Raw genomic sequence first — 72089 nt, 5'->3', positions numbered from 1 at the left:
CGGACGTCAGCCGAGTGCTGGTGATCTACATTATAAGTGGAAACTAGCCTGTATATGTTAATCGCAAGCCATTCTTTTTTAGTGGTGATGTTATCTGCAGTCAGATTCCACCGTATTTTATTTTTTCTCTCCCCACTGCGATTTCTGTTGCAGTTTGGGCAGTTTTTTACAAACATGGTATGATGTAGGCTCATGCCTGGCCACCAGTACCGTGATTGTAAATCCTCCAGAGAATCTTTTAGTTTGAGGTGTCCAAGACCCTCACCCATATGTGCGTCTGCGATTAACAAGCTTCTCCTGTCCATGTTTGGAATCACTCTATCCCCCACTCCAGGGATTCGAGCAAAAGGGACGGAGTTTGCATCGATTATGTATGTGTAATTGAGTGGATAGTTGATCGGTAACGCTGAGCAGTCGCCTTTTGATGACGTTTTCACCGCCAGCATTGTTTCACCGTCAATGTATTTTAATGTACGCTTTTTTCGATCTACGGGAGCCGATTTAGTGGCTGCCGCTGCGGCTGTTTCAGCCAATGAATTCCCTACAACGTGAACGCCATCACGCTGATGACTCAGTGAGTGAGTCACGTGAGTCTTTGGTAGTTCTTTTTTCAAAAGAGCTACTTGTTCCCAGAGCAGTCTCTGCTTTATTGGTGCATCTGTGTCATCTTTGTAACCGTTCTGAATCCATGTCTGCAAATCGCTGTTATATGATTTGACACAGTAATATGAATCTGACACTATAAGTGTCGGGAATTCGCGATCCGCATTATCTAGCGCCATTTTCAATGCGATTATTTCAGTTTGTTGTTCTGAATTAGTTTCTACTGAGTGTGATTTTGTTAATAGAGGTTTTAATTTACCTCCGCGCCACACTTCTTTTGTAATCTCACATGTGGGGTTGTATGCTTGTTCTCCCCAAACGGAGGGTTGAGCATGTCCGTCTGTATAGATTACACAGGCGTAATGTCGTAGAGGCAGAATGTCGATAGGCAGAGGATACGTCTTTTCATATTTTAGATTTTTTAATTCTTCTAGTTCTGGATCAAAGTAGTAGTCTACTTTGTCCGTTGTGATCGAATTCACCCATTGTATCCATTCCGGATTCAATGTTGTTGTTGGGAAATTACACGGTGTTGTTAGTGCCTCAAAGGCTGATTCTGCTGTTCTGACTGTGATATGTCTACCGTCAGCTATGTCTTTTTCTCTAGCTATTGCGGTTTGAACTGCACGAATGATTTTTCCTGTATTACTGAATTTCTGTTCAGCTTCTGTGTACATGTGTGATTTAAATGCAATTGGTACCTTTTCTCCCTCATTAGAGGTCAGGTATGTGAATCCGCATCTTCCTGGGATGACTCGGATCACAAGGTTGCGTGTGTTATCACGTGTTTCTAATTTTGTTTTAATTAGCATGTCTGTTTGTAAGGATCTCAAAATTTCTGTGTGTGTTTGAGTCCAACTGGATCTTTTAAAGTCTGGTTTAATTAGATCATAAAGGGGTTTGACCCTTTCTGCGTAATTTGCAATGTATGTTCTTCCGAAATTTAGGAAGCCTAGAATTGACTGTAGGTTTTTTAGTGTTTTAGGAGCTTGGATTACGGCACATTTCTCTAGGAAATTGTCTGCCAGGCTTTTGCCTTCACTTGATAGCTCATATCCTAAGAATAGGACTGTCAGATGGGCAATTCTGGACTTTTTGAAGTTGAATTTGTAACCCTCTGCAGCGAACCCAAGTATTATGGTGTTCACCCTTTTCAAGTGAGTCTCCAAGTCATCATCTGTTAAGTAAATGTCATCGACATAAGATAATGCTTCATCATCATATAGTTGTAGTAATTCTGTTACTCTTGCTGAGAATACCCCTGGGCTGTTCTTGTACCCCTGGGCTAACCGACAGAATTGTTTTTGAGTGCCATTTACTGAGAATGCAGTTAAATATCTGCTCTCTGGTGCTATGTTTTGACAAAAGAATCCATTGGAGATGTCCAAGGTTGTTTTGTATTTTTTGCGCACTATGTTATTCATTAGTGCAGCACTGTGTGAGTTTTGCACTGCAAAGGTTTTGCAACATGTGTTAAGGTGTCGATAATCCAAAACTAGACGATATGAATTGTCTGGTTTGGAGACCGGAAACAAAGGATTGTTCATTTGTGAGGTGCAAGTTTCAATCACCCCCTGGTATTCTAGCTGATCTAGTATTTCATTTACTTGTTTTTTAGCTTCTTGCTTAATTGGGTACTGCCTTTGTGCAGTAGGTTGTGATTTTAACTGGATTTTGTGAGGAGGTGAATCCTCATCCCATCCTGCATGATTTTTATATAAAGCAGGTGCTAAGGCCACTGCCCACTTTCTTGCAAGTGTGTATTTTTTATGAATCGGGATTTGATTCGAGAAGGCAGGCATAATTACTTCTTCGCCATGAGGGCACTCCCTGACAAACTCTGGTGGCCAGTCTTTTTCAGCTAGAAGGATGTCATAGCCTTTGGAGAGGTTATCCCAAAATAGTCCCCTAATTTTCCTAGTCTTATCTCCCTCTATACGTAATGTTATCTCGTATATCTTGTTTGTAGGGCTTGCTAACTCTGGTGTCTGCAGTTTCCACTTGAAGGTATTCATTCGTGTCCACTGTCTCCAGATGATTCATAAGGACTTTGCGAGCTATGCTCACCTCTGCTGCGTTGTCTAGCATTGTCTGAGCCCACTCTCCGTTTTTCAGTTGTGTCCTCAGTATTCTCGGCATTGTTAACTACCTTGATACTGGCTACCTTCTTTTTTGGAAATTGTAATTTCTTTTTCAGTTGAGCAGGTTCCTTGTCTTTGGACTTGGCGTGCTCTTCTGATCGTCCTCTTCTTTCCGATTTCTGCGAGGAATTCTGAAAAGATTGAGAGGGACGTGTATCAATGTCTTGATATCTATCAGGTTTTTTAATATTATCCCTATTTCTAAGGTTATATCTATTCCCAGAGGGGTCACTCTGTGGTGACCTCTGTCTTTGGTTTGGAGATTTCTCTCTTCACCTAGGAGACCTTCCTCTGGACTGGAATTTCTTTTCTTTAGGATTGGATTGTTTGTTTCCATCCCAGTTCTTTTTTGGTGAATTATTATTATTAAAAAATATTTTTTCTGGACTTGTGGTCAGTTGCGGTTTTACTGGTATTCCACCTAGACTATCTCTGCCTAGTTCTTCATAGGATTTTTCTATGATTCTGGCAATTTCAGCTGGTTGGTCTGCTATATCTGTCTCTTTTAACCTCTGGCGGATCGCCACGTTTGCTGCTTCACCTTTTATGTTGGCTAATAATATAGCCGAAACCTGTTTGAAGTCTTTTAGTAATTTCATACCAAGAGTTAAAGCAGGTTCTGGACCGTATTCATCTTGAATTTGTTTTAGCACATCTGGTATTACCGAAATGGATGGAACACCGTGCGTTTTTGTATAGATGGAAGCGAAGACTGTACCCCAAGTGTCACAGTCCTCAATGTGTGGTGCGATTCCCATTGGGAGACATATAGTCAGAATCCTGTGTTTTTCTAGCGGGGTGGTGTCAGGAAACACCGCCTCTATTTGGGTTATTTTCTGTGCCAACCAGAATGGTATTTGTTCCCGTTTAGCTGGAACTTTACCTAGGCAGGATTGGATGTTCTGTGGTGTAATTTTATTTGTGTTCCCCTGGTGCGGGGTCAGCTGTGGAAGTTTAATCGCTGGCTGAATTGTTGAAGTCCGCATTACATACTGAACTAATTGTCTATGAATTTTTAGTAGTTGTTTTAGCTGTATTAACAGCTCTGCTGCAGGCATTCTATCGATGTCTGGATGTGGTGTGTATCCGGCTAAGACCGGCCACGTTGCTCCTGGTCTTCCTAAAGGACCGAGCCTTGTAATGTGATTGTTATGTTTTAGGGCGCCATCAAATAAGAGCAAATGCTCTTGGAATTTGAGTGGTACTTCCACCTCCTCGAAAGGAGTGTACGTTTCAGGAGGTTCCTCTACTTTGTAATAGTGGAAGTACTTTGTTACAGCATTTGCTGCTGGAAAATGTATCCATGAATAGTATACCTCTGTCTGCCGATATTCGTGTGCCTCGATTACGAATATGACTGTGCCACCTCTAGGTGTCAGTCCATTTTCTATAAGTTTTAGAGTTATAGATCTTCTTTTGGCGACCTGGATGAGTATTATATCCGGGTCTGCCTCGAGTGCTGTAGTATCAGCTGCTGCCATTTCAGCTGCTAATCTAGTAGCCTCTCTTTCTTCATCGCTGTCCATTTTACTGACAGAATGGGACACTCGGAACGCCGAAGTACTTGCCGTGAGGGAAACGGCCATCTCGTTACCTGTTGCTGCAGCCCACAGCCCGAAATCTTGACAAACCGCGCCGTGAGGGAAACGGCCAGAAGCGCAGCGCCCAGACCGCCATCCTCCGCTATCCACCCGGTGCAGCAGCAGCTGGGGAACTACATCACCCAGCTGCCCCGGGGGTGGACGCGGCGGGGGTGACGACGCCTACGCGCCAGGAGGCGCCTTATCAGCAGGGAGCGTCGAAGCGCTCCTGGGACACTCGGAACGCCGAAGTACTTGCCGTGAGGGAAACGGCCATCTCGTTACCTGTTGCTGCAGCCCACAGCCCGAAATCTTGACAAACCGCGCCGTGAGGGAAACGGCCAGAAGCGCAGCGCCCAGACCGCCATCCTCCGCTATCCACCCGGTGCAGCAGCAGCTGGGGAACTACATCACCCAGCTGCCCCGGGGGTGGACGCGGCGGGGGTGACGACGCCTACGCGCCAGGAGGCGCCTTATCAGCAGGGAACGCCTCTCGCACACGCGAGTCGCGCGCGGGAGAAGCCCGGGACAAGGGCGGGACAGTCTTAGACTGGCCGGGACTGGCCGGGACTGGACTGGGCAACCCCTCTAACGTCTGCAACCCAAGCAAGTAAGAAATTCTCTTTCTTTACTGACTTTCCTATATAGTGTCATCACGTAAGGCTCTATCCAAGTATCCGGTGTGTATTGGTAAAGCTTATATAATCCCTGGACAATCGACTACATAATCTTAATATGTCTAAAAAGAATTCAAAAAAACAGCCTCCTGCTAGCTCTAAGCCTACAGTCAACTCTAAGCCCATTGAAAACTACATGCTTCAAGTTATAACTAAAATAAATAAAGACAGAAGAGAATCATTGGGATTAAGTCAGTCGCCTGACTTACAGTTACTAAGCCCAATTCAAAGTCCTCAACATTCAGGTTCTCTAGTACTGGATGATACCCCAAACCTAATAGACATCACGGTTCATCCTACTCCAAATTTGGATGATCAGATTAGTCTTAATCTGGATGATGCCGCTAATGCTATGTCACTAGACCAAGGAGTAAACATTGAACATGACCATGAGATTCTGGTGCATAATGTTGATGACTTACCTTCTCCTGAGCAGGAAACTCGACCTACGAGAAAAAATAGGAGAACTCATCAAAAACGGATGGGGTTACGTTCCAGTAATAGGAGGAAAAATGTTTCTCCAACAGGGCAAAACAAGTCAAAAACTTTAGATGATGGTGATATTAATGTCCTTGATAAAAGCAATCATGAAAAAAGCTATAACGAAGATGATTTGCTTCAGAAAATAGCAGACATTATTGATTCCAAAATCCAAACTATCATTAAGCCTTTGATCGCCAAGATTGATAAATTGAATGCGGAGGTAAAAAAGATGACTATTCTTCAAGTCAAAGCTGTGGAAGGGGCTGAGACGGTCAATACTTTAGTGACACAAATGGTAAAATCAATTGAATCTAAGGCAAAGAGCTCTATAGAAAAGGAGAACAGTCCTATGCTCCCAGAAAGTACAGTCGGGAATGAAACTCATCCTATTACTCGACCTCCAAACATTGCCGGGGTATCAGGACCCAAAAACTTGTCATTAAACTGTCAGGAAACAGATCCCCTCCAATTTATTGAGGAAGCGTCTCCTGTGGTCCTGGTTCTGGCAAATGTTCCCTCGCCAGCAGATGCACAACCCGAAACCTCGGAATCTTTGTCCAGCAAAGCCCTCCATTGGTTAACAAACAATATGCAAATGGCACCAGGAGGTAAACATCAACTTGCGTCTGAGATTAAATCCACTAAGAGGGTGGCGTGGATTGGAAATCGACCGAAAGTATTCAAGGGAGATTGTGTTTTAGTGACTTTTTTCCATCCAGGTGTTCTGCCAAATCTCCTAAAACATATCAATCCCCCCCAAAGAAGAGCAGGATCTGTCGTTCCCCTTACGTTAAAATTCTTCTATGGAGAGCAAGAGAATGTGACTTTTCCTAGGACCCCCGGACCTATGTGGAACACTGTGAGAAATAATAGAGGCCAAGGTGTTCACCAAAAAGACTGGGGTATGGTTCTAGGTAATAGATATGATGCCTTATCAGGGCTAAATGACTGTGATTGACTGGGTAATAGTCTTGAAAATTTTCTAATTCCTGTTGTCACTTATGAGGCCAGGGAAATGGGCACCCGTTTAAATACTGGACTAGCTGATGTTCTGAGCAATGAAAGTAGCACTCAGGTCGAATCTGGCAATGTGATTAATGTCGAACAGTGTACTGAATGTCCCAAACTCACTACAAATAATGATATACTTGAGTCATATGAGATTCTCTCCCCTGAACTGGGTACTATAGAAGGTAATGCATGTGAATATATTTTTACTCAGCGACATGGTAAAGGTTTAACCAATAGTACAAAACCTATCAGTGACAATGTTGACATACAAAGTACCTTGTTGTCCTGGAATGTGGCAGGGTTAAAAAATAAGATTTTATCACAGGATCTGCTAAATTTCCTGGATTCTAAGGATATAGTCCTTTTGCAGGAGACTTGGCAGTTAGAACCGGATCCAATCCAGGGATATCTACATTATTTTATTCCAGCCACCCCGAGTTCAAGGGGAAGGGCAAAAGGTGGCTTGGTTACATGGATTAAGCAGAGGAATGACTACACAGTGTTACAAATAGATACCAATAGTCCTGATATATTATTGGTCAAACTACAGCGACCGCCAAGTAGGGACATCTTTATTTTTAACATTTACTCAAGGGGCCTACCGGGTGGCAAATCCACCAAGGCGGTTGAGCTATTGGATATACTATTAAATCAACACTGTTTGAATGCTGATATTATTATTGGTGGTGATTTTAATTGTTGTTTTGAACCACTTGACAACCAGGATGTTGACCTCACTACTGAAGAGGACTTCATTTGGGAAATTCCACAGCTTTCCCTGATACCCATCAAAAGATGGACTGAGGCTGCATTACAGTTAAAAGTATTATGTGTTGAGTCTGGGTTGAGGGCCATTAATGGAAGAACGCCATCGGACAAGCAGGGCGCCCCTACTTTCTCTAATGGAACTACGCAAAGCCGTATTGATTATATATTAACTAATAAAGAGAATTGGGGGAAAGTTCTTGATATGAGGGTTGAGACTAGGGTTGAAAGCGACCACGACCCACTGATTCTAACCTTTAAATTGTTCGATCTGATGGTAAATGAGGAGGAGAGGGAAACTGTCCAGATAAACCTTTCTAACGATCAAAGACACATTAGATGGGCAATTTGTGCAGCTAATGAGGAAAGCATGGTAGCCATAAGGGATTTAACAACTTTGGCCATTCAAGAAGTCCAGGATACACTTGAAAATAATACCCCGATAGCTGAAATTAGCAGGATCCACGATAAATTTTTTAACAATTTAAAATCATTTTTTGTAAAGAAAGCTAAGAAAAAGCCACGTAGACCAATTAGAAAGGAGGATCAGTGGTATGACAAGTCCTGCAGGACTGCCTATAGACTACTGTCAGATGCGGTAAAAACTCGAGACAAAACTAAAATAAGGGAGGCCCGAGTTATGTACAAAAAAGTGCAACTTAGTGCAAAAAGGGATTGGGAGGAAGGCTACTGGAGGGACCTACTTGATGCCAGTAGGGAAAGATCCATGACACCCTTCTGGAACATCGTTAAATGGGGAAGGGGGTCTAGTAGAGGAGAACCCATTAACCATGTGTTACCAGAAGCCTGGGTATCCCATTTTTCTACCCACTTTTCTGCTGAGGATGAAGTCGAAGAGGAATGTCTAGCTTTTGTAGATATCCTCGAGAGCCCTTTAGTCTTTTCAAAAGATGATATCCTAAAGACTCTGAGCTGTATACCTAAAGCCAGAGCTCCGGGCCTAGATTATATCCCTGCAGATTTGTTTATGCATGACAAGGATCTATGGGCCACCTATATTCAGCTGTTAGCCAACGCTATTGCAAAGGGCTCGCCTATCCCTGAGACCTGGAAGGGGGCCGAGATTATCCCCATCTTTAAAAAGGGGGCATGCTCGGATCCAGGCAATTATAGGCCTATTAGCCTGATTGCATGTATGCAAAAAGTTGTGGCAAGACTATTATTACAGCGAATTCATGGGTGGATAGATGACAATGATATATTATCTCCCCTGCAGGCTGGTTTTCGTAGTCATACCAGCACTATTGATCAAATTTTTAGATTTGTTTTATTATATTGGCGCACAGTTTTATTAGAAGGCGGGATGCTTTTTGCAGCTTTCGTTGATTTAAAATCAGCTTTTGATTTAGTTCCCCGCCACAAACTGTGGAATATCCTACACGATCAGGGCATTCCAATAGAAATCCTGTCTTTATTGATTAGGATGCATGAAAATAGTTTTGCACAAGTCCGATGGAATCAGCGGGGTAGTACTACTGAGAAGTTCCCCATAGCGAGGGGTGTACGTCAAGGGTGCGTGTTGGCACCAACACTCTTCTCGCTATACATCAACAGGGTGATCGGTTATTTTGAACAAAAGCCCATGGATGCCCCTAGGTTGGCAGGAAGGCCGATCCCCCTGTTGATGTTTGCGGACGACACCTTGCTGATATCAAAGACGCAGCAGGGACTACAAAAGGCCATTAGGGTGTTTGAAGGTTTCTGCAAGGATCATGGCCTTGTAATTAACACCAGCAAAACCAAATTTATGGTTATGCACAAACGAAAACACATTAGAGGCAGAGTTATTATGGATGGGGTTCAGCTTGAGCAGACCCAGGTCTTTAAGTATCTTGGCATCAATCTGTCTTACAATCTAGATTGGAAACACCATATAAACGAACTAGACACAAAGCATGCTCAACTTGCAGGAGTTCTCACAAAGGAGCTTTTTTCATCTCACACTAAACCAATTAGACCTGTCTTAAAAATCTACAATGCTAAGGTCGGAGCAGCTGTTCTCTATGGAGCAGAACTATGGGGGTCCAGTAATCTGAATAAGTTGACGGTTGCACAGAATAAATTTCTCCGCAACATTACTGGGCTACCAATGTCAACCCCATTGATACCTTTAAAGTATGATCTGGGAATCTATAGCTTTAGTGACATAGCCAAGTATAGAATTGTGGCCTACTGGAGAAGGTTATGGACAACTCCGGAGCTCTCCCAGTATGCCCAAGGCTTCCTGGAGGTGAGATCCCTAGATACTGCTAATAAGATAGTCTGGTTGAAAGAGGCTAAGCTTCTATATAGGGCATTGGGTCTATCCCAAATGTGGGATGATCCACTAAATAGTGTTTTTCCACCAAAAAAGATACTTCGTGAACTCTACTGGAGTATGGTGGAGATTAAGTGCTTTAGGAATCATATTGACCATTCTTTTACATATGATTATTTGGAGCTCAAGCACTCACCGGCCCTAGAATTATACTGGGATTGGATTACGGTCCCAGGGGACCGGAAGAGGTACCATCAGATGAGGGTGGGGACACTCCCGCTGAATGCCCTAACAGTGAAATGGTATAAAGCACAAACTCCAAGGTGCCCTTTCTGTCCGGACCATAATGAAAACATTGGTCATGTGTTATTTGCCTGCCCTGAATATAGAATACCGAGACAATCATGGCTCAAACCAATTTGCATCCAGTTAGGTATAAAGACGTCAAATGAGGCTGTCAGGATTTTAAGAACAGATTCCTCCCAGCCTGTTGTTATAGCTATGGCAAAGTTCCTTCACTGGATGTGGATAATTCGGGCACGCAAAACCTGTTTGGAATAAGATAGGATTGCTATTCAATGCCGTACAGTTTGTATTTATTTAAGTTTCTTTTAAGTTACATTTTATGTGATAAAATATGTAATTTTCAACATATAGTTGTTGTTCTCTATCCTTATTTGATTGGATTCTAATGAACTTAGCTGGATATTTTAAGATTATGTAAAAATGTAAATAGGATGTTGTAAGATTGTGTAAAGATGTAAGTAGAATACATAGTAGTAGTGTAAATAGTATGAGATAGGAAGATTTTTATTATTTTGCTTTTTTTTTGCTTATTTATTGTATTAACTTATGTGGATTCTGTATTTCTGTGGGGTGGGGGGATGGGGTGGGATAAAAAACAACGCATTTTATTTTTATTTGGAAAATGTCTTTTATGATTGAAATATATCGAATAAAGACTAATTAAAGTGAAAGTGAAGTGACAGAATGGTATTATATTTATTTGCAGATCAGGTTTCTTTATGGAAACAGAGATTAGATGCACAATATTATGGAACTGTTTTTATCCTTCAACGTTGACTAGACCAAGAACCATACATAGGAGTTCCCTCCTGCGAGGTTTTGGAGGATATAACCTTTCACCCACTCCAGACGTCTTTGGAGTATTTGGGAAAAGGGGTCTGAGTGAGAAAGCACGACTGAGTTACTCTAAATGTCTTACGTTAGTTTTATCGCCCTTTCCAAACGCGTTGGGCGCCATGTAGTGTAGCTCCTATTTTCCCAATAGGCTCTGCGCATTGGAATAGTACCTACAGCAGTAAAGGCCTAGGCCAGACGTTAACTAGGTCTACTACTGTCGATACTAGACTTAATTTTTGGGTTTGCCAGCTAAGCTCAGAGTTCGCTAGAAACTTTCTCGAATGTTCAAGGAAGGATTAACTTCCCTGATTAGACAAGAAGGGATTTAGTTTCTGACAACCATAGAACATGACAACTTTGCTCTCTCCTAATCAAGAGTCAATCTCGAGAGTCGTGTGAGCACAAGGCAATTATTTTACTCAGTCAGTACGTGCATTCTTAGTCTCATCAGAATGTAGAGAAAAGGAAGAGACGGGCGTGTACAATAAAAAGGTGTTATTTATTGATCAGTCTCTTTTCTCGTACAAGAGAAATGGATCGATATTATTGCAATACTTATAGTTAAGTAAAGTGCATACATTAGAAGCAATAGTATAAAATAATACTGTAAAAACATTGATATGGTTTCTGAGCCATATGATGTTTAAAATGATTAAAATATATTTACATACACATATACATTTGACTAAACGTACTCAACTGGTGTTTCTAAATACGCCTACCCCGTGTACCTGACCTAAGTCTAATGCGTGGGCGGGAATAGAAAGTTACAGTTTAAGTTAAGTTTGTTTTTGCCAAGTGAATAACTAAAGAATTCTCTGTGAGGGGTTATTCAGTTCTGTACCTGGAATTTAGGATGGATGAGGAATGGTATCTCTTTCTCTGCTCTCGATATTCCAGGCTGCCTGCGAGGGCTGCCCAGAAGCGCCGGTGCTGGGTCTCTCGGCTTGAGATAGCAGCGCGTCTCTCAGCGCGTCAGGAAGGCGGGGCTGCTGCCAGCGGGGTCTGCTTCTGCTCTCGGCTTCGGCAAGTATGGCTGCTCCGTCTTGTCACCACGCGTGTGTTTGCATAGGGCAAGGTCAGCAATATTTATACCTTAAAGGTGCCGGGATTGACGTAAGGATGGACATAGATACGTCAATAAAGATGTCATACGACTTGCTCGTTAGCACATTCTTTACTAAAGTTCTCTGTGAAATCAAAACAATGGCCGCACGGATTATCCAGGTTGTCATAGGTTTGATTTGTTATGAGAACGTCGTATGCCTTATCAGGGGCTGGAGGAATGTCGCTTGTCTAATTAGATCTCAAGCGTTATGACCTAATCAGATAACACGTTCCTGTGCCGTAGTGTGACTGCGTCAGATAACGGTATCTGCATCATGGGGGATTTCTTGCCTCATGGGCTGACTGTTAGTTAACTAGCTAGTTAGTTTAACCAGAATAGGGTCAGGAATAGGGGGATCGATTCAGAACCTATAGAAATGCACGACAATCATGCATACTCCAAACAAGGCTCCCACCACACCTGGAATTTTCACAGTAGCGCAGGGAGGAGACCCCTCTCCCGTCTTCCATCCATGTGTCTTGGCTGGGGGGTACAAATCACAGTCAACACTTGTTTCGGTGGCCTTAAAAACTCACAGCCACCTTCTTCAGGACCCCTCCTTCTATATCCTTTTCCACATGAAAGTATAGAGTTTATGCTAAAAGTATTAAAACAATATATATGTTTTACTATATTTCACTCCTAGGACCCAATAAATGAACAGAATACACCAGATTACATCAGCACATTGTCCATCATTGAGCAGCACCACGTGATATTCAACACCATGACAACAAACACCCAGGTGTTGAATAGCCAGTCACTACCCAAAGATCATTCCATTTGTGATGCTCCCCATGCATTACTTTGGCCAAGGCCACTGCAACCTTTATATTGTAAGAGACTCATTAAATATCTAACTATACTTTCCATATCATGCATGTTGCATCTTTCATTTGTTGTTTCCAGATCTTATAATGTTGTGCGTAACTCTCTTTTGTGTACAAGGTAATTTTGATCTTGTAAATTGCGGGATCAACTACAGACAAAAAAACGCTAGGCAGTCTGATTAACTTCCAATCACAGAAGGCTATGGCATTCTCTCCAAGAACACATTTTACCGCATAAAAACCTTTATATTATACAGTACAGTATCCTCTTATGTCCTTCCCAAGCAGCACATCAGAGGACAGATGACCATGTAGTAGTTCTCCTGTGAATTGGAGAAGGAGAGTAGTTGGGCCACGTAAGAGACAGGTGGAGTGAAGACTAGTAGTTATGGATAGTATTAAAAGCTATGCTTGCTTTTCAGTCTTGTAGTTTCGGGTGCTAAGTTTCAAGCTAACTCACATATATATATCGATGTCGCCTATCATTTTGGCGGCCCCTATTCCGATAGGTGCCAATGACAGGATAGCAGTTACTCAGCATCTCAAGCTTCGAGGTGTCCCTGAAGGGAGGGGGAGGCAATTACTTTTCAAATAGCTGCGCACACCCCTATGCCTTTGAGGCATTTTACTCATGGATAGAGTTTGAGGTTATAGATGCTGCCTCCAGGCAGTTTCAGGCTTATAGGGCAGCCTCACCCTCTGCAAAATTATAGGGCTTACCAAGATTTGGAAATCCCTTTAACTTACCAGGAACACCAGAACAGGTTTATAGATCAGTTCCCGCACACGTACAGGGATGTCTGGCTAGGACTCCTGAGTAATGAAGTCTTGTCTGGCTACTCGCCCGTTCCATGTCCATATACATTAGCTCTTGCTGATGTTGTGTAGGGGTGTTAAATTACACAGTCGCCTTATATAGGAGACCTGTACAGTTTGTATTACGCAGGGTCAAGACTGATTTGCATATGGCTGGGTCCAAACTGGAATGGCATGGTGAGCAAAAAAAAATGGATTTAGGCCCAGATCTCTGTACTGGGGTGAATGTATGGCATTGTTCTGCATTCTGTCCATCAATTGTTCTTTTTGCATTTGTAACCCGAGTAGGATGGTATGCCCAGACCTGTGTCCCGTGCTCTCCAGGCCACTGGAGTCAAGCTATCCTGGCTGATGAGGGGTGAAACCCCAAAACCGGTCCAAGGATGCTTGTTTCCAGTCCAGGGGGGACCTTGCCTGGAGATCGGGCTGGACTGTTCCCAATGGGTGCAGGGTTAAGGCTGATTTGCATATGGCCGGATCCAAACTGGAATGGCATGGTGAGCAAAAAAACGATGGATTTAGGCCCAGATCTCTGTACTTGGGTGAATGTATAACAATGTTCTGCATTCTGTCCATCAATTGTTCTTTTAGCAGTTTGTATTACTTCCATAAACTCTAGACCTGCAAACAAATATAACAACTCCAGCACATGTTCCATCTAATACAAAATGGACAATACCTATACATGAGGTCACCGCAATCATGGCAAGTTTCCACTTCAATGTGTGAAATTCCTCCACACTAAGAAAAGCAGGGCCAACTCCATCATGGCTGAAACACAGTGCCCAAAGCAACACAGGGCATTACTGCAAAGAGGCAGAAATCAGACTGCACTTTATCTTCACTAAGGGAAAAATACCTACTGGGATTAACGCCTTACATATCACAAAGCCAAAAGGTATGTTAAAAAAGTAAACAAAAAGAGAAGTAGGAGGGGAGCTAAGATGCCAATCAAAATGAGGCCATTCAGTATAATAAATACGTTTTAGAAATGAGGCAAACGGAAGAGAACTGTCCCAGTACAAATCAGCTCAACTCAAATGGTATTTATAGAGCGCACGGCTACTCTATAGAGTCCCCCCGCTCTAAATGCTCAGTACAGCTTACAATGAGGACATAATGGGTTTATGTGCACCTGACCGGCCCAACATGATACCACCAGTGGAGCAGACATTTGAATACAAATCCTCTAGTGAAGAAACTCTGGAATGGCCCCCAAATAATAGCTTTGTCATAGAACCAACATTACCTCTTGATAAAGACTGGGCAGCAATTATATGCCTCCATTTTGTTGACCTGTACTCTGATCTACAAACATCTAACCCTCTAAATAGACCTAGAATATTACATTCATTCTCAGCAATCCCTGCACTGAGGATTATCGCTACACACGATATAAAAAGGGTTGAGCCTTCTCTACCGGTTGATGACAGGAGTAAGCTATTGCAAACCTCCAGAGTAGAAATTCACTCATATAAAGCCTTTGAATTAATCCTCAGTAACAGAACAGTTTCACATCATGGGCTCAGATGTGCTACCTCAAATGACCCCATCTGCCTATGCCGGTGAAGCTCATATATCTGTGCCAGAACTACCCACTGATGAGTTATTCTCTAGAAAGGAAAATATAAATACACTAAAGATTGCAAATGCAGAGAACACTAGGTGGGTAGAAATATGCCAATCTAGCAATCATCGATGGGCCAAAAGCGTTTCAACGGAAATTTGGACATGGCGGCCAGCCTTTTTAGATGACTCCAAGAACGAGAAAAGGTCTCTGCTATTCAATAATTATTTTTATCAGAACAATCCCTTCATCTCCTCTGTTATATCAAATCGATGAAACAAGAAGTAGCACTGGGCCAAGAAAGTAGCGCATCCTGTCTTGGAATACCATCGGCCTAGCTGAGAGACTGAAGGATCCAGATTGGATGGCGTTTGTGCAAAAGGCAGGTATTTGCTGCTTCATGGGGAAGTGAACATTATCAGACCTTGTACCAGATGGGTTTACTGATTTCCACATCAGGCTATAAATCAAAATTTGATGGGAGAAGCATCAATATTTATGTAAACAAATTTGCAAGCTACGGTTGAACTGCCCCCAGTTTCTGACCTTCTTTTAAATATTCTGTGTGTGTGACTCACTCAGTGCTCCACGCGAAAGGAAGGTCTAGATTTTATGAATGTATATAAACCTCCACGGCTTAAGCATAAGGAGAACAGCTCACTGCTGACTATGGAAAACTTCATTAGAAAAATAAAGAGTACTGAATTGTATGAGGTAAAACAACAATCCCTTGCACATGCCACAGTGTATATTATTTATCATTAACAGTAACAAAAAACACTCTTGTTCCTTAGTTGATACAGTCACTTCAGTTTAATCTTGAAATCCTTAGCCAACACGTGTTTCGTCGCGCTTAAATGTTGTGCGCAGCGACTTCTTCAGGGATATAATCTCTTTGTATGGGGAACAGCGTTTACAACTTTTACAACGAAGTACCTTTACGACGCAACCATTACAACGCAACTTTTACAACGACTTGCGCTGGGGGGCGCTCTAGGATAGGGAATAGTTTTAATTTACTATCCAACACCTTCCCTACTATCCACGGGGACTGGAGTTGGAATAGTAAATTAAACTATTCACTATCCAGCGCCCCCAACGCAAGTCGTTGTAACGACTTGCGCTGTAAAACTTGCGTCGTAAAGGCATGCGTTGTAAAAGCATGCATTGTAACGACGTACATCCCTTTGTATGGACCCCTAACTCGTTGTATTTCAGACCCGGAATGGGTTCTAAAGCTCTAGTGATAATTACACAGTAAAAGTCATCAGGGTATACTGTGTCCAAAATTTAGTGTATTCCAGAAGTCTTTTCTTAAGGATGGATCTTGTGTGTATGAATCATTAATCCATCAAGAAGAACGACAGCGTGATGTAGTAAAACCACTCTTGGGGGCTAAGTAAGTCCCTCGTATTAGCAACCAAGTCTTTGCTGGCATAAACACAAGCCCTCTGTTGCGTAGCAGGGCTGCCTCTGGCGTGTCCGCAGAAGGAGTTGTTTTACTACATCATGCCGTCGCTCTTCTTGATGGATTAATGATTCATACTCACAAGATCCATACTTAAGAAAAGACTTCTGGAGTACACAAATTTTGAACACAGTATACCCTGATGCCTTTTACTGTGTAATTATCACTGGAGCTCTAGAACCTATTCCAGGTCGGAAACACAACCGGAATTAAGGGTCCATACAAGGAGTTTATTGCCCTGAAGCAGTCAATCACTTATTTGTAGAGCGTGCTAATCACCCGTGAGGGTCTCAAGGCGCTGATCAGGGGAGAGGGTGCAGCTACTACTCGAAAAGCCAGGTCTTGAGAAGTCTCCTGAAGGTCAGCAGGTCCTGGGTCTGTTGCAGATGTGTGGGGAGGGTGTTCCATGTCTTGGCAGCGAGGCAGGAGAAGCATCTGCCACCAGTGGAGGTCCTGTGGATGCGTGGGACAGTGGCGTGCAAGGTCGGCGGAGCTGGCGGTTCGGGGTGTAAAAGGTGAGACGTTGTGTAGTGCTTTGTGGGCGTGGGTGAGGAGCTTGAAGGTGATCCTCTTCCTGACTGGGAGCCAGTGCAGGTCCTTCAGGTGGGCAGTGATGTGGGTGTGGCAAGAAATGTCGAGGATGAGGCACACAGAGGCGTTTTGTATGCGTTGGAGCCTCTTCTGGAGTTTGATCGTGGTCCCTGTGTAGAGGGCGTTGCCGTAGTCCAGTCTGCTGCTGACGAGGGCCTGTGTGCGTGTCCTTCTGGTTCCGGTGGGGATCCATCTGAAGATCTTGCGGAGCATGCACTAGACACTGACGTCACTATGAGCACTGGAGCATAACCATCCAAGGGGCAGGGGTGGGAGCACCAGGGTCGCTGCACCTCTAGGGCCCAAGATCTGGTCAGCACTGCTCTCACACAGCCTGAGCGCTACACGTGCAGCGCAGGGAGGGCAGGGGACGGGCAGATTCTAGTACAGCCGGCGCTTCATGCCCGGCTGGTGGCCACCTACACTGGACCACAGCACTACAGGTGCCAGCCCCAAACCACCGACTCACCACAGATGGCCACTGCCCCAACATGGCCACGATGACAACAGCGGTGCTTTGGAAAATCCCCCAGTCATCTCAGTCTAAACAAGCATTGCTGTGCTGGAGGTTTGCACAACCCCTTTGACTTCCTCACCAGTGGGCTGGTCTATTTCTGGTCACCGCAGGCCTTCACTTCCCCTGCCTGGCCTTGTTCCTCTTTTACTCCTCAGGCTCCAGGATGTGAGTGTTTAGTAGCGCCTTAAGGCGGCGGCGTTCAGCGAGGACCCTGGCTGCCATGGGCCCGCTCCTGCTTCTCACCGGGGTGTTCCTGCACCTGACACGTTCCACTCACTCTGCAGGTATGGCTGCTTTGCCCCCCTCCCTTCTTTCCGCTTCAAACATCTACTTGGCTTCAAATCCTCTTCTTTCGCTATATTTAAATATGAAAATATATCTCTGTTCCTCCTTTTCACTGAAGGCGTCGGCTCTTTTCTCCACAGAGAGATCACGTTAAACATTCTTTATTTTATCAAACTCCACAAAATAATTTCTTTTTAAGTTTAAAGTTTATTGAAAAATAAAAAGTAGCATACAAGGGTAAGAATATCAGAAATAAGAGAATTACAATGCATAAAAGCTATGTGAAATGAGAAATAAAAGAAGGGAGGGGGAGGGAGGAGATCAATAAAAATCAATAAAATACAATAACAATTAATACCTGAACCATAGGCGTAAATCAGTAACAGTAGCAATTTTAAGGATAGTGCAAGATATAGAGTATTAGGGTACATAAAATCATATAGGAATAAAGGAATATATCAACAAATAATCATCTGGAATAGAATTTCAGGAGACAACAGAAATTTCAAGGGGGTTTCCTAACCTCGTCTGGAGTGTTAACTATAGGGGAGCTGGAACACAAAATAATTTCTGATCCCTCTGAGAGTGCGGCGGAACAGGGTAGCAGGTGTCCTGGACACATCATTTTCAGTTTGGCCCCTTTTCTTTAACAGGTATTGTTTTCATGTGAGTTACGTTGCCCCAAAGGGCTCAACTCCGCCAAGACACAGGCTGACCAGATCTGAAAAACACAATCTGGGGCATATCATGGAGCTAAAAAGAGGGCAAGTATTGGGCAACTTCCGCAGGGGCGCCGTTAATCAAACTGGTAGCCTTCACAAACATAAAAAACAGACTACAGCTGGACGCAGGAGTTCTATAATGGTGGCTGCGGCGACAAAACACAGGGAAATGAAAGCAATTGTATCCCATGTCATGGCTGTAACTTTTCAGGCGGATGAGTGCTGTGAACCAATCCTGTACAGGTACCACAGGGAGGCTCATCTCCTCTCGAAGCCACAGGGCACGTGACCTGCTGCAGGGTCTTAGCTATCAAGAGAGCAGCAGGTGCAGTGGCACCGGGCAGAGAAGTATGAGAGGCCCACTGCATTTAGCTATCTATAAAGTGCAATGCAGATGGAAACTCAACCGGAGACATATTCTGTATTTTATTCTCAGAACATATGGGGTCTTGAACTGGGACATTTCAACTCTCATAATGCCCTGCTTTACTAAATTAAATTGCTGGGCTGAAAAAGAGGTGGCATGAAGTCACCTTATAACCACAATAAAAATAACATCACTTCTTACAGATATGGGTGCAATCTCTATCTTTTCAGTGACATTTATTGGTACAAATATTTTGGCAGTAGCCTATGAGCAATCAAGTACTTGAGTGTCCCTTTAAAAAGATCAGCTTTTGATAACCACAAAGTTCCAACCGTTCAGCCTGTTCTTAGCTGCTTCACGGCGCAGTATCTTGTACAACACCTGCAGACACTTCCGGTATTTTAGCCGCCAGCGCATTGCATTTTGGGACTTTCACATTTAACAGTGTAGGTTTGGACTAAAAAATACAAACATGCAAAGACTGTTAGGCCCAAAAGGGAGACCTTGAGAAAGAAGTCACTGCTGGCGTGGGGCCACTTACCAGCTGGACGGGGTAATGTTATTTATTTATTTTATTTATTTTTATTTTCAAGAGTTTTATATAGCGCTGGCTAGACCCGGAGGTATCAGAGCGCTTTACATGTGCATCAGATCATAGTTACAGGTTACATCATAACGAAGGTTACATAGTTCTTAGAGCATGGCCACATAGTTACTGGTAAGATCGAGATAAACAATAAGCACAAATACGTAAGGGGAGAAGAAGGCAAGGTGAGAGATTCAGGGGAGGGGGTGTTGGAGCAGGGGAAGTAGACAGATAATGAAGGCGGGAAAGAGGAGGTTAGGGTGAGAGACACAGCATGGGAAGAGGAGGGGAAGGGTGACGGGGACACAAACCGGTAGACGAGTCAAGGCAAACGTCCAAAGTCCAGTAAGCTGTGATCCCAGGGGAAGTGGTATCACTTCCCTATCTCTGTTGCGAGAGGCTCCCTTTGCGTAGTGGACTCTCTCAGAGAGGTCTCTAGACTCCAAGACCTACATACTGGATCCTTCCCCAGAAAGGGGAGAGGGAGTGCTTTGGCAAGGGGTGCCATACATACCTCAGCTGTGAGTGGCTCCTTGGCGCAGTGGACTCACTCAGCGGGTTCGCTGAGACTCCAGAGTATAAATATTGGATCTTTCCCCAACAAGGGGAGAAGGAGTGCTTAGTCAAAGGGCACAAAGGGCACCAAGGACAGGGGGTAGGCAGAGTAGCAGGCAAGGGGAGAGAATTCGGGGGAGAGGGGATAGGAGCTAGGAACGAGACAATGAGGAGAGACGAAAAGAAGTCTGTCTAAAGACCGACTGGGTAGGTGACGACCAAGGAGGGAATCCACGGCCCATCTCCCCTATAGCTAAACTAAGTAGCTCCATTGGGCGTCAGACAAAATAGTTCAGTCTCAATACATTAAGAGAGGAGGGAAGGAGAGACATAAATAGAGGGCGGATGCGGTAGGAGACTGCAGGAGAGGCGAAAGGAAGTGCAACAATGTGGTTCAACAATATAAAAGAAAAGATCAAACAAGAAAACATTATATCAAACAGTCAGCAATACATTAGGGGAGGAGAGAGAGGAGCGAGAAAGTAGTGGGGGGGAGGGGAGGAGGGAAAGTGAGGTTGGCTAGACCCAAAGGTATCAGAGCACTATACATGAGGATCAACAATGTATCAGTCAAGATCAACAATTACACAATACATCAAAAATAATAGGCAATACATTAGGAGAGGAGAGAAATGTGAGAGAAAAGCATTGGAGGGGGCGGGGGAGGTGGGAAAGGGAGGAAAGAGAGAAAAGACAACAAGGAGAGACAAGAGGTGTAATGTGAAAAATAAAGACAAAATTGGGCCTTGCGTTTTGTCAAAATTCCTTGGATAGAGTTTGACAACCAAGTGCGATTAAAACAAATAACATGAGGTCATAGGACCAGTTTTAACGAATGGGCCCTGAACCAGTTCGATGCAATGCTTATCTGTGGCTCGAGGGGTGGTTCAAGGGATTTCAATACAGTGGTGTTTACCAAGTGTCAGTCAATGAGGTGCCAGACAGGGTGCCACGAAGAATCCACTTCAATATAATCTTTGTGATATTCATGGAGACTATGTTATTGTTAATTTTAGTACTCGCAATCTGGCTGACAGATTGCTTTATGGCGACCTGAATTGTCAAATGGTCTCTTCTTACATTGTGTTATTGCCTTTGGGTTATTTCTACTGGCCAGGGTTTAAACTGAGACAGGAGACCTTTAGGGCCCAAAGAATGTTGAGAGAGCATACACAGTTAGAAGTTAGAGTGAAGGAAGGGGGCATGGTGCACAAGAACAATTTCCCTGGTATAACAACACATAATCGTTTTGAAGTATTAGTAGAGGTGGGCTGACTACCTAGTGAAGAGAATAACCCATCATACTCAGAATCAATAGAGGATAGGCCCGTCTGTGACAAAGACAAGACAAGGATGGAAACAGGGGAGAAAACACCTAAAATGAGGTTGAAAAATACCCTAACCATATATATTAAGCTGGAATATTGCAGGGATAAGTACCTTACTTGCAGATGACCGAAGAAAGGACTGTTGCATAGGTTTTGGTATAGTGTGTCTACAAGAAACCTGGGACGCAGTTTGGAACCTTTTTATGGATGGGTTTACAGCTTTACAAGTGATGGCAGAGTTGTCTGTATTTGGTGGAGCAAGGGGGGGGTCTGGCAACGTTTATTAGCCTGAGAATAGAGTGTACTGCTGAATTGATAACATTTGAATCTAGTAATATTTTGGGAGTACTACTATCGTTTATCCATTATACTAAAATCCTGATAATGAATTTTTACAATTCACCATCATCTAAGAAACCCCTGGAGACAGAGTTTATGAGTTTTTATGAAAAGACCGTGCTAGAGTAGTCCTTCTCGCCAATAGTTATGTTGGAGCGAGATTTCAATCTACATCCCTGTGACACCTGTGCCGAGGAAAGAGACCTGGTCCAGTTAGAAGAATCAGAACAGATTAATTTCAAGCATACCAGTCAAGGTGACAATTTTAATCTTTTAATTTCTGAATTGAACCTTTTTAATCTTTTAACTAGAGAGGAACATGTTTCAGTCACGGCGGTCCCAACTTTTAAGGGCAGAATGAAAAATTCAACTATTGATTATATTTTGGCTTTAGCTCGTTTGATTTAGTATTTGGAAGAATTCCGAATAGTTTGGAGTACTTTTAGTGATCATAATCCGATAACCCCAAAGTTCACTTGGATTGATCTTGTAGCAAAGACGCGGAACAGATATAAAGATCCGCTAATTACTAAAACTCATGGGAGGCGTATTAGCTGGGGGACAGTACTCCCGTAGTATTTTTTAGGATTCTGCTCCAGAAGTGTAGTCGCAAATTTAAGGTCTGTCTGAGTGTAGATACATATGATCTGGCCATTCTAGACTCCTTCTCCATTATATGTGAAGAGATCCAGTGAGCCCTGACTAGAGATAATGCTAAGGTTAGCAACTTAGGCACTAAATGGTTTGACAAGAAATGCTCAAAGGCCCATAAAGATCTGATGATAGCAATAACATCTATACCGAGGCAGTCATGCGCAGTTAAGATGGCCAGGCAGGCGTATGCGTTAGCTAGTAAGGAGAGATTAGATGCCCTGAAGAAAGAAGCTTGAGGTAAGCTTAAAGAGGCCTGCAATACAAGGAACAGTGCAGACTTCTGGAGGGTAGTAAATAAGCCACTGTTTAATGAGGGCACAGTAGTGGATTTAAGTGTGATTATACCTGCACAGAAATGGAAAGAGCATTTTATGTCATATATACGCTGGGGACTGCGATTATACAATAACTGACCCCAACACCACAGAAAAAATTGTCCACTTTGAATTGGAAAAAGTGATGGAAAATGTAATGGAATTATCAGCATGGACGGCTCCGGGCCCAGATGGGGTTCCTGGTGACCTTTTTAAATCATGTTAAGTTCTTTGGGCACTGTTTGTCAGACCCTCCAGGATTTCGCGGTTTGCCGCAAAATCGGCACCTTAGCAAAAATGCCACGATTTTTACAAAAGTGCCCGCGAAATCGGCACTTTTGTAAAAATGCCGCGATTTTTACAAAAGTGCCTGCGGAATCGGCACTTTTGTAAAAATTCTACGATTTTTACAAAAGTGCCCACTAAGATATCTGTGTTTCTGGTAGGAAAAACTGCCAAATAAAATGCCGCAAAATTGCCGCTAAATTTCCATATTTGTACCGCTAAATTTCCATATTTGTGCCGCTAAATTTCCATTTTTGTGCCTCTAAATTTGCTAATCCATGCCGCTATATCCTGGGGGGTCTGGTTAGTTATGCAACATTTGAATCCAGCAGCTCTGGATCATATCACAGTTAAATGGAAGTAATCGATTATAATACCTGTCTTTAAAAAGGGAAACTGCGCTGACCCTGCATGCTATCGCCCGATCTCTTTGAAAGATGTGGAAGTAAAGGTGTTGGGTAGGGCTTTGCTGAAGCTTTAATAGATTGTGCCAATGGCAGATATAAAGTACAGATTCAAGTCGGGACGTGGTACAATCGAACAGAACCTGAATCTATATCTGAAAGTCAATAAGTATACTTTTGCCAAAAAAGAACGCATACATTTAGCCTTCATGGACCTCAGCACAGTATTTGACACAGTGGTAAGATCTAAGCTTTGGGCTGTGCTGAGGTTCTTGGGGATGGATGAAGCAATAGTTGCGCTATTGCACAACTTACATATGGGGCTGGAGGGGATGGTAAGATTTGGCCCCTTAGGAGAATGCACAAAGCACTTTAAACTGGGAAGGGGGGTTCGACAGGGCTGTATTTTAGCTCCTTTTCTTTTTATTTTAACATTAATCGATTAGATCGGTTATTAAGGTACAATTGTAAAGACCGCCCAAGGATAGGTCGTAGAACGATACCCGCTCTACTGTACGCAGTTGATACTGTCCTTATTTCTTGGACAGCTAATGGCTTGCAAATTTTGCTGCATCATTTTTATGAATTTATGGAAAATTTGGGGCTTAAAAATTAAATTTTAAAAAATTCTACACATTGACTTTAGGAACTATAGGTACCAAGTCTCGAAAATATGTGATATAGGATAACATCATAGGCAAGGAGGATAGCTTTAGTCACCTAGGTATACTGCTGGATGATAGAATGACCTGGGCTCCCTTACTGAAATCTCACACCCAATCTTTTAATAGGGTGGCCTATAGTATTAATGCTTTCTCTAGGCATTTAGGTAATAGTCATATACAGTCCATACTAATGCAAAGTGTGTTCCGGCAGTTACCTACGGGGCAGAAATGTGGGGTTCTAAATCTCCCACACTAATATAGGTGGAAGTAAATAAATACATAAGGAAACTGTCACGCATCCCACAGAGTGTTCCATCAGAAATAATACATGAGGAGATAGGGGCAGGTTACATGGCTGACGATATATGCTTGCGCCCGTATTACTACGGTGCTCTATATGGATAAAAAAATAATTGGATTTTTACAGATTAATATTAAGAAATTGTTTGGATTCGAATTTTAGCATGAGTATATACCTTGGTTGAGCTATATAAAACTCCCCTGTCTAATATAGTCTTATTGCATTTTTATAATTTTCCTGAGGAAATAAAAAAATCAGTGATTGTGGAAATTAAGAAAGCATTTTTGGAGCATGTTCAAGAACTTAGACTGCAAGACACACAGCGTAAACGCTCTTGTATACATCACGTTATGGTAAAAAGCAGTGTTAAAATGGAACTTTACCTCATGCTGGATATGCCAGTGAACCATAGAAGATTTCTAACATACTTCAGACTGAATATGTTTCCGCAGCTAGTAGCAGGATGGCATAGCCCACAAGACCCTCCTGTATGTCCCTGTGACGAGATTTCTGCACTAGACACTTTACACATTGTATTAATTTGCCCCAAATGGGCTAACCTGCGCAAAAGGTTTATTTGCCCTTTATTTGTACATTTGAATTTTAACCAAGCGAGACCTGCTCTTTTATATTTACAGTTTTTAGAAAAGTCTACTATCTGTTGGTATGTGACAAGATTTTTAATACCTGTATATTATGCTTCTGCTTACGTTTAAACGTTATAACATCTATTTAATGACATTACTTATCATTTTCTTCACTTTTGCATGTATGTTTTTTATTGTACTTTTATGATCTCCAAAGACAATCGAATAAAGAAATTATTGAATTGAATAATCTTTGTGTCTCATGCTCCAGAGTATTTGGTACAGGACAACTCAATGGGTAAGCAAAACAAAAAATCCCAAAATCCTGTCTCCCCAAAGACCTACTACTATGCAGGAAGAAGGGTTACACCGTAGACCAAAGATGAAGGTATGCTGGCACGCAAGCACAAACCAAATCTTGGGGGTATGTTTACTAAAAACTCATGCAACGCAGCAACCAACATCGCTGCGTTGTGTGAGAAAGCACAAAAGCGTCATTCAACTAAGATACAGCACTCTCCTGCTCTCGTCCTAGCGCTGGCGCACAATCAGGCTGCCGTGTGCCACGTACACACCTTTGTGTAAAAGGAGTGTGTGTTATGTCTAGCCTAGATTTGGTACAGGAAGGGGACCTTTCCTGTACAAAATACTATGCTTAGACACATTTTAAAACTTTTCCCATTTTATATGTTTGCTATACACTGCAGCACACATGCTAAGTCTGAAAGTTTGGAGCAATAAAAGCACTTCTCCAAGTTAATGCCAAACGGCAGTATTTTTGGGTGCAAAATCCAGTCTCTATTGTTATGTTGTCCTCCATGCCTGTCCAGTTCTCAAGACTCAGACCCTCTTCCATTTATACCTGTCTCTCAATGTGTCAAAGATGTGCATAGAGGTATGTTTGCATCTTATTAAGATTTGTTTGTAGTAGATACAAGGCTCATGATGGGTGTTTAAAATATCGTGCTGCTCTGTTTATCAAACAAATGGCAAAGATCTATAGATTTAAGATTGTCTACTTAAGTCTTGAGCTATATATGGTGGGGTGCTCAGATACTGCAATCCAATGTTACACCATCCTGTCCTTTGACTCAGGAAAGAGCTGGGCCAATAATTGGTATTTTTGTCTGTGTGATCTGGGTCTATTCCTGCCCTTCATAGTCAAAAGGAGGAATCTGTTAAGGAATTATTATGCATACTGTAGGCTACAGGGACTTTGGTGACATAGAACTGTCCTACTGCACGAAGAAGCAGCTTGACAGTAAAGACATGTCAGGACCCTCAGGATGCCCTGGCTCATTTGTGTACGCAGTTCACATTGTTCTGCCATGCTATGGCAACTTGTGACTATTCGAAAGCTAGCACAAAGACCTCTAGAAATCGATTTTTACCAAGTATTGTAGGGACTGTCTTTCTGGGGGAAAGGAGTGCCGGGGTGACACTTGTCACTCATTTTTGGGGACCAGCACTTTTCTTTCCTGATCAGACATTTCCATTGAGGGAGAGAGGAAAAACACACAAAGGGGATAAAGGAGGGAGTGAAAGGAGGAAAAACGTCACCAAGGGAGAGCGCGCAGGAACCTGCAAGAGTGAAATAAAGGGACAGGGAATGTCTGGCAGTGGGTAAAGCGATCCAAGGTGCAGTCCAGACTGTACAGACTTGGTATTTGGCGATCGTTGCCAGCTGTGAGTTTCTGAGCAGCACTTTGGGCACCAGCCTCATTATTTTACAGATTAAGCACTGTCTGTGGCAACTTCTCAAGACACTCGGGGACATATTATCTACACTCTACGATAATGATCGCAAACCGAGGCTAGCGCGTTTTTTTGTATGGCTGGATTTTCTCGCCCTGTTAGCAGTGTATTATCAACGCTTCACTCACAGGCGATGCAAAATCCAGCAAAATCGTTGAAAACCAGCGATAGCAGTCTGAATCCTGCGATAAACTACCTGCGATATTGGAATGCTTGCTGATACGCAAGTGTGTACTTAAGCTGACAATCCACCTTCCATTAAGAGATCGGTAAGTCAGCTTTTTTTCAGGTGTAAATTTCTAGCGATAACTCCATTTAGCAGGACTTTTTTGAACGCTTCTCGGGTCCAGGCCCGCGTTGCTAATACAGCGAAGTTGTGTTTGCGACTTATTTAATGGAGTTCTTGTAAGGAACGCCTACTTTGCATCTAATTAGCGATATACATCGCTGGCCTGTGATGCGTCCCGAAACTGGCTTATATCGCAAGATAACATGCGCTAATGCATGTTAACGAGGCCTTGATGATAGCGCAATAATGAAATCGCCGCTTTAGCGCTGATAAAGGCCGCTAATGGTGAAAACACACTTGCTAATATGCCCCTTTACTTTTATGTTCTGTTCAATGTGCACTGTTCTAGTGTATTTTCTGTCTAGGGGGACAGAACAATCAGAGCGCAATATATTTGCATTAAACGCGGTCACAGTGGTTTATCTGGGTGATTGTGCCAAAGGACAAGCCTTGTTTTGTCATCATTAGTTTCAAGCTTCATTTTGTCCTAGAAGGAATGGGAATGACATTTGCACTTGGTGACTGTGGGGCGATATTTACGTAAATGCACAGGCTCAGAACAGGTCTATACCCTTGCTTTTACTGAAACTCGGCTGCTTGCAGCATATAGTAGGAAAGACAGAGCAGTTGTTGCCTAGTCACTTGTCAGATGCAGTCTGTATAGTTTCAGGGGCGACTCCTCCGCTAAGGCGGAAGAGCGTCACCCCACTGCTCTCAAAGCAGTGAATTTTTTTTTTTTTTATTGATAATAACTTTGTTATTATCATTTTATTTTTCATAGCTGCGGGGCTGGGTTAGGGCGGGCAGGGCTGGTGTTACAAGGGGAGGTGTTGTAGCACACTATACGTGCACATGGCTGTCTGGCCCGCCGCCTTAGGCACAGCCTGGTGGGGAACATGCAGAGGCTCACACTGCCGGTCTGAACATCGAACCACAGCACTCAGACAAATCGCAATGCTGCATTGCATCATTGTGATTGGCTTAGGGGAACCTGTGTGCTTCCTCCTTCCGGGACTCCCCAGGAAAAGGAGCTTCGATGGAGGAGAGACGGTGGCCATCAAAAGGTGTTTTTTTTTTTTTAAATTGTTTTTGACCTACCTCCTCTCCCCTCCATACTCCGCCCTTCCCAACGCTATGCAGATCCTAGGTTTTAAACTATTGTTTTGTGTTTTTGTTCCCCCATTAATTTTCCAAAAGGCTTGCAAAATCAGGCAATACATTTCTATTCCTGATGATGATCCTTTATTTTTAATAGGATCGAAACGCCGTCGACAGTCTATGTAGTTACACACAAGTTTTCCTATTGTGTTACCCAACTGTGTTTACTACATGAGTACAGCTAGGCAAATGTATCATTTGTTACTAGCGTCTCGTTATTAGATAATTGCCTGCAAATACCCCGCTCTTTTAAATCCCTTGGTTTTGTCCTGGTTGTGTTATATGTATTGGATACAGGATTGTATCCCACTGTATAAATGTTCACCATTTCTGTTTAATCTTTTCCAATAATTAAATCAGTGTCCGGCTGGACACTTTATTCATTATAGTACAGATTGTTGTCTATAATTCATTGTTTTGTTTATTAATTTAAGTTAAGGACCTTTGTTGCCTGATAAAACTATTACCCCTGGTCCTTGATTACCTAGAGGGTTCCCTTGTTTCTTTGAAACTGTAATTTGCGCAATCGCTGGATTGCAAGGGTTTAGCTCCCATTCCGCTTTCTTTTGAAGTGGGTTCTCCTGTACCTTGTATATATTGTCTGTTTACACCTTGTTTGTTAAACACCTCCCTGCTAGCATAGCATGTCTGACCTTGCCCCCCTATATTCAGACGAATATATTAAAAAGATCTGTGAAGGACCTTCTCTCTTTTCTGACTCCACTGACACCACCCCTTCCACTGTCACTTCAACACTCCCAGATCAGTTAGAAAAATTGCGGAAGAAACAGGTTCGCCTACAGTTGATGACTCTTATGCTTAGACAATATTTAAAGGCAGACATACTCCCGGTTGGACTCCAAGTCCGCAATATTCCGGGTATATTTACTGATAACCCCAAGTACATCAACAACTTCAGCCATATCGGTACTACCTGCTCAAGGCATTGGCTAGTGCTAGGTATTGAAATTGCTACAGAGACACTCACAGCCCTTGCCATAGAGATTGATACCATCGAGAAAAAGCTTCAAGACACTAACCCAGTTCCCGAAGGCAAAAAACTACTTGACCAAGTCCAAAAAACTGTAGACGACTTCTACAGGATTGAACAAAACAAAAAGACTAATAAAGTGAAGAAAGACATTAAGGCATACCACATTGAAACTACCTACCCTTACCTTCAGAAGGATTTCTACACTAATAGAGCTTATTCTAACTCACGCAACACTAGACCCTGGGGCTGTTTTAACCAACGCCAAACCTTAGTAGGCTTCTCAGACTCCTCCATTGACTCCTCAGATTAGTCTGATTCCGGAGAAAATCCTAGTACCTCAGGGAGGAACCAAGGTACGGGTAAAAGAAATTTTTTAGGCCGCGGCCAACCCGAAGCACCAACACGAGGCAGAGTGAAGCGAGTCCCGCGATGGTACAACCCACCAGGGGAGCGTCAGACTCGCCAGAAGTTCTATCAATGGTGAGCGATCACACTGTAATTTCATCCAACTCACAGATCATCACTATTTTTAACTTATCGACACATAATCTCTCCACTGCTGAAACTGCTCTCTTAAGTAAGGGGCTTTCCTTTGTGCCAAACATACCAAACAATGTTCTCGATTTGCATACTGAAATCCTAAGGTTTTTCCGTAGGATTAACTAGAGGCTTTTTTTCAGGCGAATCCCTCACCCTTACCTATTTCGAATACCCCCTTCCGGCCACCATCTAATTTTTCCCCCCACAGCGGGGATGGTTCCACCGGAAGTCATTGCATTCGAAAAAATGGCCACGAAAGACCTCATGGTACTCAAGGAAAATAACAAATACATTCCGTACAACTTACCTCTGGAAGAACAGAAAGCCATTAAATCCTTGAAATCCGTCGAAACACTTATTGTCAAAAGTGCGGACAAGGGAGGTGGCATTGTCCTGCAGGACAGAGACACGTATCAGACAACTTGCCAACACCGACCATTGCATGAGACTCCCCACTAATCCCACCAAGGAACTGCAGGGTCTCATCTCCAAAATTACTTCTGAGGCCCTTGAGCTAGGTTTCATTAACCAAAAAGAATTTATTTTTCTTAATGTTAAATCACCCAGAACCCCTGTAATTTACACCCTCCCCAAGGTCCTCAAAAGTGTTAACAATCCTCCTGGAAGTCCTATAGTGTCTGGTTGTGGCTCCATCCTTAAACCGCTTGGGCACTATGTCAACTATTTTATTAAAGATTTTGTGCCCCCCACCCAATGCTATGTGAGAGATAGCATGGCTATGGTTAACCTTATTAAAGATCTCCCCTTCTGTGAAGGCAACCAATTATTGTGTACATTAGACGTTGAATCTTTGTACACGAATATACCCCAGACTGATGCTATGATTGTTATACAGACCATTCTTGAATCAAGACCAAGACCGCATCGAGTTCCTTCACTCTTTATTCTCCAACTATTGGAGCTATGCCTCACTAGAAACTTATTTTCCTTTGACCAGCAGTATTACCAACAAGTCAAGGGTAGGTCCATGGGGGCAATTTTTGCCCCCAATCTAGCCATACTCTTCATGGACCACATTGAGACTCATACAATACTCTCCCCCACCAACCCTTTCTCTTCTGCCATCTCCATTTGGAGACGTTATATTGACGACATTTTTCCCATCTTGCACCAAAATCTTGACAGTTTCCAACAATTCATCCAGTGGCTGAATAATAACTGCTCCGGCTTGACGTTCACTAGCACAGTTGATAAATCTTCCATTTCCTTTTTAGATCTTCCTATCTATCACTCTGAAGGTTTTTCTCCACACGAGACTATATCGCAAACCCACTGAACACAATACTTTGCTAAGCTATGCAAGCAACCATCCCAGAGCTCTTAGGGACTCATTGCCCTACTCCCAATTCCTTCAAATTAGAAGGAATTGTTTTGCTAAGGGATACTACTTTAGGGAAGCAACCACACTGTCCTACAAACTCAAAGATAGAGGCTACCCCAAAAGACTAGTGCGCAGGGCTGTCATAAGAGCATGGTATTGCCCTAGATATGCTCTTCTCTGCCCCAAACAAAAAGATCCCAATACTAAGATTGCCTGTGTTACTACCTTTTCACCGGTTTCTAATGCCTTGACAAAATCCATACTGAGGCATTGGCCCCTACTAAATGCTGGCTCCTTGCAAATTGAGCGTCCTGTTTTCGCCTTCCGATAAAGCTCTAACCTTAAGGATCATTTAGTGAGAGCAGCACTCCCTATCCCACTACAGTGACAAACAATTGATGCACACTGGAACCTAACACCACTTATAGGGCATGCTAAATGTGGTTCATGTAATGTTTGTGATTACACCATGAAAGGTAAATCCTTCAATTTCAACAATGTGCAAATAAACTGTAAATCGTTCACAAACTGCAATACTAGTGATGCCAACTATCTTATCCAATGTCCTTGTCCTAAAATATATATCGGCCTGACCAAACAAAAAATCAAAACAAGGATTGGACAACATCGCAGCAGGGTCCGATGTAAGATTGCTCGCCATAAGTGTGGCAGGGTATGCTCAGACGTGAGTCCCTTGCTCACTTTGCCACTGGATTCAAGCAAGCCTGGCTGAAGACGCCTGAAAGGCCAGAAACCGGTCCTAGGAAGCTTATTTCCGGTCCAGGGAAGGCATGGCTTGGCAGTTCGGGCTGGACTGTTCCCATGAGGCACAGGGTCAGACTGATTTGAATATGGCCATGTCTGAACTGGGCTGGCAGAGTGGGCTAAAGAACGGTGATCAATCAATCAATCAATCAATCAGGTCATTTATATAGCGCACTACTCACCCGTAGGGTCTCAAGGCGCTGGGGTGGGGGGGGGGGGGGGGTGCCGTTACTGCTCGAACAGCCAGGTCTTCAGCTTCTTCCTGAAGGAGAGGTGGTCTTGGGTCAGGCGCAGGTCGGTTGGGAGTGAGTTCCAGGTCTTGGCGGCCAGGTAGGAGAAGGACCTTCCTCCTGTTGTCGCTCTTCGGATGCGGGGGACGGCGGCGAGGGCGTGGCTGGTTGATCTGAGGAGGCGCTTGGGAGTGTAGAAGTTGATCCGGTTGTTGAGGTAGCTCGGGCCTTGGTCGTGTAGGGCTTTGTGCGCGTGGGTGAGGAGACGGAAGGTGATTCTCTTGCTGACCGGGAGCCAATGCAGATCTCTCAGGTGTCCGGAGATGTGGCTGCGTCGGGGGATGTCGAGGATGAGTCTGGCCGATGCGTTCTGGATCCGCTGGAGTCTCTTCTGGAGCTTGGCGGTGGTTCCGGCGTAGAGGGCGTTGCCGTAGTCCAGTCGGCTGGTGACGAGGGCCTGGGTGACCGTCTTCCTCGTCTCGGTGGGGATCCACCGGAAGATCTTCCGTAGCATGCGCAGGATGTTGAAGCATGACGAGGAGACGGCGTTGACTTGTCTGGTCATGGAGAGGGAGGGGTCCAGGATGAAGCCCAGGTTGCGTGCGTGGTCCGTCGGTTTGGGTGCGGTGCCCAGGGCGGGGGGCCACCAGGAGTCGTCCCATGCGGAGGGCGAGGAGCCCAGGATGAGGACCTCCGTCTTGTCCGAGTTCAGCTTCAGGCGGCTGGTCGTCATCCATTCGGCTACCTCTCTCATCCCTTCGTGCAGGTTGGCTCTGGCGGTGGCGGGGTCGTTGGTCAGGGAGAGGATCAGCTGGGTGTCGTCGGCGTAGGAGATTATGTTGAGGTTGTGTTGGTGTGCGATGGCCGCGAGGGGGCTCATGTAGACGTTGAAGAGGGTGGGGCTCAGTGAGGATCCTTGAGGGACGCCGCAGATGACTTTGGTGGCCTCTGACTTGTACGGTGGTAGGCGGACTCTCTGTGTTCTTCCGTCGAGGAAGGAGGTGATCCATTCCAGCGCCTTGTCCTGGATTCCGATGTTGCCGAGGCGCTGTACTAGGGTGCGGTGGCAGACGGTGTCGAAAGCCGCGGAGAGGTCCAGGAGGATGAGGGCCGCTGTTTCTCCATTGTCCATCAGAGTTCGTATGTCATCGGTGGCAGCGATGAGGGCGGTCTCGATGCTGTGGTTCGCTCGGAAGCCAGACTGTGAGGGGTCGAGGGATCCATTCGTCTCGAGGAAGGCGGCCAGCTGTTTGTTGACTGTCTTCTCGATGACTTTGGCCGGGAACGGGAGGAGCGAGATGGGACGGTAGTTCTTGAGGTCGGTGGGGTCTGCTGTGGGTTTCTTGAGAAGAGCGCTGAGTTCGGCGTGCTTCCAGCTCTCAGGGAAGGTGGCGGTGTCGAAGGAGGTGTTGATGATGTCCCGCAGGTGGGGTGCGATGACCGCGTCGGCCTTGTTGAAGACGTGGTGAGGGCAGGGGTCAGTCGGAGATCCGGAATGGATGGAGTTCATAGTGCGGATGGTGTCTTCGGTGCTGATCGGAGTCCAGGTGCGGAGGGTGGTGGTGGGTGGCGTTGTTGCGGTTGTGGCTTGCGTTGGTTGGTTGCTGAAGCTGTTGTGTATGTCCGCGATCTTGTTGTGGAAGTAGGAGGCGAGGGAGTTGCAGAGGTCTTGCGACAGGTTGATGTCATTGTTTCCGGCGTTGGGGTTGGAGAGCTCTTTCACGATGTTGAAGAGTTCCTTGCAGTTGTGTGCGTTGTTGTCCAGCCGGTCCTTGTATGTGTTTTTCTTGGTGGCGCGGATCAGTTGGTGGTGTTTTCGGGTGGCGAGCTTGAGGGTGGTCATGTTGTCCGTCGTTGGTTCCCTTCTCCAGACTTTCTCGAGGGCCCGACAGTTCTTCTTGGAGCTCTTGAGTTCGTCGGTGAACCATGGTGTTTTTCTGCTGCCGGGTCTGCTGGGCGGGGTTCTCAGTGGGGCGAGTTCGTCCGCGCAGTTGCTGATCCACTTCGTGAGGGTGTCGGCGGCCTGGTTGGGGTTCGCTGAGCTGGCGGGGGGGTGCTGACTAAGGGAAGTGGTGAGTTGGTCGGCTGTGATCTTGTTCCAGCTTCTTCGGGCAACCTGTTGCTGGTGGTGGTGGCTCGTCGTTCTTCTGAAGCTGAAGTGGACGCAGCTGTGGTCCGTCCAGTGGAGCCCTGTTGCGTGGGTGAAGGTGGCGTCTTTGCTGGATGAGAAGACGGCGTCGAGTGTGTGTCCGGCGAGGTGGGTGGGGGTGGTCACCAGTTGCTTGAGTCCCAGGTTGGCGAGGTTGTCGAGCAGGCTGATGGTGTTGCGGTCGCTGTTATTCTCCAGGTGGAAGTTGAGGTCCCCCAGGAGGATGTAGTCGGCGGAGGGGAGGGCATGCGGGCTGACGAAGTCGGCGATGTCCTCGCTGAATCGTGTGCGTGGACCCGGGGGTCGGTAGATCAGGGTGCCTCTGAGGGTGGTCCTCGGGTTGGTGTGGATCTGGAAGTGCAGGTGTTCAGCGGTGGTTAGGGTGTCGTCGGTGTTGGTCGTGATGCGGATGGTGTCTCTGTGGATGATGGCGATGCCTCCTCCTGTCTGGTTGACGCGGTCCCTCCGGATGATCTTGTAGCCCTCCGGAATGGCGATGGCGATGTCTGGGGCAGAGGAGGCGTTCATCCAGGTCTCGGTGAGGAAGGCAACGTCAGGGGCGGTGGTGTCGAGGAGGTTCCAGAGTTCTACGGCGTGTCTGTGGACGGAGCGGGTGTTGAGCAGGATGCACTTGAGGTGGTTGCTGCTGATGTTCGGCTTGGCGAGTGCTGGTGCAGGGTGAGTCCGGATGCAGGTGAACTTGCAGGCGTGGCAGCTGAAGGGTCCGTGGGTGTGCTTCGGGGCGGCTCGGTGACATCCTGGGATGCGGCCGGTGTTGAGTGCGATGAGATCGGCGGCGTTGTAGGTTCGTCGGGTCGGCTTCCGTCGGTGGGGGCCAGGGGTCCTGGCACTGGGCGCGGTCCAGGCGCGGACGGGCGCAGACGGGCTTACCTTTGGCGCGCCTTCGGCGCACAATTGGCGCGCCCGCTGCGCGTCAACGCTGCGCGTTCGCACGGTCGCCATTTGAGGCGAAGTGCGCGGGTGGCTGGGAGGCGGGAGCGGGGAGGGAACAGAAGGGAAAAAGGGGCGGGGTCGGCGGTGGTGGCGGGAAGCGGGGGGCAGAAGGCGGGAACCACGAAGGACAGCGGGCAGCGAATACGAGGGAAATCAGGCACAGAAGACAATCAGTGGCACGCTAACACGGGCAGAACTACGAGAAACAGGCACAAAGGATGGGCAAAACAACACAACACTAAACGCGGGCAAAAACAACGAGGGAGAAAACAAGCACAAATGATAGAAAAAACAGAGCAGAGCAGCGACAGCAGGGTCAGCCGGCAGCGCGCCTGGCAGCGAGGCAGAGGGCACAGCAGGGGGGCACACGCAGCAGCTGGTGGCCGTGCGGCGCGGGGGTGTCCCACAAGTGGTGATGGATTAAACCCAGATCTGTTGACTGGGTGTGAGTGTTTGATTGGTTCAGATGCTCCGTCCATCACCACCCCCTTTTGTACCCCTTCCCATCAGGAACAGCGGGATCTGGAAGTCACCGAGACATACCATATTTTATTAGTCTCTCGGCCTGTGCAGTGTGACTAGAGGGCCATTGAAGGGCTTCAGTTAACTGTTATCTTCTCTGGAGAGGATGAGACAAAATTCTATGAAGAAAATACACAAAAAGATATAAGACAAAATGGAGAACAATAGTGTGCCTGTTCCTGGAACAGCGCGTTAGCCATATGGTGACTGTCCTCTCTGCACCTAATGCAACCGTTTAAAAGTGCACCGCAGCGAGGGCCGGGGCAGTGCACCCTACACCTCGGGCCTCAATTATGAGGCCTCTTGAGCCACCGTAACATCACTTTTTGTGACGCTCCGGTGGCACAGGAGCCTGCTCCTTATTTACAAGGCTGCACTAAGCCACTTCTTTTGATCTCTTTAACACAGTTTTCTGCATTGAAGGGCTTTGCAATGGGTGTTGCTGGGGGCGTTCCCAGCAACATTCATGGCTTTTTGACACTGCCCCAAATTTACGAGAAATTGTAAATCTGAGGCAGCGCCAAAAACGTACACCTCCCCAGGGGAGGTGAAAGAATGTTACAACAAGGAGAAATATCTTTAATTCTTCTCTTTCTTTCCTTTTTCTATGTGCGCTGCATTCTGCAGAACTCATAGAAAGAGGGACAAGCATTGGCATAGCCAATCGGTCTCGCTTTTGGGACCTTATACGTATTTAGTTATGCAGCACAATATCCTTGGTGCAACAACATCAACTGTTGCATGGCGAAACACTTATAAGTTCCCAAAGGCGAGACCTATTGGCTATGCAAATGCTTGTTCTTTCTCTGACTGCAAAATGAGAGGATTTTGTAACATGAACTATATGACAATCGCTATCTCGTAGGGGTATGACAACAATCTCAATCTTGCTAGGGTACAGGGAAAGTGAAAGGAAAGGATGTAGGATCTCATTTTTGTCCTAACATACAACAAAATGTAAATGCCTGTAAATGAACTGTACCATTATTTCATAATATATCAGCAGTTAGGAAAGGACAAATGAAGCACCTTTTTTTGTAATTATGAAGTGTGATGGAAACAAAGATTTTAATAGGATTAAAAAGTAACCAAGACACTGCATTTGGTGATTGTTGGACTTGGCCCTTTTTACAGGGTCATCCCTGAACTTTTTGCATTCCTCCTGTATTTTGTCCGACCTGTTTTTGTTGGTTTTATGACTCTGGGCACTTTACCACTACTGATCAGTGCTAAAGTGCAAATGCTCTCCCTATTGTAAATTGGTGTATGGATTAGTGATTCCATGATTGGCGGGTTTAGTTTACTTATCAGACCCTAGTACAGTGCACTGAGTGTGCCCAGGACTTGTGAACCAAATGCTGCTAGTTGGCTTGCAGCACTGGTTGTGCCACCCGCAGAAGCAGCCTGTAAAAGTGTGGCTAAGGCCTGCCATTGCAGAGCATGTGTGCAGTCTAGTACTGTCATGCTGACTGGGCAAGTGCACCCACTTGCCAGTCCCTAAACCTTTTCTTCATATCAGACACCTCTATGGTAGGCCTAAGGGCAGGGTTCATTGTAAGTATAAGGTAGGACATGCCCTGGTGTGTGTGGCATGTCCTAATAGTGAATTACAGCCATTTTCGATTTTCAATATTGCAAGGCTACCTGTTCTCCATAGGCCAGAATGGGCAGTTAGATTATTACATCTTATAATCCTAACTGACTCTGGGAACATGGTAGAAATTCGAGTTTAGTATGCCTGAACTCAGAATGATAAAATACATCTTTTAGTGAAGTTGGTTTTAACATTCTGTGTTTGAAAATACCACTTTTAGAAAGTAGGTATTTTCTGTTCTAACTATCCAAATCTGCCGCTTCTACGTTGTGTATTCCTTGTCTGGAGTTTGAGTGACAGGGCTGGGGGATTCCAGGAGACAGGGTGAGTCCGCCCAGTGGTGAATAAAGAGATCTTCATCTAGATGGGAAAGAGGAGTTGCACCTGGGACCTGAATAGGACTGTGCTTGCCCCCCACAGTGCTGGCTCTACCCCCTGTGGTGCGTCTGATGTCTCTGCCCTGCACTGTGAAAGGAGAGAAAGAATCATGTCAACAGAGTGCTCCAGGGCTGTGCCTTTCCTCCACAATGCAGGCTCCACCTCCTGTGGGGCGTCTGATGTTTCTGCCCTGCATTGTGAAAGGAAAGATGGAGTCATGTAAACAGAGTGCTCCAGAGCTGGTTTGGACTGGACAAAGGCCCTTCTGCCCTCAGAGGACAAAGGATTTTGGGACATAAATATTGGGACCGTGATCCCTAGAGATTAGATCACTTTTGGACTACAAGAAGAAACCTTTGCTGAGGAGAGGAACCTGACGAAACAGAGGAGAGACTATCCCTAAGCTGAAGTGCTGCTTGTGGGATTGGCCTGCAGTGGTTGCCTGACTGCCAAAGAAAGGAGAAAGAACTTTGTGTACTCTATTTTCAACTTGTGAAGGATCTCCAAGGGCTTGGAAAAAAGCTTGCCTCCTGCTGACGTCTCAGAGACAACAGACTTCAACCCTCAGCTCCCTAGAGTTCTTTGGAAGTGCCAGCTGCTGTTTTGGGCCTTCTGATGGACTGCGTGTCGCAAGGAGCTGGAAGCGCGACTCAACAAGGAAGAAACGTGTCACCGTCGCTGCTGCTGCCTTCGCATCGTGTATGTTGGCGCTGTAGCTGTCGTATTGCACCGCATCGAGAGAAGCGTCTCGCAACGAAGAGGAAGCGTGTCGCCGTCGCTGCTGCTGCCATCTCATCGTGAATGTCAGTGCTGTAGCTGTCGTATTGCACCGCATCAGGAGAAGTGTCTCGCAACGAGAAAGAAGCGTGTCGCCGTCGCTGCTGCTGCCATCGCATCTTGGATGTTGCCGCTGTAGCTGTCGTATTGCATCGCAAAAAGAATAGCGCATTGCATCCACGGAGAAGCGCGCCACCATCGGAGCTGCTGCTGTCTTATCTTGCATGTCGTCGCTATAGTTATCGCATTGTGCGGAAGTCTCTCGCAACGTCGGAGAAGAGTACCACAGCCGAGGTTGTTTCCGTCGCATCGCTGAACAAGGGTGTCGCCGCTGCAGTTGACGCATCAAACCGAGACTTTTCGCATCATCGGAGAAGCATGACACATCTGGAAAATCTTCACGTCTTTATTTCTTTGCACCAGAACTTTGCCGCATTTCCATCGCTGCAACACTTTTGTTGTGGAAGCGTCACGCATCGTAAGGTACATTGACTTAAAGTGTTGCATCTTAAGAACTGAACTGAACTAAGCTAATATTACCATTTTTAAGTATTTGTATTGTGGAATTTTGTCGTTTGTGGTCTTGTGTGAAGTCTATATAAAGAATACTTATTTTTAATATACAACTGTATGGTGTCCATCAGTAGTGTTGTCACTGGGTTACTGTATGTGGTCACAAATGCTTTACACACTGCCTTTGAGATAAGCCTGTCTGCTCGTGCCAAGCCACCAAGGGGGTGAGCAGGGGTTATTTTAGGAGTGTACCCCCTTACTCTGACTAGAGGCAAGGGTCCCTATTTGTCACAAGTACCTACCTGTGCCAACTAGAGACCCCCAAATCTAACAGTGATGCTCTGTGATAAATGTTGGCTGAACTCCAATTTCCACACATTATCATTCGGGCACATTTAGTTTTATCAGTAAAACTGCCTGTCTAGGCAAATGTAGTGGCTAGTCAAATGTAATATGTACTGTCCGTAAATGACAGTGCACTACCAAACCATGCTTAAGTAATATATTTGGGCAGTGTGCTTCAAAATGCACCACTGGCTGCATAGCACACACCTTTACCACTCTCCTGCTGACATATATATGCCACACTTGTTCTTTGTCTTACACTTGGATTTTTCACAATCCTTATACGTTCAGAAAAGTCTGGGCAAGCGGCAGCAGGTCGCTAACTAACAGACAGCAGACTTACACCAAGGTCTAGCAGCTTTGATTTGTGTTTTGACCAGAACATTGAGGTGGAAATGAGTTCCAAAGGACCCACAAGGTACAATCAAATGCTGTTCAAAGGTATCAAGGAGGGTGCCTTGTGCCGTTAGAGGTGTGTGCGGAGGTGCATTGGCAGAGCTGCATGTGGTACTTCAGGAGAGGCTCCAGAGATGATGGCGGCGCAGCTGTGCAAGGGTTACAGGCGCGTAGGCAGGCACTGTGTACAAACACAGTGCCTCCTGGTGGGCCTGTGCTGCTGAGATGGAAAACAAGGGGGTTCTGAGGCCTAGTTGCCATGACTCTCTTATGAAGCAGCCAAATGATCTGTAATAACAAGAAATTGAAAGCAATACTTGAGTTGATTGAGCAATGATTGGAGGACCCGGTAGGAAAAAAAAACAAGTTTGACCAGAGGCAGCAGGGGGAGGGGCGAGAGGAGGGGGCCTGCACCTGTTTCCCTTGCGGGAGCGAGCAGGAACCATCTGTTAATTACAATCAGATGGTTTGAAAACTCGCTCCCGCAAGGGAATCGTCAAACGTGCACACGTTGCCATTCAAAGCAATGCAATGCGTGCACATTTTTTACTGCAAAACTGAATCGATTTCGAAAGGTCTTTTTCATATGCAGCCTATGTGTACTGCGTAGGCGAGACCTAAAAAAGCCTCTTGTAATTGTTTTTGTGCGGGAAGGTTTCCTTTTATGCCTAAAAATAATCATTCCCGCAACACAGGCACCCTTGCACCATGACGCAAAGGTACCTTAGTTGCGATGGCTGCCCATTGAGCACCAGCACAGGGTAAAAGGACAGGAACACGCCAGATCTAATAGATGCCGTGCATTCCTGCCCTTTTCTTTTGTCATAGGGCAGCACAGCAGGAAGGCCTGTGGCACTGCCCTACAGCAAAACCTCATAAATGAGGCCCTTACTATATATTCTGTGGCTTAGTTACAAGCCCCTTGCGCTGCTGGTGTACCACTTTTCTGACACACCAACGGCTCAGTGTGCTGCCCCATATTCACAAGTCCACACAAAGCCATCCTGAGTGGCTTTTCATGGCCTTGTAAATGAAGCCCCTTTTCATGCATCACTTTGTATGAAAGGGGCGTGCAATGAGTGTTGCTGTCGGTGTTCCCACGTAACACCCATTGAATCTGAAACATTCCCAGACTTACGAGGACTAGTAAACCTGGGAATGTGTCAGAGTCCTACACATCCCCAGGGGAGGCGTAAGGAGGCGCAACGAGGAGAAATATTTTTATTTCTTCTTGTTTTTTCCTCCTGTGTGCTGCCAGGAAGATGAAAACCCCATCAATGATTGTTTTTGTGCTGGAAGGGACACCTTCCTGCACAAAAACAATCATCCCCGCAACACATGCTCCCTCGCACCGTGCACGGGAGCCTGCGTTGGTGCATGGCATCCAATCCAGCCAGCGCAGTGGAAGAGGACAGGGATGCGGCATATTGTTGTAAATATGACGCATCCCTGTGCATTTAAAATGATGCCGCTCGGAGCAGCAAAATGGCATGCGACGCCAACACTGCGTCATTTTGTTGTGAATAAAGCCCCCTGATTGTAACCGTGCGGGCCCCAAAATATGTTTAACGTGAGGTCCCTCACAACGCAGGGCCCTCCTCTGTCACGGCCATGTTTGTCTCTTTCAGAGTCTGGGGTGAAGGTGAGAGCCGGCGATGATGTGACGCTCCCCTGCGCACTGGACAGTGAGGACCCGGTGCGAGAGTGGAGATGGGCGCCCCGCTACCCCCGCTGCGTCACTTCCGGGTCCACGGAGGCTGTCTTTTACAGGTCATCTGTCCAATCATGGTGGGAGGACACCGAAGACACCTTCCATGGCCGCCTCGTGGCCTCAAGTAACAAACGAGAATTAAAGCTGCTGAAACCGAGAGTGAATGATTCTGGAACTTTCTACTGCGTTGACGAAGACAACCAGTCCAGCAGCGTCCACCTGACTGTCAGTCCCGGTGAGGACTTCACTGGGAAGGAACGTCAAAAGAGACTGTGTCCCAAAGAGAGAGACATCTGGGTGTGGGAGAGGAGGGACGGGGGAGCAGAGAGAAAGAGAGCCACCGGGACTGTGAATGGCAGAGCGGAGAGAGGGAACGGAAGAGAGAGAGAGATGGGAATGTCAGAGGAGCGAGATAAGGCCACAACAGCAGACGGCTAGATGACAGTCTACAGGAGGAGGGAGAGAAAAAGAGAGTGTGTGTGAGCCAGTCTCAGAGACGAGAGATGAGGCCTTCCCTGAGAGACTGCAGTGCATGTGAGAGCCTCTTTCAGCAAGCACTGCTGCTCATGTCAGGGTTTGTAAGAGAGAGACTGAGTGCAACGAAAGAGTGAGAGATAGTGTGTTTGTGAAGGGACAGAACATCTGGTGACAGCTAGAGATCCCCAGGTCAAACAGGATTACTCTAGAAGCCATCCCAGAGTTATTGGATGATCATCCAACTACTCTAGAAGTCATTTTCACATCATCAGACATCATCAAGCACTTTAAGTCATCAGCAGACTTTAGAAACTTGAGCTTAATGACTTGCGGATGACTTGAAAATGAGCATCTAATGACTTCACAAGGTGTGACTATGCCAAGTCTATATTTAAACATTTAAGAGTGATCCACACGCATAGAGAACATTTTAATGAATCATTCAGAATGAATCCCCATTCATAATAACCAAGAGTGCCCACCCAGTGGATACCCTTGGTTGTTACGAATGGGGATTACTTCTAAATGATTGCACTGGGTACACTTAGTTGTTATGCAGTGATGAGAGGATGTACCGTTGTGTGTTTTCCACATTCCCCTTGTGTATATTAACTCTAATCTCTATTATGTAAAAGTAATCCAGACTCATTGCAAACTTGTTATAAAATAATACTGGTGTAATCCACACTCCTGAAGTTGTCATAAAATCTTACTGGAGTAACACACACTCATTCTGAAGATATTAGCAAATCATCCAGTAGTTATTCATAGTAATCCTGATGTTGTCCTGAAATCACCCTGGAGTCATTAGTACTTATCCTGAAGTAGTCTATTAGTATTCCTTGAGTAGTACAAGATCATCTTGCAATTTTAAATGAAGTAATCGGGACACCCTCCTGGAGTCATTCACAATAATCCTGATATTGTCCTGAAATCGTCCTGGAGTAATTCACTCTCATCCTGAAGTTGTCAGGTGGTATTCCTTGAGTAGTAAAAGATCATCACGCATATTCAATTGAAGTAATCAGGACACCATCCAGGAGTAGTTTTTGTGATTACAGTAATAGTCATCTCATTTAAATATTCTACCCTGTGGGCATACTTCAGGATGGCTTGGGATGACTTCCCCAGATAATTGCAGGAACAGCCTGGCTGAAGTAATCGGATGACTCTGGAATGCTTCTAGGATGATCTTCCTTTTTGACTAGGGGAGCTGTGTGTGTGAGAGTCTCTGAGAGGAAGAGAGTCAGGGCCCGGAGACAGAGACAGACATTTGTGCAAGTGAGAGTATGTGAGAAGAGAGGGACGATCCAAAGCTAGAGGCAGCTGCCAGTGCGGAAGTCTCTCAGAGGGAAAATGTAGCGACCCACTGTAACAGGCAGCTGAATGTGAGAATCTGTGAGTGGAGATTTATGGCGGCGCACCTTGAGAGACAGCTGGGTATGTGAGAGTCTGTGAGTGGAGAGTTAAAGAGGCCCGCCTTGAGAGACAGCTGGGTATGTGAGAGTCTGTGAGTGGAGATTTATGGCGGCCCGCCTTGAGAGACAGCTGGGTATGTGAGAGTCTGTGAGTGGAGATTTATGGCGGCCCGCCTTGAGAGACAGCTGGGTATGTGAGAGTCTGTGAGTGGAGAGTTATAAAGGCCTGCCTTGAGAGGCAGCGGGGTATGTGAGAGTCTGTGAGTGGAGAGTTAGAGGCCCGCCTTGAGAGACAGCTGGGTATGTGAGAGTCTGTGAGTGGAGAGTTATAAAGGCCTGCCTTGAGAGACAGCTGGGTATGTGAGAGTCTGTGAGTGGAGAGTTAGAGGCCCGCCTTGAGAGACAGCTGGGTATGTGAGAGTCTGTGAGTGGAGAGTTATAAAGGCCTGCCTTGAGAGACAGCTGGGTATGTGAGAGTCTGTGAGTGGAGAGTTAAAGAGGCCCGCCTTGAGAGACAGCTGGGTATGTGAGAGTCTGTGAGGAGAGAGTTATAGGCGCCCGCCTTGAGAGACAGCTGGGTATGTGAGAGCCTGTGAGAGGAGAGTCTAAGATGCCCGCCTTGAGAGACAGCTGGGTATGTGAGGGTCTGTGAGTGGAGAGTTATAGAGGCCCCCCTTGAGAGACAGCTGGGTGTGTGAGAGCCTGTGAGGGGAAACAGCCCCAGAGTAACAGTCACCTGGCTGTTCTCTGTGAGAGGAGATATATAGGGTTGGTGAAGAGAGACCCGTGTCAGCGATCGTCTGTGAGAGCGCTATGCAGGGTTCCACAGAGAGCTGCATGTGTGAGAATCTGCGAGGGGAGAGCTCCAGGGTGGGAGAAAGCTACGAGTGTGAGAGAGCGTGAGAGGAGAGATGGAGCACAATACGACTGTGTGAAGGTCTGTGAGAGCCTCGAATGACAGGCAGAAAGACAGCTGTACGTGTGAGTGTCTGTGAAGGCTGAGAGGGTCCAGTCACTGTCAGCCCTACCGAGAGTGTGTGAAGGGTAGAGAGACGCGTACAGACACCTGTGCATGTGAGACTGTGAAAGATGATAGAGCTGCATAGTAAGAGAGGTCTGTGTCTTTCAAGGGCTGTGAAGAGAGAGAGGAGGGTCCAGTCAGAAAGAGACAGCTGCATCTGGGACAGGGAGGCGGGAATGTACAAGGCACAGTGAGAGGACAGCACTGACTTCTTTTCTGCCACAGGTTGTGACCCTGCACCCGCCCAAGGCGTCGATCAACTTGGACAACAGATGAGACTCTCGTGCTGTGGGAGCAAAGACCCCGTCACGTGGCTGCGGGACGGACAGACGGTCCAGAACTCCTCGGGCCTTCGAATCCTTAGACATGTAGTAACCATCCCTACTCTGGGTCCGGAGCACCGCGGCCTCTGGAGCTGCCTGGACGAGGAAGGAAGGGTGTTGGTCGAGCTCTGTCTGGAGGTGACGGGAGAACAAGACGCCCCTGTGACTGCCCAGACAACCTCCGCGCCTCCGGGGGGGCACAGCACCAGGGGTGAGTCTGGAGCTTGGAGCCTGATATTTTATTCATATATTGTTTTTTTCTTTAGCAGAGGTATTTTTCTTTTTATTTGTTTTTATTGATTTTACGGATCAGTGAACCAGACCTCATAGAGCGCTATACAGACATATAAGTACATGGCACAGTTACACATGTTTCCAGCCGCTGCAGGATAATATACAATAACAGTGTCGGGTATCCACGAGATTCCCTTCATGACAATACACAGTGGTCCAGGATCATTAAAGCAAATCGAACTCGAACTGCAAGCCACTACAGAACCTTCTCAGCATTCTCGCCCATAACAGTAGCCTAGTCTAACAGATCATGGTTCATCAAATCTATCAGGGTGCAATACAATTCTAACATCCTAACAAAACTATTACCCATTCTCCCCTCCCTCTCCATATGCTCGGCCGTAAATATCTATCAGTATGATTCGCATATCGTCTGTATCCGTAGTTATGTGTAACTCGGTTCCAAAGTCTGTCGCAAATGAGCTACACCTTCCTGCTAACTTACCCAACAAAGCTCATTCGATAATGCGAGGGGCCCAGGTGTCCAGTAATTGTGGATCAAGCCCCCTTGCGACTAACTCAACACACTCTAGTATGACAAAATGTCTATAGCAGCGTGTTCTTCTAGCATTGCATACCAGCTCAACGAGATCAGTGTTTTTCTTAGACCTCTATATTCTTCTCTTTTAGTTCCGCACCCTATACCTAACCCCATTGTAACATCTCTGTGTGCCATTCCTGCAGGGGCGGGGCACTAGCGGCGTTCCATCGTGTGGTTATGGCTCTCTTGGCTAGAAGGAGTGCGAGATTAGCAAATCGCGTGGCAGGGTACCCTTCTTTTCACGGGGTCCTAGACCCAGTATGCAGTATTCCAGGGTATCATTCTGTCGCGCCGGGGCCACCGCTGCCAATATTTTACATCCCGTAGCCCAGTAGTGTCCCAACCTAGGGCAAGCCCATACCTTGTGTACCAACCCCGCATTGGGTGTGTGGCAGCTCGGGCAGTCATCATTCGCCCCTGGAAACATGGTGCTCAGCCTGTGTGGGGTTAAGTACGCCCTGTGTAACAACATCAATTGAATACATTTAAATTTAGGATTACGAGATACCTTTATAGGGGATCCCAATATAGTGTCTCATTCCTTAATTGTAAATTCACGGCCTATGTCCCCCTCCCACTTGTCGCGTAACGGCTGTAATGAAATCGCTCTCTCAGTTCGAATCCCGTGAATCAGCCATTTGGTCAATCGAGCCCCATTCCCCATCAGGTATTGCATGGTAAGCAATGTATTTGTGGGTGGTTCAGTATCGTCGGGTGACCATGTGATGCGTATGTATCTGGATATATGTGCGTGTAATAGGAACAACGTATCGGGTGCCCCATGTATGCGCACAAACGTGTCATGGGACATCAGTACACCCTCTGTAAAGAACTCTCCTATTGTGGTGATGCCCGCCCCATTCCAAGCCTGTAGGGCACAGTTAGAGGTCAGACCCGAACGTTTGGGGATACCTAGTAATGGAATGGTGGGGGCATATGGTGTTGTTTGTCCAGTGTACCTCACTGCACTACGCCAATAAGTAATAGCTCATTTCAATAAGTGGGGCGTCAACATTGGTAGGAGGGCCTTCGTTAATAAGAGCCTGTGAATGATCCCTATATCCTTGTCCTGCAACGTAATATCTAACTCTTGCAGGTTGCGTCCTGCAAGCCAATATGCCAACCACTGCAACTGGCTAGCGTAGCAGTACGCACGCAAGTCCGTCCTCCCCTGCTTCGTGGGGAGTTTCAATTTCCCATATTAGGTCTGTCACTAGAGAGTTCAATACTTTAAAGATCCTAGTGGGGACGAGTAACGGTAGGTTGGTGAAAAAGTAAAGGAGCCGCGGCAATAGCACAATTTTCGTGATGGCTACTCAGCCGGCCACCGACAGGGGCAGTGAGACCCATTATTGTATTTGAGATTTGAGAGCAGCGATCGCACGCCCCAGGTTGCCATCCAGGCAGCTTGATAAATTTGTATTCCAAGATATTTGAAGGTATCAGGTGCTATGTGGAAAGCCCAGGGACCAAACTGAAAGTGCCCGCTCCTCCCAACATCAGCAAAGAAATACGCTTATGACTTGGCAGCATTAATGGCCAAGCCAGAAAGACCTTGGAATGACTAAAAAATAAAGGGCATTGGTTGAGGATCTGCATTCATGTCTGTGACGTAAAGAATGAGATCATCCGCATATGCCGAGACAGTATGGGACGTACGACCACGCGTTATTCTCTTACAGGCCGCGAAAAGACAGAGCCTGTGTAAAAGCGGCTCCTATGCCAGGATGAACAACAACGGTGACAAAGGGCATCCCTGCCTTGTCCCTCTAGCCACCACATACTGCTCTGAGAGATGCTGACCCGTGCGCGCCCGTGCCGTGGGGTTTGTGTATAGTAATCACACCCACTCTATGTATTCCTTAGGCATACAAAAACGTGCGAGAGCATAGAACATATAATCCCATCACAGATATTGTCTCATATGGTGTAATCTATTTATTGATTGTTGTAGCTCTACCTGTTGTTGTGCCCTTTGTGGCAGTTTTAAGTTTTATTTGTAACCCAGCAAGAAGCCAAGAGGTTTGACGCTGTGGACAGTTTTAGGGCCAAGCTCCGCTTCTTGTAAGTTTGTCTGCCATTTCTTTGTGGCGTTGCTCTTCATATCACGCCTGTTAATGATGCATTCTGTTTTGTTTAAACCTTAATTGGTGCTCATTCATCCATTTTTAATTTTAAATAGGCCATCCATGATGTCTTTAGTAGGCCTGGGCACATTTAAATTACACTGGCATTACTTGCGCAGTTGCGCGAATTTCGCATTGCACTTGTTATGTGAAATTCCTGAAATTGCAACATTACACCATATCTTGTAATTACGTGATTCTCGTGGAAAAAATGATCACAAACACGACATTCGTGATAAAAATTTACCGTCAACACAGAGGAACAACAGAACGCGAGTGGCTGTTCGCATTGTGTTTGTTTTTTACACTAATTTTTACGGTGAAGGGCATCCTCACGTCACAAACAGAATCTTCATTCGATGGGTTATTGTTCATCTTTATGCACTTCAGGGCATCATCTGCATACCGGTGGTAAGAGAGCCCCAAGGTTTGTAGGAAGCCCCCAGAGGTTCAACATAGAAGTTTAAGAGGAGGTTAACTTCTATAGGCCCTTGGGGGGCTCCAAAAGGAGTGGTCAGGTGATCTGCGTAGTTTTGGTTAAATTTACCCTTTTGGCCGGGGCATCTAGGTAAGGCTTGCACCACTCTAAGACGGTCCGGGAACACCGAATCGGATAAATAGTGTATCTGGTAGTAAGTCATGCACGCTGGTATCCAACTCTGCTCATAGGTCCAGAGGTCAGCTACACTTCCCCTCGTCCATTGCCCGGTAGATAGCATCAATCCCGTAGAGCATCGTAGTTTCAATACTTTGTACAGGTCAACCGCAGACTCATAGTTGCCCAATAGTTTATTCTCTCTCTGTTACCTATTGGTACAGCTGATGGGCAACATATTTTTCCTTGATTTTGGCAAGGAAGGATATAGGTGTGGTTGGACTGGTGTTCTGTTTACAGCCTACACCAGACTTTGTATTTTAAACATGCCTTATAATTAAGGCACCCTGTTTTCCGTTTTTACTGATTTTTACAGATAAATACAGACAGAAAATCATTTATTTTCTGGTCTGTATTTATTTTGAAATGTGGATAAAAATGGAAATTGGGTGCTTTTTGAGTGATTCTAAATACACTTTGTCATGACTGGCAGGCGCATAACTTTGTGAATTGATAGGTAAGGGGGTTACAAAAGAAAGGAATTTTAATGAAGAAGTTTAAACAGCAATAGATATTCATAAGGTTGATACTGAAATGCTCATGCTTTCATATAAGTGCATTGATTTATCTTCTGCAGGTGTTCATATCCCTGAAACCTGGCAGGCATTCAAGCATGACTGCATATGTATTGGTTAAATAAATGTGGAAATATACCAGTTTCAGCTTTATTTTTTCCACAAAACCCATAATAAATATGGATAAATACGGATTAAGCTGACAAAAAATAAGTATGGATAAATACAGATGGAAATGTAAAAAAATAAAACAAAATACCATAAAACCGGGAGCCCTACTTATAGTGCACTTCTTTAAGGAGGAGTGAATGACACCGCGATCCAGATGTTAACGCTATCTTTACATAAGAGCACCAGAGAGGGACTGGCGGGGTTTGCTAAATCAGGTGGTAAAGAGTCGATTGGATAGCCCGATGGTTTAGTGGTGATTATTTATTCCAGTACTTCCAACCTGGCATACCTGAAGAAACTCCAGATGTTGCAGACCACTTCAGGGACAGTGATAGTCTCACATGAGTCACGAGTAGTTGCCTTAGTGTAATATCATTGGAGATTTTGTGTACTTTGGATGTTAAGAAGTTTGCCAATTCTTCACAGTTTTCATCAGGTGTACCAGAAGATTTTCCGATATCAGTGGGCTATAACATTACAATGTGGAAGAGTCTGCTGGTCAGAAGACTCAGAGTTTTGAAGAATATAGCTTTAGTATGTAGGCCTATTTGTAATTCCTTTTTTTGTTTCATATTCTTTGTGACAGTGAACGATGGACATTTCTTCCATTTGTGTTCGAGAGAATGTGCATTTTTTGTTGTTAATGTTAATGTTATCGCTACTTATAAAGTGCACTGTGACCCGATGGGTATCCTGGCGCTGAGAGACGTGAGACCTGTCAACATAAAATACAAAAGGAAAACCGTGGTGCACTAGGAGTGGGAGAAAGACTGGTGTTATACTCTAGGATAGAGCCAGGACTTTATTTTCTTTCTGAACTGCAGTAGGTCTTCCATCTGTCGCAGATCCATGGGGAGACTATTCCAAAGCTGTGCTGCTGCAAGGCTAAAAGCTCGTACCCCCAGTTTTGCCCTTCTAGTCCTGGGTACTTTCACACAATTGGCCGAGGACGAACGGAGATTACGAATGGGAGCATACCAACCAAATTTGTTCTGCAAAGGTTTGGGCCCCGTACCATGCAGAGCCTTCTTACTCAGTTTAGAGACAGAGTAAGCCTGCCTTGATTGCTTTTGTTTTTAGTTTGTGTTCTAGACAAGGGAGCTAGCATACCCATCCATTTCAGGATGGTGGAGCTGTAATGGTCAGCTAGAGCCGGAGCCTTTTCTTGAGTTTTTTAATATAGGAATTTGTGCAGTTCCTTGTTTTTTACTTGGAATAACTAAAACAGTGATTTCAGATTTCATGGATTTCAAAGTTATATTCTGTGTGTTAATCATCAATTCATAGATGGGTTTGGGTTGAATGGTGAGTTCTTTAAGTAGATGTTATGTTTTCCTGGAGATCTGAGTAGTTAAGTGTAGGCATTTGAAGGAGCTAGCAATGAGCGTAGCCGGTGGATTGTCATTGAAGTGCTCTTTGTGCATAACCACTCAACTTCTCCTTTTGTTTTCTTGGTATTTTCACAGAAAATTGTTCCTTGTGTGAACATTAGGTCAAGGAGGGCGTGATTATTGCGAAAGCCAAGTTTTGGTCAAGAAAATATCACCCTAATTGTACAGTGTGATTAAACAAGCCATCACTGGAGTATTAACTGCTAGAGGTCGCAGGATCCATTCACGGTTTAATTATGTGCAGTTCAGATGGTTTTCACCTGAGTGTTTTTAAATAAATCTTAAGATAAGGTCTTCCTTATGAATAAAAAAGAGAGATTATTTGGACATATTCCTCTCATTGGTTTACAATTATTGGCTCCTTACTTGTGAAATATCTGCATAGAAACGTAGAAAATACCAACAAATTGTGGTAATTGTAGGCAAAAAGAAATAGAAGAGAAAATAGTTTTAGAGTTATGTAGTATCACATGAATGCACTAGTAGGGATCTAGGAGATGTTGGCAACTGAACATCTAAACCCTGTGCACAAAGAAATAGATCACTTGTATCTTGAGTGGCGAATTAGCTTCCATCTTACCCTCTATACTTGAACAATGCTCCATTTTTAATTTTAATAGAACTTACAACTCCAGCTACACTGCTGTTACCCAATTCCAGACATGGATGTTGCTGGAGTCGTATGTTGTTTTAGGATTTAGCACTAACAAGACAATCCCGGAGAGAATTGAAGACCTGAACCCTGAGGCAGGGTACCACCATCGCCATCTTAGAGCGGGACAAAACTGGGTCTACTCTATGGCTAGCGCGCGTATTAAGTGCAAAGACTTGCGTGATCTCGCGCTATATTCAAGAATTCGGGCATAACTGTATCGAACAATACGGGTTATCAACAAGTTAATTGCTTTAACCGCATGCGTGCGGCATGATTTCCGCTCCTGTGCTGAGATTTTTCATATCGCACTTTACATGACGAGCTGGGCTCGTCATGAGCGTGCGAGGAGGCTACCTCATGATGAGCCCAGCTCGTCATGAGCGTCGAAGGGGTTAAACACATTCACGAACACTAAACAGCTCTCCGCTCACTACTACAGGGGGATGTAGGAAAACTTAATGCACATTGTTCCATCCCAGGAGCTCGTTGAGCCCTACTCTTTCACTCTTCTCCTGATAAATCCATCTGGCCTCTTTAGTGATGAGCAGTAGGTGCCTCATGATGATTTCCATTAGGTGTTTGCTGCGCATTTTAGATCTCTACTCTTGATTCCTGACCAACTTTCCCCCCCTGATGGCTTCGGTCTGAGCTTGTCAATTCTTGAATATAGCGCGAGATCACGCAAGTCTTTGCACTTAATACGTGCCCTAGCCATAGAGTAGACCCAGTTTTGCCCCGCTCTAAGATGTCGGTTTGTCTCGCGATAGTTCGAACGGCAAATGTGAACTGGAGGGAGTTACCAAGTTCAAATAGAGGAAGGCGGTGGCAGAGATGGCACACGGGCTGAGTAAACGCTGTTTGTCATCTTCCCTATCGGTAAGGAGTATGAGAACCAGAGGCGGGGGCTGTGAAGGTTTTTAGCTCGAGGTACAGCAGCGTTGTTCAGTTTTTGGGGTGAAGGGTGTAGATCATCACACGTTCGCAGGGTAATAAGTTTAGCCACGAGACAAAAGAAAGGGTTTCTAAAGATACGTAATTTTCATCGGTAAGGAGTATGAGAACCAGAGACGGGGGCTGTGAAGGTCTTTAGCTCGACGTACAGTAGCGTTGTTCAGCTTTGGGGTGAAGCTTGTAGATCATCACACGCTCGCAGGGTAATAAGTTCAGCCACGAGACAAAAGAAAGGGTCTCTAAAGAAACGTAATTTTCATCGTGAAAGATGGGAGATTTTAATATTCGGCAGTAAAGGGAAGTGATTCCTTAGTAGGCTTGAAAGAGTCAAGATAAGATATGCATATAAACTGAATATGCTCTATCCCTTGCAGTGAAAAGTTTTGAAGGGAAGGAGAAGTGACTCACATCTGGAGTTATTCAGAAACCCATGTGGGTTTTGTCCTCTCGACTGGTATGAGCAAAGTTGGTCGATTGAGGGTAAATACTGTGTTTTTATGGCTTTTGGGATCACTGATACCTATCAGTTTTTAAGGCAGGTGACAATTATGTGTTTTTGACATATTGTTTACATGTTTGTTACAGTTGTGAAGACGACGTATGTCCAATGCAGTGGCTTAAAAATGTGTGACTCCCTGAAGAAATTGCCTAAATTTAATTGGCAATGAAACATGTCGGCAAGTAGAGTATGGTTGGATAAGCAGTAGCTATACTCACTTTTTTAGAGCCCACAACCAACACGAAAGAGACAGAATAAAATAAATATACATGTTGTCTGTGGTTTACATGTTGTTTTGACACTATTTGTGTTGTCTGTGGTTCATTTACACTGCACATTTTCACAAACATATTTTGGTTTGTCACTGGACACATTTCTTCTTTTGAGCTTGATGGTGCCAATGATGAGATCAGGGCAATCCTGGTGAGTACCTGCCAGGTTCCCTTCGGTGGAGCGCCCGTGAGGCGGCATCTTGCTCACACACACTTTTTTCTGTTTGTCTAAGTTTGACACATGGGTGTGTGTTATTCGTTGTCCCACATCTGTTGTTCTACATAAAGGGATTGGGCATTTTTAAATATGGCACTATATGGATGTACCTCCTACCTCAGTAAATCAAAATAGAGGAGCTAGTTGCAAAAGTCTTGCAACGTAGGGTACAACATAAAAATAAGTAACTCATAAGTGCCTCTGTGGTCTAGGTCATTTGTGTGAAAGCCCATATTTAGGTGACAGCATCTTTTCTTAGACCAGCTTGCTCAGGCTTGCTCAGGCTAGACCTTCTGGCTTTGCCAGTGTGCGTTTAAAAATGTTACCACCTTGGATAAGCTTAACATATAGTGAAAGAACCTACTAAACCAAGCTTTGAGCCAGACTTCTTCCACAAAATATTCCCTGAAAAAAACCTCTAGCAAGACATATTTTTGCAGAAAATGCTGCTATATGTGGTGAAAAGTTGAGAAAAAAAAAGACCTCACAGTGTTGCAGACTTTGCACAACTCTGGCACTGCAGTTTAATTTCAAACATTTCTAATTAAGTGTCACGGAGTATTTTTGTCCCAGCCTTTCCTGCACATCATAGAGATCCCATGTGTGGAGGCGGAGATGTGCGTGTGTGCTCCTGCTGGCTGTGACTTACTCTCAGTTGTAACTAAGAGTCATTAGCATCTTTATTCGCATGTAGTGTCCTTCCTTAGTCAACTCTTAGGATGTGAACTTCCCCAAGAACGCAAACCAGCATGTGGTATGTGTTCATTGTTTCACCAGACACCAGTCCATCACGTATTCATATGTACCCTGTTTGGATTTTAAGTAATATTTTAAAACCATAATAAAATGATTATCTAGATGCATAATCTTGCACAAAGAATATCAATTTCATGAGTTTCAGTGTCAATCACAAATGCCCTGTAATGTTTAAAAGGACTGATTCATGTCACTGAAAGAGATCCTGCTTCATGCACATGCCAAAAAACTCTGCTGCACATCTCGAAGCGGAGTTTTCTGCATTCCGTGAGCTCCGCGGAGTGCAGAAAACTCCTCAAACGGAGCAAAGTTCACTGCCCAGGCCTAGTAGGCATCCGATATGTCACTGATGTGGAAATGTATGAGGCTTTTCTGGGCAGAGAGATCACAACTGTGTCCTTAGCATAAAAGCACATTCCTCGTGTACCAAGCATTATGGCAGACCTGGAGTGGGCAGACTCCTGTTACCAGTGAGCAGTGCACAGAAGAAAAGGTTTTACCCACCTGCACAGGAGCACCTGAGGGCTGAAGCTGGGGTAAGAACTCAAGACCTCAGCAGAGTCCATACATCAGGGCACAGAAAAGGTTTAGGGGTTCACAAGGAGCAGAAACATTCCTTACAGGAACTGCCTTAAACTATCTCAGCTCCTGCCCCTTTCTGTGACTCAGATGTACACTCTGGTATTTCATTACATCCATCTTTAGATCAGTGACTTTACAACCTTTGGTATTAAAGTAACACTGGATGCACACCCTGCAATAATCACACTAAAAAATTCAGGTGCACCATGTAAAAATATTCAACAGCTTCTTGTTCAGTCGTCTTCGCCTCTCCAAGATATTGTTTGGTCCAGACCTTGTAGTGTGCACATCATGAACTGAACCATCTCTAGGCGTGACCAAACCAGTTCCAGCCACCAATGACGTGTCCAGGTTGAGGATGAGTCACTACACTTACTGCTGAGGGCGATTAATTGTTAATTGCGACTGATACATGACCCTTGAACTTGGTCAATTTTTATGCCTAAAAAGATGGCCAATATGAAGGGAGAGCAAATACTGGAGGTGTTTAATACGTGGATCCTTTGGAGTTTTTAAACTTTGAAATTTGTGTGTCTCAGAATTTCAGAAGCAAAGTTGGGTTAGGAGTTCCCCATCAATCCACATTTTGGTTGGCCCAAATCAGGTTTGCCAATCCATATGTTAACCGTGATGTGGCCACAGGGGCAGATGACGACCATATGAAGGTGCACAACACAATGTAGCCTCCCCGTGTATCTTGATGATTCCAACTCCCTGCGCTTTGATGGTGATTTTCTAAATAATGCCTTTGTAATCACAGAAGCTGACGGCAAGTCCATCGATCCACGCGTGGTGTGGGGGATTGCCGGAGTCCTGGCGGCCGTACTCTTCATCTTACTCATGATCGGCATCTACTGCTGTCTGAGGAGACCGAAAATGCGAACTGGAGAGAGGTATGGGAAGATGGATGGGGGTATAGAGTGTGCACCACTCCTCGCTGCTGAGGAGCGGTAAGGGAAGGGGGCACCTCAGATACCCTAGCAGCCATGTCTCACAGTAACACTAGCCGATACCCAGCAAGACGTCTCCTCGGTTCCACTACTGTAGGCATGGCCTCTACTCAAACATATCTACTGGGCTACGATCTGTATGTGTAGTAAGTAGTGAGTGTATCCAGCCAATGGTGATCTGCCCAGGCTGCAATCCACTGTATCTCTCTATATAGACCTTCCATATGTAAATCAGCCTAGGTCCTGCTCCAATAGAAACAGTCCAACCCGAACTGCCAGGCTGGGTCCCCTCCATATGAGGACATCAGTCACCCCAGACCAGTTACAGTCTCTGTAGGCCTCAGTGAGATACAATGCGGCGCACCATGAGGCAAAAACGGCACAGATGCATCATGCATCTGTGCCGTAAAAGTGGCGCATTGCTGGAGTTGCGTCGCAAGCGCGACGCAGCTCCAGCAAGGCCCTAGGGTGCCCTATCCTTCAAATGCTGCGTCAATCCTTACGCCTGCTTCAAGCAGGCGCAGGGCTTTGACGCAGCATGGGCCCCAAAGTGACTGAGTGAAATCTTGTAGATTTCACTCAGCCACTTTTAGGAGACGTTCCTGCGCCGGAACGCCCCCCCCCCCGCGCATGAACGCCTCCGTCTGGCGCAAGGCTTTACAACGTGACGCATCTCCCAGATGCGTCACGTTGTAAATACCCCGCAGCATGGCGCATCTTTTACGCCGCCGCTGCGTCACAAAAGTGACGCAACGGCGGCGTAAAAGAGGCGCAAGGGGCTTGTAAATCTGCCCCCAGGTATCCTTCCAAACCCTCCAGAACACCAAGCCTACCTACTCCACTTCTATCCACCCACTCCCCCTGTCCCAGCCCTAAAAACCCCCAGAGTCCCAGCCCTGTGCCCTAAACCACCACTGCCCTAAGCCCTAATTCACAGCCCCAGCCCTAAAAAACCCCAGCTCCCACATCCCACTACCAGACACTATTTTCTACCCCTCAGACATATAGACCACTGCTTCCCTCTCCCCAGCCCTAACACCTCCCAGCCCTCCAGCCCTGGGATTCAGGGCTGATGTGGCCCTCAGTGCTTATAACTCACATTTCATAATGTCTTCCAGAAGGAGAGCTGTGTGAGGCTCTTCAACAAAGCACCAAATGGTCCAGGCATAATTCCCTGGCTTGTTACCCCTATGAAATAGGAGCTTTCGTGTGATACAGTAAAAAAGACACAGTGGTAAAAATACAAGAAGTAAAAGGCGCAGTAGCGGTATACAGAGAAAAGGCAAGAAAGAGGAAAGGATGGGGAAGAACAGAGTGGGTCACCTTTATGAGGTTTTGCCGTAGGGAAGCGCAGCTGGCCGTCCTGCTGCGCTTCCCTACGGCAAAAGAAAAGGGCAGGAATGCGCCATATCTATAAGATACAGCACATTCCTGTCCTTTTCCTCTGCGCCAGCGCACAATGGGCTGCCTGCCCCAACGCAGACACTTTTGCACCATGGCGCAAAGGTGCCTGCGTTGCTGGGATGATTATTTTTGTACAGGAAGGGAAACCTTTCTGTCCAAAAATAATCGCAAGAGGCTGTTCCTCTTTCTATGTGTGCTGTAGAATGCAGCACACCAGGGCCGGACTGGCCATAGCGGGCACCGGGCGTTTCCCCGGTAGGCCGCTAGGGTGGGGGCCGGTTTTGAGCCCCTGGGGGGCCGTTTTTGTTACGGGGGCCGGCAATATTGGCCCCCGGTAACAAAATCGGCCGAAAACGGCCGTCGCACATTGCTCGGCTGCACAACCCCTCTCCTCAGGGGGGGCCCGCCGAGCAGTGTGCCAGGGCCGGTTTCTGTTCCCAGTCCGGCCCTGCAGCACACATAGAAAAAGGACAAACGAGGAGAAATAAAGATGATTCTCTCCGTTGTGCCTCCCTTATGCCTCCCCTGGGGAGGCGTAAGCTTTTGGCAACGCCTCAGATTTACGATTTCTCGTAAATCTGGGGCAGTCTCAAAAGGCCATGGATGTTGCTGGGAACGCCCCCAGCAACCCCCATTGCATGCCCCTTTAATGCAGAACACTGCGTTAAAGGGACTGATATTTTCCAGGCAGCATGAAGCCAAAAAAGTGGCTTAGTGCTGCCTGGTAAATATCACTCAGGCTTCTGCGCCATGGAACGTCACAAAAAGTGACGTTCTGATGGCACAAGGGGCCTCAGAAATGAAGCCCAGTATGTATAAGAAAAACGATAGATGTGGAGATGAATAAGTGCAGATTATACCAGAAAGAAGGGTAAAAGAAGACTTTTCTGTGATCAAAGCAGTCACCAGGATGCAGAACACCCTCTGATGCTCTGCTCTTGTCTCTTCCAGCAAAAAATTCAATGGAGCGATGGAGGATGTCAATCCCGCTGGTGAGTGCAACCCACTTGATGGACAACCGCTTCAAAAAACACATACACGCAAACACACACATGCACACACACACACACACGCACACTTACTTTCTGTGATGCCCCCTATATTGTTCAGCCGCTTCCTCTGTCCCAGAATGGGAAATAATTCTCCAATAACCATCCTTCCACTGTGGCTCTTGCCTAGAGATGAACCCTAAGCACATGAAAACATAAGGACTAATAAAATGTCCTTATATCTTTGCAGTAACTGACACCACTGTTGTCTAGACCATCTCCAGATGGATCACAGTGGATACACCGTCTGCCCAGGAGCATGCTGGAATAAGTGTGTAATATAAACAAAAATTAAAGTGTGAGCAGTTCACTTCCTTTGACTTCTCTCAAAACATTTTCACAATCTCAAACAGTCCAATTCTGTGTTTGAGGCTACAAAAATGCATCTTTAGATGTTAAAATCGCATTCTATGAATCAGAAAATGTTTGCTGACTCCAAACTGATTTGGTATTTGGAAGGAGCATATTGTAGGCGTGTGTTCAAATTACCAAATGTATCAGTATTCTGTGCTCAAATTATGCAAAGCATTGAAAAGTTACCATCACCTGGGTTGGAGTTAACCCATTCGCAAAATGTTTTTGTGAATGTTAAAAGAAAGTTTGTTGGGAGCACAGCCAACTTAAAAAAAAAAAAAACAGAAAAAAAGTTTAAAAAATTGTTAAACGCCGCTCCAATTAATTTAAGGAAAATGGGCAGCATTTAAAAAAAAAATACGTTTTTAACTACTGATTACATAGATTAGGGTCTGCTGCCCCTAGCCGGCCCTCATCCTTGTGATGGTCACCAATCCGCATGACTCACAATTTGTAACCTACCTCATTAATATTGGCTAGGTGGGTCAGATTACAACCCACTCTGATTCAAAATGTTATGAACTGATCTATTAATACATAAGTCGGATTGTAAAATTCATAACTGGCCACAACCAACCAGTTTTTAGCGACAAGTACACAGTACATATGCAGCCTGATTCATCAAGCCGAAATCGGCTCGCAAAGGGCCAGATTCTGAGAATCTGGCCCTTTGCGAGCGCTATTTTTGCATTTGGGATTCATCATCCCAAATGCAAAAATCGGTAATAGCGATTTCGCTATTTTGCGAGGAATTACATTTAAGGAATCTCTATTTGAGATTCTTTAAATGCAATTCATCATCCATTTAAAAATTGCGAATTCGCAATTTTGGCCCGCTATTTACCGCGAGGTCAAAGCTCGTGGTAAATAGCGAAAACTTAGAAAAATGCTTTTTAAAGCATTTTTCTAAGTTGCATGTTGCACACACACATGTCCTTTGGACATGTGTGTGCGCAACACCTGTTTCAATTTGCATTTAAGGGGTGCTACAGGGTGTCCTTTGGACACCCCTGGCACCCTTTAAATCGCTATCTTATTTGCGAGTAGCCTTTTGGCCCATAGGAATGAATGGGGAGTTATTCCTTATTTGCGATTAGCAATTTGCTACTCGCAAATAAGGAACATGTAGGAATCGCAATATTTATTGCAATTCCTACATGAATCCCGTTTTGCAAGTCCTTAATAGCGATTCGTTATGAATCGCTATTAGGGGCTCGCAAAACGGGAGAATGATGAATCAGGCGGATGGCCCCTACTTCCCAAATAAGAGACTTCAGCAATAACATGAGCTGAACGTTTTTCCTGGAATCTAAGTAAATTTCCTTTGTCAAACAAAATACCTCAAATGTCTGAATTTCACACTATATTGATTTTTATGTACAATATTTAGAAATGTAGTTTCCCATTTTACTTTTATACCTACTTACTGCACTAGGAGCAGAGAGTTAAATGAATGTTGTGTCAAATGTTAAGTGAAGAAGCAGTTTGGTTTGACTTTTTCTACCTAAATTCGGTCTGTTGCTTACTGATGACTTCTTGTCTAATATTAATTTGGGAATTGTAGAAGTTGTGCTAATGAACATATGAAACTAGTAAAAAACAGGGAAGACATGTTTACCAGTGCTTTTTTGTTTTTATTGGACTATTTACCAGGTTTTGAAGTTAATAAAAATGTATTCACTTTTAGTTCAATACATGACCAAGTACATGGTTGAAAAATCAAATATGCAATGCACTCTCTTAAACAAGATAATGGTAAAAGGTATGTGAAAAAATCTAATGTCTTATTTATAAGAGCCCTGCATCACTTTTGCACCACGTAAAGTGGCACATGTGTCACGCAGGGCTTTCATTTCCATTTCTGAAGCCAGGCAAAGCCACCCTGCGTGCCTTTGATTTGCCTTGTAAATAATGGTTAAGGTGACGCAGCACAAATCACTGCGTCGCCTTACTTTGCACCCAGGAGGCGTTTCATGGGCGCTGTGGTGGGTTTTCCCATGCTACACCTATGGAATTGGACGCTGCCCCAGGTTTGCAAAGTTATGTAAACCTGGCTAAGCACCAAATTCGCACACCTCCTGAGATGAGGAGCGATTAGGCGAAATATGTTTATTTTTCCTCGTTTTTTCCTCTTTCTATGTGTGCTGCCTTCTGCAGCGCAAATAGAAAGAGGAAAACACCTATTGGGACTATTTTTGTGCAGGAAGGTTACCCTTCCTGCGTGCAACAATGGCACCCTTACCCTATGGTACAAGGGTGCCAATGGTGGGGATGTATGATGGTACAACGCGTAACGTTTCAACGCGTGCCTTTACAACGCGTCTTTAACAACGCAAGTCGTTACAACGACTTGCGTTGTTGGGCGCGGATAGTGAATAGTATAATTTACTATTCTAACACCAGTCCCCGTGGATAGTAGGGAAGGTGTTGGAATAGTAAATATACTATTCTTTATCCTTTAGCGCCCTCCAGCGCAAGTCGTGGTTACGACTTGCGTTGTAAAGGACGCACCGTAAAAGCACTGCAGGGTAACATCCGCGTTGAAAAGGATGTTCCCCCAATGGTGGTGCTAAGCTGCAAAAACAGCACCAGTGGAGGGAGAAAAGACAGGAAGGCATGTATTGCTTAAGTATGCTGCATTACTGCCCTTTCACTTTGGCGTAGTACAGCACAGCATCAAAATCCCATAAGTAAGCCCCATGGAATCCTGATGTAGTGATTAGCAGGACTGGAGGGGCTGTGCTGCAGGGATATAATGCAAACCTACAATAAAGCCTGTTCTCCTCTGTTCTCGTCCCACAGGTAGCCGTCATGGCAGGGATGAAGGAGCAACAGGGGAAAACAAGACAGGATCTACCGGATCCCAGCTACCCCAAGGGGCAGAGGTAAGAGAGAACTCAAGAACAACAAGCAAGGAGGCCTGGGAGTCATGAGTTGGCCTTGTGTGTTGCAGTGTCCTATAAAAGGCACTGAACATGGCAGACAAAGGTTATAGGTTGGTGTTGGGGGCTTAGTGGAAATATGGACGGTGGTAGGGGTCCAAGTTACTATCTTTACTGTTTATGGATGTGTCTTTGTATGCATTCATGTGTGTGTGTGTGTGCAAGCATGCATGCATGCCTTTGTTTGCGTGTGTGTGCATGCATGCCTGCCTGTGTTTGCATATGTGTGAGAGCGTGTGTGCATGCATGCCTGTCTGTGTTTGTGCCACTTGTGTGTGCATGAATGCCTGTCTGTGTTTGCGCGCTTGTGTGTGTGTTTGTGTGCATTCCTCACTCTGTAGCATGGAATAGGGATCTGGCGTGAACTTGTGAAGAGTAAAGAGGGGCAACGCTGACAACAGACACTCCCTGGAACTGTACTTCTGAATACCATGGAATAAACACAGATCCTGCTTCAGTCAGAGTTCCTACAGAAAGAAGGTTTAGAGGTTTCAATGTAATAATAATAGCACTTAAATATTGTGGCAGTATATCTCGTAACTCCACAGCTACGCACTGTGAAGACATATATATTCTCAAAGTGCATAGTACTGCAACACTTGAAAGTCTGACATTATTAAATGCAACTTTAATCTACATATATTACCTTCCTTATACATATATACCTTCCATGTACTTATGTATCTTTATATTTATTACTTTGCTTCTAATTCAGCCTATCCAATGCACAACCCCATATTTCACCCTATATCTCTCGCATTATATCCTGTACCGCCACTTTCAATAATCTCAAACCTCATTCTACTACTCTTTCCAATGCACTACCCTATTTCTCACCCTATCCCTCTCTCAATATATCATATTCCCCCACTCTCCCATCCATTCCAAATTCCTATACCACTACTATGATCCTCAAAATAACCCTTTCTAGACTCTTCCCTCCTCTACCCTTCCTTGCATCCTCATACCTCTTTTACTATTCAGATCTGCCAATCAAGCCTTTAACCCTTCCCTCTGACTCTTCCCCTCCCTTTTACTTATCCGATACCCCCTCCTACCACTATGAACTTAAAAAATAGGAAATTCTAGACCCTTCCATTTTCTAACCCTCCACTATTCCTTTTACAATCTAATTAACAGACTACCATGTCCACCGCTCAAATCAAATTAATTCAATATTTTCTTAAACTAATTCACCACTAATCCTTCTTGGGGTACAGAGTAGCCTGCTACTCGCCAAAAGGTGCTACACCACATCAGGGGAGCAAGCACTATATAAATGTAAACCCTTCCCTCATCCTTTCCTCTACTATCCTTTTCAATCCAAATAATAGACTAAAATGTCCACTGCTCAAATTAATTTCATACTTCCCTAGACTAATTCACTACTAATCCTTTTCTGGCGCCCGAGTAGCATGCTACTCACCAAAAAGCACTTCAACACCTCATCAGGGGTAGCAAGCGCTATATAAATGCAAACCTTTATCTCTTCTCTCCCACTATTTTCCTTTTAATCCAAATAATATAACAGACTAACATATGCACAGCTCAAATTAATTTCATATTTCACTATACTAATTCACGACTAATCGTTTTGGTGTTCCGGAGTTGCATGCTACTCACCGAAAAAGTGCTTTGACGCTGTATCTGGGATAGTAAGTGATATATAAATAGATTTCCAATACAATAAATACAATACACAGAGTGAAGTATAATAAATCTATAATTAACTTCGCAATATTTGGGGAGTTCATATTCTGACTTGGTATGCTATTGTCATAGGATGATATTTGAAACTCTATATTCTGTTAGTATGTCAGTTAGAGTGAGCAAATGAATAATTAACAATGGACAGAGTCACAGCGGGCCCAATGAACTCAATCCTACCTCAGAGTACATTCCAGTGTTAGTGGTGGGTGGCACGGATCGAGTGTGGCGGGACAGAGGCGAGAGGGAGGAGATTGAAAAAAAATATATTACACTTACCTCTTCACTGCTGCTGTCTCTCCTCCGTCGTGACGTCTATCCTCAGCTACTCTTCCTGACCTGTCCCAGAAGCAGAAGGCACACAGCCTCCCCCAAGCAATGTGGTTTGGCGCTCAGAGAGGGGCTGGGAGCCTGTGCATGTTCTCCACCCAGGCTGTGCAATACAGCCAGATGGAGAACAAGCTAAGTGCGCATGACTGTTTGGCCGGCCTAAGACTGCCACCCAAACCAACATTTGCACTTAAGAGCGTGCTCACCACTCCTACCTCAGCTGGCTGTGACCACAGCCAAGCCCCACCTGCCCCAAAACTGGGTTCAGCACGGAGAAATAACATGATAATAACATTGTGTTATTATCATTTTATTTTTCCTTTTTTGCACCGCTGGAAAGCAGTGGGGCAACGCTCCTGCCCCTTAGCAGAGGAGCCACTACTGCCCAGTGTACACCCAGAGTCCGCCCCAGTGAACACTCCCCAGTACACTTCAGAGTACACCCCTCAGTATACTCCAGAGTACACCCCAGTGTACACTCCAGAGTACGCCCCAGTGTACACTCCAGAGTACGCCCCAGTGTACACTCCCCAGTACACTCCAGAGTACACCACAGTGTACACTCCAGAGTACACCCCAGAGAACACTCCAGAGTACACCCCAGAGAACACTCCAGAGTACACCCCAGTGTACACTCCAGAGAACACCCCAGAGTACACCCCAGTGTACACTCCAGAGTACACCCAAGTGTACACTCCACAGTACAGCCTAGTGAACACTCCAGAGTACACCACAATGAACACTCCAGAGTACACCATGGTTTACACTCCAGAGTACACCCCAGTGAACACTCCAGAGTACACCACAGTGAACACACCAGAGTACACCACAGAGTATACTCCAGAGTACACTCCAGAGTACGCCCCAGTGTACACTCCCCAGTACACCCCAGAGTACACCACAGTGTACACTCCAGAGTACATCCCGGTGAACACTCCAGAGTACACCACAGTGAACACTCCAGAGAACACCCCAGAGTACACCCCAGTGTACACTCCAGAGTACACCACAGTGAATACTCCAGAGTACACTACAGTGAACACTCCAGAGTACACCCCAGTGAACACTCCAGAGTACACCACAGTGTACACTCCAGAGAACACTCCAGAGTACACCCCAATGTACACTCCAGAGTATGCCCCAATGTACATTCCCAGTTCACTCCAGAGTACATTCCGGTGTACACTTCAAAGTACACTCCAGAGTACACCCCAGAGTACACTCCAGAGTACACCACAGTGAACACTCCAGAGTACACTACAGTGAACACTCCAGAGTACACCCCAGTGAACACTCCAGAGTACACCACAGTGAACACTCCAGAGAACACCCCAGAGTACACCCCAGTGTACACTCCAGAGTACACCACAGTGAACACTCCAGAGTACCCTACAGTGAACACTCCAGAGTACACCCCAGTGAACACTCCAGAGTACACCACAGTGTACACTCCAGAGAACACTCCAGAGTACACCACAGTGTACACTCCAGAGAACACTCCAGAGTACACCCCAATGTACACTCCAGAGTACGCCCCAATGTACATTCCCCAGTTCACTCCAGAGTACATTCCGGTGTACACTTCAAAGTACACTCCAGAGTACACCCGAGTGTGCACTTCAGAGTACTCTCCAGTGTACCATGCAGACTACACCCCAGAGTACACCCGAGGACTCTCCAGTGTACACCCCAAAGTACACTCCGGTGCACACTCCAAAGTACACTCCAGTGTACATTCCAGAGTACACACCAGAGTACACTCCAGAGTAACCTCCGGAGTACACTTAAGTGTACACTCCAGAAGACACCCCAGGGTACAATCCAGCCCAGTAGCCTCGGCTGATAGGCTGTCAGTTAGGGGCCTTGAGGAGGACAGGTGTATCCCCTGTGTCCAAGTGAAGTTGTGGGGCTTCTGTACCCTGCTGCAGCAGAGCAGAGGGACAAAGGCTGGGCACTGATTGAAACCTGCTCACGACTGGCATCACCCTCAACTCAGGAGTCCAAATAGCCTTGAAAAACCATCTCCTTGCACATAATGGTAAAATGCTGTCTTCTGCCCACATTGCCATCAAGCAATGAAGATATGCAAATTATTTTTTCTTTACCTCTGTTAGCTTTAGTTTTATGTCTGTATGTAATTCTTAGACCTTAAATGACAACATCTGGAACCAGTTTAGAGGAAGATTTTGAAAAAGGTGGAGAGAATTTTAGATGGGAGGCAGCTAATATGAAACCGTTTTTCTTTTACCGGCACTGACCATCACTTTAATAACCTGGATGGTATCAAAATTAGGGGAACAACTTAAAGCCTGTCATCAATACATGCATACATTATAGCCTTATAGCCCGCTGTAGACAGCTCTACCGGCCATTAAAGGCCTACTCTAACGTTAAAGGTCCAACCCGAAGGTGAGGCCTTTTAACAAGGGAGTGGGCCTTCAATGGTCAGTAGAGCCCGCTACATAGGGCTCTAAGGCTACTAGATCATTCCTCTCCTAGAGGGTAGAATGTTCTAATTTGTAAAACAAAGGCCGCATGGAGCCAGAGGGAGTTGAAATCCCCTCGGGTTCCATCAGGCATTTGTTCACAGCAACAGCTGTGAACAAACATTGGAATGTTGCTCTCCGGAGATTCTATCAATTATTAGAAGCCCAGAGCACTCTATTGTCTTCAGTGGAGCGCTCAACATTCAAAAGTTCTATTAAACAGTAAATAGTCAAAAGGAAGTTTAAATGTGTTTAAATTACACAGTAAACAAAGCAAACAGGCAGAAAGGCCACATTAAAAATGAACACTGGTGATTTTTCTATACAGTTCTATTTAAACAGTGGTGTAGCAAAGAGGGGACTGGGGGGCGTTACGCACTGAGCAGCATGAGTTTTGGGAGGGGTGGCCCGCCACCCCCGCTCTTACCTTCGGCCGCCCCAGGAATCGTCGCCAGCACCCCTCCCCCTCTGCTCTTCAGACGGCCACTGCGGGGCGGCAAACTCAGGGGCCGCCACCCGCGGCCGCAAGTCTAGCAACACCACTGTATTTAAGTATCATGTCTGGGCTTTTGCGGAGCCTTAAATTGTTAACAAATGGTTGGTATATATTTCTGGTAGAGGTGGCAAACCACAAATGGCCCGCATTATTCCAGTGCTACAGTAACTACTGTTGCATCTGATGAATTGCATCCCAGCGGTGTGGCATCTTATGGTGGTGCGACAAATATCGGGCCTGAAACAGGGATGCTGTCATATACATGTCTGTGAGCGTTGCTCTGTTATTGTTCTGTAAAATATTTATGATCGAAATGTTGCACCTGCCATGAACATATACGATGTTAACCCCTTGGGTGCTCATGATGGCTCCATGCCGTCATGAGTCACGGTAAACATGTGCTCATAGCGGCGTGTAGCCTTCATGCCGCTGCTGCTCCGCCCACGCGGCACTAATTTCCCACCTGTGCGGGCGAATTAATGAGCGGGCGGGGTCATGACGGTACCACGCCGGCATGAGCACACGCCGGCCTTGACTCATGACGGCGTGGAGCAGCGGAATTCGCTGTGCAGGGAAGGGGTTAATGGATATCCAGAAGTGATTTGTGAGTTGTCTTAACTGTTTGCTGCACTTTGGTACTTGTCCAATAGAGGGCAGAGCAAGGCGTGTTTTCACGTTCCACTTTGACCCCGTAGATAAACAACAGAGGCCACAATAGGTCATGTGAAGGCACCCAGGGGCATGTGTACGAGAGGCAAAATTGAGCCACGACAAACCAGGTTTAAAAGCAGCAGCCTCTGGGTTATGAATACAGAGGGCTCTGTCTCCAGTGCTAATGAGTAGCCGCAATCACAGATCACTAAGGGTTACTGTAACTCCCCGGGGTCATTTAAAAGCCCAAACTGAGTCCCGTAGCCCCCCTTCTCATTATATGTGCACCTGCGCCAGATTAACAGTTGTTAAACACACAACCTCCTGTTTTGCGTGTGTCAGTGTCTGTTTTTTACATTTTATTATTGCCAATTAGCACTAAGGTATCAAAATGCAAGCGTTGTGGTTTGTGCTCAGCTTGTGACAGCGGCTAATGCTAAAACAGGCCTATATACTAACGGGCCCATTATGATGTCGGGCGGATTGCCCCAGCCTGGCGGGGGCAATCCGCCCGACATCCACACTCGTTTCCCCCCCTGCCATATTAGTATGGCGGGGGGATCTTGGCGGACGGAAAGACCGTCCGCCGTTTTCCGCCCCGGTCGCCTTGAGGCCGGGGCAGAAAAGGAATAATATGGTGGCGGTGTCTATCAGACACCACCAGCCATATTATGATGGTTGTCTTTAGGTGCCTTTCCGCGGCGGCGATGCCGCCACGGAAAGGCATGCGGTCTTCACTCTGGGGGCCCCCTTCGGGCCCCCAGAGTGAAGTATAGGTGGGGGGTGCACACGGGGGGTACCTGTGGTACCCCCCTTCAAGTGCATTAACAAAGTGGCAGGCACCGCGCGGTGCCTGCCGCTTTGTTAATGCAAATGCTGAAATGCATTTTTAGCATTGCGGCGGGCGGTGCAGAGAGCACCGCCCGCCACAATGCTGAAAATGCAGAATGTGCCTGCCACTGTGGCGGGCACATCCTAATACCCCCCACGGGACCCCCACTCTTATGGCGGGCGGTCCCGAATTCCGACAGGATGGTGAGCGGACAAAGTCCGCCCGTCATCCTAATGACCCCCTAAGGGTCCATATTACCATCTGCACTAGAGGCTGCATGACCCCACTTGTACTTGGCCTCTCTGCTGAGACCATCATATACCATCATGTACCATGCATACATGCCAGCATTTTAAATGAGGAAAGAGGGAGATTCTAATAAAATAATGAAGAGAATGTATTTCCCCCATTGCCTTCTATTGAAGTAGAGGCAGTTTCAGGCGGGTCTAGTGACATGTTTGAGGATCGGATATCAGGAAATCAAATATGTTTCTTCCATATCTGTCAGGAGCACAGTGAAATCGCTATGGCAGGCAGAGATGATGTGACAAAAATGTTCTGCTCTTGCTTGCAGGAGCAAGTTACGGGCAGTGCATAATCCGAGTCACACAAGACCAGCCCCTTCCATCTGAAGCCCGCCATGGAATCGGGTTTCTGCATGCAGGAATCAGGGAGCAGGAGACTAGCCTTGAAATCGGTAGTCTCTGGCCTTAATGGGGAGGGTTGGCATGTGTGACCATGCCCTAAACCAGATTCACTGGCTGTCAGAGGTGAAGTCAAGAACTCTGCCCAACTTAGTAAACTTATATTTGCAACTAGGCCCTACCTTCTCAACAGTGATTAATTTGTAATTAGTAAAACAATAATATTAATAAGCGCCAGGGCCCTCATAAGGAGCTTGCACCTCCCATTGCCCGTCATTGCTGCCAATGGCAGTGACAACACAACTACTACCCATCACACTCCTAAAACTGTGACAATTCAGTCTATTCCAAGCCCAAAGCTATAAAAATAGCTTGGGTGGCAGGTATTAGTAGTTTGTAATGTATATTGAATTAAGAAACAACTGTTGTTGGCTCATCTCTAAATTAGACAAACAGCGCCACCATGTGGCAGACTAGCAGAAGCGTCAGTGTTGACCATTACATGCCAGTGCCCAGCACTGTAAACCATGGGCTCAAATTAAGCACTGCACATCATGAGCAAATGACGCTCATGTGAAGTGCTTCGTCCAATGACTAATCAAAAGTGAGGAGGGCAAGACTGGTGACCCAAGATTAAAGGCTAGCCCCCATGTATTCAAGAATCTCAACCCCACACTTGTCTAGAGAGATTGCATGTAGAATTTGAATATGTAACATAACCCAACAGAGGTGAGAGAGAGAAGTGGTTGGATGGTTGACAAGTCAAGAGGTCTTCCCTGGACTAGAAACAACCATCCTGGGACTGGTTTTGGGGTGTCAACGATCATCAGCCAGGCTAACTTGAAGGGTAATATGCACTATGTAAATCTACAATAGGATGTGGTAAACTGTGCTGAGGTACTGTATATGCAAGACATGTTGCCATTTCTAATAGTGGACATGTCATGCCAGGTCCCTATAACTAGGGTCGGATTGAGATCACAATTAGGCCCGGGCACTCTCAAGAAAGTAGCCTACATTCCCTGAGCATCCCTTTCATGGACCACTATCTGTTAAGTTTCACTGGAATCTGGACGGTTATTTTTTGTTATAGATTTGTATAGTGTGAATTCGTCTCAAAGTCATTGGAGCAATGTACATGAGCACCAGTTACATTACACAAGATCAAATTCATTTTCATTTTCGGTATAGCGATTAAGTGATATGCCCAGAATCACACAATTTTGAGCTCAGTCTGGGACTCAAACCTAATTTCAACGTCTGCAACTCTGACCATAGTGCAGTTTTATGCAACCCTCTCATCTCCCCAAACAAGTCCTAATAGACACAGGGTTAGAGGTCACAACACCTGGCTGCTACAGAGGCTATTTTTCTTACTCACCCCCTCACCTGCCAATTTTAGCCTAAGGGCATTTACCTGGCAAGGGAGGTGTCAAAAAGCACATTGCTTCTGCTAAACGGAGGTAGCGGGGGCGAGGTGAGAATGGTCCAATAAACCCTGCCCACCTGTGAGGCCCCTGTATACATGAAATGAAATGAAAATTATATTTATATAGTGCATAGACTACCCTGAGGCCTCGCAGGGTAGTCTCGCATCCCACACTCCCTGCTCCCGCCATGGCCTAAAAGTGATGGCCCGGTGGGGGATAACACTGCTTCTGGAAGGCCATGCTAGGCAGGGCGCCAAGGTGAGAATGCCCCAAAGGCTAAAGCAACATCTGGCCCCCTGCCTCAATTTACAGCACGACAGGGAAGTGACCTAGATACTGGCACCACATTAAAGTGGCCTGGCGGGGACTGAAAAAGAAAGTCAGTCTCTTGGGCCGGTTTACGAAGGTCCCAAAAAACCGACCCACAGGTGACCATTGGGCACCGGCCACCCGACCAATGCCCGATTGCCCGCCTTCCCATTCCAAGCCTGCATGTTACACTTTTTGAGCAACATGAGGTGGCACATGCAACAAACCTACAGCCCAGCCAAACAATTTCAAGGTTTCTCTGAGAGATATGCGAAGTGAGGGGTGTGTGCAGATGGGGAGCACAGGTCACCTAAGGTTGAGGGCGGGTTAAAGGACCAGTTGTTTTTAGTAATCCTTAAAGGCTGATCTGCTAAAGTTGAGAAAAGCTCCTTTAATTACATCATTCTGCTTCTGTGTTTGCAGGGACATGAGGAAATCCACTACAGCCTTCTGGAATTCCCCATGGCAGAGGGGAGAGCAGAGGCCCCCAGAGCTCCTGTGAATGGCCCCGTCTACTCAGAGGTATCAAGGAAGACTTAAAGACCCCCAATTTATTCCTCCCTCAAGCTTCAGAGAAGAGTGCCTTCCACTTACATGTACCAGAGAGGAACTGAAGACCCTGCCACCCACACACACACAGGGTCTGATGTATCAAGAATGTCCTAAACATTGCTCCCCAACACATCCTTTGGACAACAGCAGCCTCCTCCAGAGTTATAAGGTATCAAGAAAGATTTAAAGACACTCATAAGTCTCTTCGGAGCCCCAGAAAACAGTACCTTCAACTTACATGTATCAGCGAGGAAATGAAGACCCAGCCTCCCACAAACAGTGCCTGATGAATCAAGAAAAACATAAAAAATACATCCTCACCCACACACAACATTTGGACAACAGCACCCTCTACTCAATCAAGATAGACTTGCAGGCCCTCAATACTCTCCACAGACCTCTAGACAACAGTAGACAGTGGCTACTACTTAGAAGAATCAAAGAGGAAGTGAAGCCCCTGCCACCAACAAACAGTCCCTGCATTCAGATGCACCATGACAGACCTAAAAACAACCCCCACAAATATCCTGTACTGTTGTCCAGGGAACAGCACTCCCTACTTAGAGGTACCATGGAAGAGCTAAAGACTGCCCCCAGAGCCAAAGAGAACAGTCCCTTCTACTCAGGAGCAGACCTGCAGACACCACCCCACCAGGCGCTCCAGAAAAGAGATCTCTCAAGTCAAAGAATCATAAATCTCTGATTACCGCCTACATATCCCACGAAGAGCTTGGCAGAACAGCACTTTCTGGTTGGAGGTATCACAGAGGACCACAAAAAGCCCACATCCTCCCAGAGCCCCCAGAGAACAAGACCCTCTGTGCAGGGCTTTCAAAGAACACCTTGAGAGGGGAAACAACTTTAACAACACGGTCAAAACACCGCAATACATTTACATCGCTGCTTTTACAACGCAAGTCGTTACCACGACTTGCACTGGAGGGCGCTCTAGACTAAGGACTTGTGTGATTTACTATTCCAACACCTTCCCTACTGTACGTAGGCTGGAGTTGGAATAGCAAATCATACTATTCCTAAGTCCAGCGCCCTACAGGGCAAGTCGTTGTAACGACCTACGTTGTAAAAACAGCAATGTAATGTACTGCGATCTAAATGATCACGTTGTAACATCATACATCCCATTTAGAGTCCCAAAAATCACACTCAGAGCTCTCTTTCTCTCTCTCTCTCTCACGAGAGAGAGACCTGAAGGAGACCCCTACCACATCCCCAGCTCCACAGAACAGCGTCATCCATTCAGAGATATCACAGAAGACCCCAAAACACCCCACATACTCCCAGAGCCCCAGAGAACAAGACCCTCTGCTCAGGGCTTTCAAAGAACACCTGGTGAGCCCCCAGACTACCACACTCCGAGCTCTCTCTCCCCCTCTCTCTCTCTCTGTGGGAAGAGAGAGAGAGGGAGAGAGAGAGAGACCTGGAGGAGACACCCACACACCCACATCTCCACAGAACACCACCCTCTACTGAGAAGTATCAGGAACCTGAAGATCCCCTCCCCCAACACAGCTCCAGGTAATGGAACTCTCCCCTCAGAAGTGTCATGTAAAACCCTCAGCCCACCTTTCAGAGCTGCAGAGAACATCATCCTCTAATCAGGGGTGTCCAGACACATGCACAGACCCCCACCCCACCTGGCACTGTAGAGGAAAACCCTTTAAACTCTGAGGTATCGACGAATACTGG

The 72089-nt window shown here is 45.6% G+C and overlaps 1 protein-coding gene and 1 long non-coding RNA gene across 2 annotated transcripts; both read left to right on the top strand.

The window, feature by feature from the left end:
- The first annotated feature begins 17731 nt into the window (after positions 1 to 17731).
- LOC144754001 (coxsackievirus and adenovirus receptor homolog) lies at positions 17732 to 71335 on the top strand. Its single transcript, XM_078641520.1, has 7 exons — positions 17732 to 17862; positions 41300 to 41617; positions 44524 to 44832; positions 55007 to 55139; positions 57552 to 57592; positions 60806 to 60888; positions 70254 to 71335. Exons 1-7 carry the CDS (start codon positions 17799 to 17801, stop codon positions 70368 to 70370), a joined length of 1065 nt encoding a protein of 354 aa, XP_078497646.1. The 5' UTR covers positions 17732 to 17798; the 3' UTR covers positions 70371 to 71335.
- Positions 51777 to 52587, top strand: LOC144754002 (uncharacterized). The gene is made up of 3 exons (XR_013594626.1): positions 51777 to 51845; positions 52295 to 52400; positions 52506 to 52587. It is a non-coding gene; the product is annotated as an uncharacterized LOC144754002 (long non-coding RNA).
- Positions 71336 to 72089: the final 754 nt, after the last annotated feature.

This window comes from Lissotriton helveticus, chromosome 5_1, assembly GCF_964261635.1.
Source record: "Lissotriton helveticus chromosome 5_1, aLisHel1.1, whole genome shotgun sequence".
NCBI classification, from domain to species: Eukaryota; Metazoa; Chordata; class Amphibia; order Caudata; family Salamandridae; genus Lissotriton; species Lissotriton helveticus.
The sequence above is the reverse complement of the archived record's forward strand: the minus strand, read 5'-3'. Positions and strand labels throughout refer to the sequence as shown.

Bases quoted from the DNA above. Each gene is read 5' to 3' on its own strand.
- LOC144754001 (XM_078641520.1), top strand. From the start codon at position 17,799: ATGGGCCCGCTCCTGCTTCTCACCGGGGTGTTCCTGCACCTGACACGT. The intron at 17,863-41,299 runs GTATGGCTGCTT...TGTCTCTTTCAG, and splicing joins ACGTTCCACTCACTCTGCAG to AGTCTGGGGTGAAGGTGAGA. The intron at 44,833-55,006 runs GTGAGTCTGGAG...TTGTAATCACAG, and splicing joins GGGGGGGCACAGCACCAGGG to AAGCTGACGGCAAGTCCATC.